General features: G+C 34.7%; 2 protein-coding genes, 2 long non-coding RNA genes and 3 pseudogenes across 4 annotated transcripts; 2 read left to right on the plus strand and 5 right to left on the minus strand.

Annotated features, from left to right (window-relative positions):
* Window positions 1–1,913: 1,913 nt before the first annotated feature.
* LOC104714931 (disease resistance protein RBA1-like) lies at window positions 1,914–5,790 on the minus strand (annotated as a pseudogene).
* Window positions 5,791–8,811: 3,021 nt separating this feature from the next.
* Window positions 8,812–9,709, plus strand: LOC147937620 (uncharacterized). Its single transcript, XM_087465196.1, has 2 exons — window positions 8,812–9,200; window positions 9,361–9,709. Exons 1-2 carry the CDS (start codon window positions 8,812–8,814, stop codon window positions 9,707–9,709), a joined length of 738 nt encoding a protein of 245 aa, XP_087321322.1.
* A 19,614-nt stretch (window positions 9,710–29,323) lies between these two features.
* Window positions 29,324–30,157, minus strand: LOC147937621 (uncharacterized). The gene is made up of 3 exons (XR_015565730.1): window positions 29,903–30,157; window positions 29,679–29,825; window positions 29,324–29,600 (listed from the first exon to the last, which is right to left on the minus strand). It is a non-coding gene; the product is annotated as an uncharacterized LOC147937621 (long non-coding RNA).
* An 886-nt stretch (window positions 30,158–31,043) lies between these two features.
* On the minus strand, window positions 31,044–31,910 carry LOC147937622 (disease resistance protein RBA1 pseudogene; annotated as a pseudogene).
* Window positions 31,911–34,930: 3,020 nt separating this feature from the next.
* On the plus strand, window positions 34,931–35,828 carry LOC147937623 (uncharacterized). The gene is made up of 2 exons (XM_087465197.1): window positions 34,931–35,319; window positions 35,480–35,828. The coding sequence occupies exons 1-2, from the start codon at window positions 34,931–34,933 to the stop codon at window positions 35,826–35,828; spliced, it is 738 nt and encodes a 245-aa protein (XP_087321323.1).
* Window positions 35,829–52,637: 16,809 nt separating this feature from the next.
* Window positions 52,638–53,471, minus strand: LOC147937624 (uncharacterized). The gene is made up of 3 exons (XR_015565729.1): window positions 53,217–53,471; window positions 52,993–53,139; window positions 52,638–52,914 (listed from the first exon to the last, which is right to left on the minus strand). It is a non-coding gene; the product is annotated as an uncharacterized LOC147937624 (long non-coding RNA).
* An 886-nt stretch (window positions 53,472–54,357) lies between these two features.
* On the minus strand, window positions 54,358–55,224 carry LOC109126336 (disease resistance protein RBA1 pseudogene; annotated as a pseudogene).
* Window positions 55,225–61,515: the final 6,291 nt, after the last annotated feature.

Raw genomic sequence — 61,515 nt, forward strand, 5'->3', positions numbered from 1 at the left:
CTCCATGCCACACACAATTGACTAACTCACATAATCAATCCAAACATGCAATCCACAACATCACAACAGAAACCTAGCGAACCCAAACCTAGAACCGTAAGGGCTCTGATACCAAAATGAAACGACCGACCCTTTTTTTTTTCTTTTTAATAATAAATACAACATAGAATTAAGCATCCCATACTACTTAATTAAACCACCCAAACCACAATTCCTCATTAAACCAATAACAACCAATATGCACAGGGGAAACATACCAAAAATACAGAACGATACATCATCAATACAATAACATTCCTATCCAATCTATCCAGCAACCTAACATAACTCTAACCAAGCTTCCAACATAAATAATATAACCAACATCACACAAACGAGACCCTAGATCATCCTCCTCCTCATCGCCATGATTCCACGCTACACATTTTGCCTTTACCTGCACCACAAACACAAATTGAGATGCATGAGTATTTGATAAACACTCAGTGAGGCAATCCTCCCATCTACTGGGCTATACACACAAGCAATAAGATCTCTACATGCCACAATAAACAATCAATAAAACAAACCAGGCATTATACAAGCACACAACAACCCATCGTAACTGAAAGAAGGGTGTCGACCGACACCACAAGGTGTCGATCGACACTGACAATCTAGTGTCGACCGACACCATACTGGTGTCGATCGACACCCTGCCCGACGCTCCCGAAAACCCTAGTTTGTGTCGACCGACACCTCCACATGGCATCGATCGACACTCGCCAAAGTCTCGAGCCGTCCTCGCGTTAGTGTCGAACGACACCCCAACTGGTGTCGACCGACACCGTCGCCGAGCAGCGATTTCCTTCGATCAAAAACTCCGAATCTCGCCTCCAATCTTCTCCAATCCGCTCCTTGCACTCCCAGATGCCAAACCCCAGCCACAACAGCGACGAAATACCTTAGAGAACTCAAAGAAACAACCACAGAAGCACCAAATCACATGAAATCTAGAGATCTTAGCTTAGATAAGCCATGGTCATGCACTCACCTCTTTCAAGAAGATTCTGACCAACAAGGACGAATTCCCTCACTCCTAGCAAGCTTCTAACACCTTCCCAGCCTTAGATCTCCCAAGAACAGCAAGGAATCTCTCAATCTCTTCCCAAAAGCTCAAGAACACTTTTCTCTCTTTCTTTTTCTCTAAAAGCGGCTAAATAACACCAAAAACACGACCCTAGGTCGTTTCCCCTCTTTTACACTCGATTTAGGGATTCCCTAAACCAACCACGCAAACCGGATAATTAAAATTGAACCGACCAAACCGGCCATAACTGGTGTCGATCGATGCCTCACGAGAAGGTGTCGATCGACACCCTTACCAAAATACCACAAATTTGGTTTGTGGGTGTTACATGAAGACTCTTAATCATCAACGTGAGGCAAGAGATTCATAGTCTTTTAAGGTTTTTGGTTAACTCTAGTGTGTCCTTTGCCTTCTAGTTCTTGCGATTTTGGTTTGTTCGGGCAAAAAGAAGGTTGATTTCTATGTGTAAAATCTACTATCAAGTTTTAGATCTCTTTATTTCCTTGTTTGGTTCCCCGTGTGTGGGGCTTAGTTTCCAAGAGCTTTAAGCCTTGTCGGTTTGTTTTCCCGGGGGTAAAGTTTCGTTGGCTTAGTTTCCGGAGGTTAAAGTCCTGCCGGCGTATCATGTATTCCACCTTTATTTCCCTTTAATATATATTTCAGATGACAAAAAAAAAAGAATTTTGGGAAGCATAATTAAAAATTTTCTTTCCAATGGTGGGTTCTAATATTGAGTTTCTTAATTTTTTGACAATCATTTCAACAAAGTGCAGCATCTTTTAAGGACATAACTGAGCTATACCATAACCACTTCCAGCGATCTGTCCTTTCCAGAAGCAGCGTTTCAATGGTGGTTCAAGGTTTGCAGTGCAGAGAAGAACAATTTCTGCCTTTGAATGACCACTGTCCTGACATTAGCTATGGCTTCACCAGCTAGCTGTGTTCCCTTGGCATGCGCCGCTTCCAGGTCTCCCGAGAATCTAGTCTTGAGCATTTTCTGTTCCATAGACAAAACAAAGTTATAATCTAAGAACAACAATAAGAGTACACATTTGCTTATGATCATGTACAACCTGCAACGTAGTAAACTTCAGTCAATACAAACTTATAGCTTTTTTGTTTTGTGGTAATCAAACAATAACACAAACTGAACCAAAGCTTTTCTGCTTCCTCTTAAACCAACAATAAAATGACAATTTCCACCAAAAATATGCATCATATCGGAAAAGAGGCGAGGCAAGTAAGAACCCTAAAATTTGAACAAACAACCCTAATCCCTTTAACTAATCGCAAATTCATACTACTAAACAGAGAAACTTACCCTCCGATTCCAATTGCTTCAACCTCAACCGAATGAATATCCTCCGATTGGCCTCTCAAATATCAAACCAATCAATCTCAGATTTGATTTAATATCCTCCGATTGGCCTCCCCAGATTCAATCTCCTCCCCTGCGGATCTAATCCGACCCCAATCTCCTCTGATTCCATAGCGTTTGATTCCTTCTCCTTCGTTTATTGGACTTTGATCGAGAGAGAAAGAGAGAGAGGGGAAAGAAAGAAAATATTCATCGTCCGGAAAAAAAATTTCTACTTCTATTTTTTTTCTGGCCAACGATGTAGTGACACGTATGGACTCTTAAACCATAAACGAGTATACTAAATTAGAGGCTCTCTTATATTTTTTTTCTATATCTGATTTATTTTTTCCCTCATTCTCCACTAAAACCCCTCTTAAAACCTCCCATTGGGGATAACCTAAGAGGCAACTCTACCCAACTCTTATTTGTTTTATCATTTTCGATTTATTTTTAATTCCAATTAAAATAAGAGGCTTGCTAAAAACCCTGCTAAATACACCAATGGACTTGCTCTAAGAACAGTTGTATTTTCACAAATCAAAAACCCGCACCCGAGTCATGGCTCGACATGACTCAAGAGAGCTTCTCAATCCATTCCTGACAATCCATGCATGAATGAGTCCAACAAAAGAAGAGGAACAAAAGAGGTAGAGAGAGACGCGTACTGGCAGACGATATAGAAACTATGTGAAATGTATCTATCTTTTTTTTTTATAAATAATGTTAAAGCTCTATCACACCTGAAATCAGGATCGAGTTCCACTCCCTACGAATATAGAGATTTGACTAATAAGCCGTCCAGTTGTGACCTAGTAATTGTTGAAAAAAAAAAAACAATGATACATGATAGATTACTATATTAAGAAAAGAAGATAGCTTTCCGTTTAGATCCAAAATTGAGATCTTCGAGACTATCTTTTTTGTCCATATACATAAGTATATTTGACCAAAACATTAAAAAACACTAATAATAGGTTTTTTTTTTGTCAAAGAATAATAATAATATTAGAATAAAACCCATTGATATTTTTATATTTTAAAAAAATAATATATGTTATTATAGGTTTTATATTGTTGTTTTTATTATATGTTTGAAAATATGTTTATGTATGTCGATTTGGTATAACTGATTATGATTGATTTACAATTTCGAGTTAATTTTTTTGAATATTGTTAAATCTTAGATATAAAAAAAGATGAAGAGGATGTTAGATACATTTTACATCTTCAGTATAGATAGTGATTTAATGTTAAATTTTCTGAAATGTTTGTAGAAGTGTCTTTTAACACATCATGATCTTGTTTGTGGCATTTTGTAATGTAGTCTCTGTCTCTAGATTTTTATGGATCTATCAACTAAGCAATTAATACTTTTTTAATCTATCTATTTATTTTTGTTGTAAGCTTTATGTTTTATTAACCACCTTTTGTATCTTACCATGCATGAAGTTGATGGCCTTGATCTACGTGTGGTAAACTGAACTATAATTTTTTTCTGTCGTTGTTTAACACATGTTACGCTTTGGCGTATCCTTAGTATAATGGTCATTAGCATTCTTCAGTAATTAGGTATACGGCTTATAATTAAAGCAAGCCTCAGTAAACGTCCGTGCATAAGAGAGTTAAATGACATGCATGGCCGGGATGATTTATTTTATTTTGCATAAATTAGACGAATTCTCTTTGGAAAAAAACTCTCTCGAATGTGTTTACAGGTTAAACACATAAAATTTTCACAAACCGCAGGAATGAACTGGTGTGAAAGTGTTGCACTGCTAGTAAAGGGCAAACGAGATGGACGACGTGCTATACTTATACCGTGACGAAATCGACAATCACGCCATCTTTGGTTAGATGGAAATGTATTAAATAAAAATCATATACACTAGTTTACTGGAATACTAAATGACAACTAAGGAGGGTGTCAATAGAATTGCAATTGTATAAAAGGTAAGTGTGCAAGTGATGTTGGAACTTTGATACGAAGTGACAACAGGGGAAAGTCTTTATGCAGCAAAGTCTTTTTCGACGCATCATCATATGTGACATATTCTACTAGCTTAACTAAATAAGCTTGACCACACTCGACATACAAAAGTATTAGAAAAATATCCCATAAAGTAATAATTTTATAGGATTTCACAAAGACACCACCAAACCAAAATAGCCACATACCCAAAACAGTGGCTCACAGGATTGATTATTCATCTTTATCACTATTACCGTTGGATCTCTCAAGTATGATGTCATCAGTGAATATATAAAACAAACTTAAAAAAGAAAAGAGAAATTTGTAACAAATTAAGAATTAATGATTTGTCGTCAAATAGATGTTTGTGGATATATGTATTCAAGAGAAAGATTGATAGTGGAAACAGAGAATTAATTGATTAATCTGAATTTGTCAAAAATAAATAAACATATATAGAAAATTAAAGTACCGTTTAATAAGTAAATAAATAAACACAACTAGAAAAGAGAGTCAATAATTCATACAAATTGCATAACATTGTCTAACGTCACAATTTTTGGTTGTGCTTCTCTTGAAACCAAGAAGTTCAAATTTGCAATTTTTTTTTCCCAAAATCTTTTGCTTCCTCGTCAAGTCTAGTTGCTGCTACAGCTCTCTCAACTGCCTTAACAACAAGATCCTTGACAAAATCGGCTTCAGAACAACCAAAAAAATATACTTTATTTCATATAAGAAGAAGAAGATTTAGGATTTAGTAAGAGTGAGTGTTGTAGGACCACGAAAATGTAGTTCCAACAAGTGTAAACTAGTACGTCTGGTCTCCCAACGACAAACCCATCTTCTCGGAGATACACTCCAAGGCTTCCTTCTATTTCTTGATCTGGTATCCACTTGAAACCTTTGCGAGCGTCCATAAGTTATCACCAAACTCTCTTGTTTGTTCTCTAACGTCTTCTGCCTTCACCTTGTAAAAGATTGTAACGATTTGGAGGTTTCTTTTATCAGCAAGTTTCTTCATCTTCACCAACTCATCCATACACCAGCTCGATTCGGTTTATCTCAAGGATGATTACGATTCTTAAATCCTCTGATTTAGTAAAATAGATGTTGGATACTATGAAAGAATACATATAGTACAAACCTGGTACAGAAGATGGCAAGCGCGATCCTCGACTCTTGGATACGAAGAAAGAGATTTTTCTTGTCTTTGCCTCTCTGTTCGTATTTTTCAACGAAGAATTTGATCTTGTTCCTTTCAAAAGCATCAACAAGGTGGCTCACGAAGCTGTAACGAAGTTGCTCTCCTCGGTAGTTCAAAAACACTTGATGCGGTTTTGAGTGGGAGAAAAGATTGTCATCGTTGGGAGATATATGTGAAATTAAGCACATGCGTTGTTGTTTTTTGAACATAAAAAAAATGAATCACTTTGTAACACACGGCGTCAGAAGAAGAAAAAAAAACGCTAAAATACGAACATAAAACTATTATTTGAAGATTACCTAGTTTGACACAAATATGAGGTATAATACGTAGATTAACACCCAAACTTAATTAGACCAAAATTAAACTAGAATGAACCAACATTTAAGTAAAAATACCAAAAACCTATATATATGTATATATGTGTGTGTGTTTGTAAAATTGTAGCTAAATTTTAAGGATTTTTCATATAACTACTATATAAGTCATATGTTATATTAATGATAATATTGTTTTTGTCACAAAATATTTTGCAAAATATGTTTTGACTTATCTATTTACTAATGGATATTTTTAATTACTATTTAGTAAATCTTTGAATGCATATTTTAAACATTTTTAAATACCAACCTTTTATGCTAAGATTTATGATTGGTTTGATTGAATATAACATGTATAATATACTAGTGAATTATAAGGTGAAAGCTAGACAAATAATAGGAAGCCCAAGCCCATTAATGTATCTCAAACCACAACTTACCCCAACTCGTTTTATTTCTATAAAATTATGCCAACTCACTCCATTTCCTTTTTACACAAATTTTTCCATAATTTACATTTTTTTCTTAAAAAGATGGCCAGTGAAGACGCCGAGTATAAGGTTAGGGAGATCACAACAACGAAGCTCGTGTGCAAAGGTTCACTGATGCTGTTGTTCTCAAAGACACCGATGGAGAACCCATCTTTTGAAGCAACATTGACCACTGAGAAGAAGGCAAGGAAGGCTAATGATAAGAAAGCAAAGCTCGATCTCGCAGAGACTGGCAAAAACGTCGCCAAGTTAGGGCCACCGTGGATCTCGGCTCTGGCTTCTGCGGCGAAAGTCTACTTTGAGCAGGTTGTTAGAGGCAAAAACAAGTGACAATGGAAGGAGAGAAGAAGTAATTCCCCCAAAAAAGCAGTCTTTTAACCTTAAGATGAATAAAGTTTGTGTCTTTTGAACTTTTTCTTAATTTTGGACCTTTGATCTTGCAATGACGGCTTAAAGGTTGGAACTTTAGCACTTTCTTAGCTTAAAAAGGACATCTTTTGTTTTGGTATGAGCATATTTCATCTATGAACTCATGTCTATCTTTAGATCTGAACATGTCGTTTATCTTTTAAAAAGTTTGGTCTATCAAGTTCCCATTTTTTTTTTATGTTTTATGATTCCTGAAACGTGTTTAAATCTTTGATTCTGAGTTTGAAAAGTTATTATGTTTCCTTTGCTATTTAGAGCTTGGTTTTGGTATTTTTTTAATTAAGAGGCTAAGTCGGTTGTAAGGGGATTTATAAATAGGTTCCTAAACATCAATAATAATTAGGTTTCAGTATTAATCTAATTGTCTAACAAGAGGCTTGGGTTAAAGGAAGTTTAAGCTTTTTACATTCTCTGTTTTCAAGCAAACTTACTAGATCCACGACAAAGGTTTAGGCTCGTAACATCATGTTATTGGGGTTAAAGCTGTATGTACTAAGGAGGAATACATACTAAGTAATTTAATTAACTGCAAAAAAAGAATTATTTAAGCATAAAGCTTGCCTATAAAGAGGGAACATTGTATTCATGTATTGTTTTTGACCATCATCTTGTAAATTGTTTCGTGTGCGTATGATAGCAACAAAGAGCCACTATGAGAGAAAACATGCATCCACCCAAGAAACCTGAAACATCTTTTCTCATGTTATAGTTTGAGAAGCAAAGCATGAAAGAGAAAAGTATACCTAAGAAAGTAAGGATTATACCTGTTATTGTTACTGTTCATTTGAATATAACTCAAACTAGAAAGAAATAGCTTTACGTTGTATTTTGATCAGTTTTTGATATAGGTAGAAATACTTGAACTTGGAAATGAAATTATTATTATATAAGAATACGAATGTCTGATCAAATATGTCTCGAATATCAAACAAAAATGAATATATGAAAAATCACAAAACAAAAAGGAAAGGAAGATATATTTTATAGTAAGGATGATATTTATGGTATTTTTACTAGTACTGTATTTCATATATAAATTTTTAATATTTTGTTTAGGGGTTTTATTCGATCAAAAAATTTATTTTCAATACATATTATCCATTATGGCATTATAGATCAATATTATTTCAGAAATCAAACCTCTTTTTTTGTTTTTTGTTTTTTTTTTCTGTTTTAAAATGGAACTCATGCAATTGAGTTGGAGTGCATGAATATTTTGGGCCTAACATCTCCAGAGAAACTCTTCTTATCTTGCTTATATCCATCTTCAAAGCAGGCTCAAGATCTGAGCTGCTAGCTAGAAGCTTTCAAATCGTTCTAATGAAGGAAAAACAGAGCAAAACTCTGCCCCAAACCTCCACAAACACTCATTCTCTTTTCTATTCCACAAAATCTCTCATTCTTGTTACTCTATTCTCTTGAATACTATTCTCAAAATCTTGGTTACTCATACTCTCATTCTGGTAATAAAGACTCTCGGTTACTAAGTCACAAATTATGATTACTATTTTATCGGCAACAAACCAAATATATACTCTATCGAAGCGTCTTAAAGATCGACTCGTACGAAGGCCTTCCACTGAGATACAGCTTCCACGTTATTCATACAATTTATCTGCGATTGAGTTAGCTTTTCAGTGGATGTGAGATCATCCCCATCCGAGCAACTGATCAAAATTTATCCCCGATTTAGTGGGCATATATCAATTTGACGCGACTGAGATGAAGGAGCCGTTTTGAAGTCGCCATTGAAGCCATAGCTACTCGTTTGGCAATATCAAGGCGTTTTTGAAGCCCTTACTTGAAGCACATGAAGTAGAGAAAAAGCAGCTCGTGTGGGGTAATCAAGTAGGTGCCCAAAAGTGTTCCAATACTCTCAAGCTACAAAGTAAGTTATAAAGAAGCTACAAGCTACAAGCTGAGAAGGAGGTGTTTTTGGAGACTATCTGCATCGAGTAAGGGTTCATCTATGTGGAAACAATTACTCAAGCTTAGAGAGACTGCTAAACCGTTCCTCTCTTGCAAAATTGGTGATGGGAAATCATGCTCATTCTGGTTTGATAGCTGGACACCACCATTTGGAGACTTGTTCACTTATCTGGGAAAGGATGAACATCAGAGACTTGGTCTACCTTTAGACTCCACAGTGGCAAAGGCTCATTCAGGCGAAGGTTGGATTTTTAGAGGAGCCCGTAGTGACAATGCGGAACTTCTATTTATCCATCTCGCGGGAATTACACTTTCAGAAGGAACTAAGGACACCTATCAATGGGCTCGACCACATGGTGATCCACATCCAAGGTTTAGCTTCGCCGATACATGGGAGTTATTGAAGCCTCCACTACCATTGGTGCCCTGGTTTAAGCAAGTCTGGTTCAAAGGCTCCATCCCGAAGCACTCTTTCACTATGTGGCTCTGTTGTCTTGATAGACTCCCAACCCTTTCAAGACTCAGAAACTGGGGTACGCGCGGTTGAAGACGATACCTGCTTCCTTTGTGAGATCTATTTTGAAACTAGGGATCACCTCTTCTTACGCTGCCCTTATGCGCGTGATCTATGGAGATGGTGTTTTCAAAAGCTTCAACTTCCTTTCATGGGTTTCACTACCTGGGATCTTTTCCTTAACTGGCTAAGCTCCGCCAACAACGATCCGAAAATGGCCCTCCTCAAATTACTGGTAGCCCAGACAGTGGTGTACACTCTTTGGCATGAGAGAAACTCCCGAATTTTCACAGGTAACCGTACTCCGGTTGAAGCTCTCTTCCCCAAGCTAGATAGAAGGATCCGCAACACCTGCCTAAAGATCATCTTCATCACGTATTGGTGCTTATATGAAGTGTATGGTGCTGTGGTGAAGAAGCTCTAAATACAGTACAAAAGAAGCATAGCAAAACGTTTGGTGCTTGAAGTGAAGAGCAAAGCAAAACGTTTGGTGTTTATGTGAAAAGCAGAGCGTAACGTTTGGCGCTTATGGGAAGTAAAGAAGCACGTATGAGCTTTTTTAAAGAAGTGAATTTCAAGTTTGAATTTATTTTAAATTTATATTAATTCTAAAATATTTTTTAAAACTCAGTTTTAAGTACCTTTTTATGGCATTATGTCTTTTTGTCTAGTTTAAAAATCAAATTCATATCTTTTTTTGATTAAAAATCCATTTTCTTAATTTGGATTTATTTTGTTACATTAATATTTTACTATACTATTTTAAATCCACATTGTTATTAAATAATCAGAAATCAATTTTTGAAGTTTTTAACCTTACATATACATTAATTACTTAGTTGGTTTTTTAGTATTTATATACATAAATTTTGTAATATATGTTGATATGGAAACCAATTTATTGAAACAGGATTGATGATTAAATTAAATAATAATAATAATAATTTTGAAAATTTTAAGAAGTGTAATATACTTTTCTGAAAATTTAAAGATATTAGTCAAATAATGTAATTAACGTCTATTTACAAGTTGCACAATGTCTTGTGAAATAATGTCTTTTTTAAGAAATAAACTACACTTGTCATATAATAATGTCTTTATGTAACATCAAGAGATAAATTTTTTTTTTGCTCCACAAAAATATCGACTGGGTCGTATATATATATATATATATATATATATATATATATATATTAAATCTATAACTATTTAAAACTATATATATTTGAAAAAAATGAAAACTATAACTATGTATACAATTGTTCATTATTAAGTCATAACACTTGAATAGCTTCCTTATTCTGTTGTATCTTATATAATAAGAGAAGGTTTCTTCTAAACTTTGTTTGAGGCGATGACATCTGGCGCTTTATATTGTTGACATTTGTCTATTGCTAATTAAATATGGCCACAATTATCAACTTAATCTTTTGGTAATTAAAAAATTTGCCTTAACAAGCAAACAAATGGGATCTGAACATGCAGCCCATGTGTTTCTCTTCCTCCTATACGGTATTTAAATTCAAGCTCGAATTTAGTTTTAGTTTTACATTCTGATTTTGAAAACGTAACCTCTTGCCATCAAAGTAAATTAAGTCATTTGATAATTGCTTTCTTATTTATTTGCAATTAATTATTAGTAATATGTTTTCCATAAAATTATAATCCAATAGAATTTAATTTCTGATTACTTTTATTATATTATAATCTCTCTCCCTCAATCTACTGGGAATCAACACCCCCACCCTACACACTAACTACGCTTTTAAAAATGTTACAACCTAAAAAAATTGCTCTCTACTCTACTCTAGAGTTACTCTCTAACAATGACCACCAGTAAAAATAGGATTGTTTTTGGAAAGCTCCATACTTTAGAAGAAACAATCTCTTACTCAGCTTTAAATGTCTCTTTTAGACGAAAATGTAAATCAACGACCTAATCCACACCACACCTATCTCACATACTGTATATTAAAAACTTCCTCTCTAACTAATTTTTTACTTACTTTCAGACATGCAAGTCGCCTATCTAAGTTCAACAATTTGTTGATTCGGGGAAAGCAGTGTCTCTCTTTGGGAAAAACTTGCCATTGAAACACATGCCAAACTTCTTACACTCTGGGCAGACTATTTATATTTGAATGCAACATCGTCAACCCAATGGTTTTTGAACTCCAACAATTCCGCAAAAGATATTATATTTCATATACACCTGGTTAATTCTGTATTTGTTTTTTCTCCATTCTCCAACATGTAATATATATTGCTTCCAATTAAATCAGTTTTTGTCTTACTTTCCATATCAGTTTTTCCCAATATTTGTACAATAATCTTCTTAAAATGAACAACAATCTTATAGTCTTTAATATTTTCCCCAGTAACTATTTCAAGGCAAGTCATGTCCCTTCAATTTTAGTTGGCAAAATTTATTAAAACCCAAAAGATTTGTACATGATTGAACAAATAGAGACTTACGTCAAATAACAAGGATGGAGGCCAGGTAATATGACCAATTTATATTTTATTTTTACTACTATTACTTAAAAAATCGTCTTGATATTTTAAGGAACATTTGTTTTTGGTGTAAAGCGAATGTGGTTGAAGTTGTGTATTGCGCAATAGGTGGCACTACATTTCATGCACTAACTGTAATTTGAAAATGAAAAACTCTGATTTGACCTTGACACGTCACACTTTCTCTCCATCCGAAGCTGTGGGAATACTCTGGTGTGTTGTTTTCAATGAGTCCGGAGTGTGGCAATCCGTTGTTTCATAGTTCTTTTCATATATTTTTTATTTTATTTTGTGTACTAACTATTTGAATGTACTATTCAAACTAAAATTGCCAACCCAAGTCACTTTTTTATTTTTAGGCCAACTTAGATGAATTGGACGACGAGGTGGCTTGCCTCATCAAAGACTTAATAGGGAAGACATTCTATTCCAATGTCAAAGAGTCTACATACAATTTCACAGCTCTATGTACCAGAGTTTCACTGTCAGTCTGTCACATCTATCAAAGACGATCAACACCACTTACCCTTAGAACTTGAGACACACATGTGGAAAAAATTTCAACAAGGAATCATAAACCATTTACGCTTGAATTTTAACATTTTCAATTTTACATTTTTCCCTTTGTTATTTTAACAGATAATTACTGATGATGTAAACCAAAGCTTAAAACTAAGGTTGAAGTTTCTCCAAGATTTGCAAGGGATAAAGGCATTGATTGGGGTTTTAACATTACTGGTCTATTGTTGACAGGAAATACAACAACAAAAGTAAAACAACTTCTGATGTTGGGAGAAACCAGCAAGAAAAGAGAATAAAATCACTTGTCGTTTCATCTGCAAAGTAAAGATAAATACAAGCCACATAAAAAGTAGACAGTACAAATTTCAAATTTCACCGTATATATATTACAAATTGGTAGCATCCCAAAACAACACATTCTAATTGTAAAACAGAGAGATATTTTAATCTTTTATACATTTTGTTATTTAATAAATTAAACAAGACTAATAAATTAAATTATACATCAAAGTTTGTTTTTAGTAATGGAGTGTCGGTTGGGGTTGGGTATGGATAAATTATTATTTATGCTATGGATTGTTCAAATCTCCTTGTGATGATGATGTCAAATATCGACAATTACCCGATCTTTCATCAGAATTGAATGATTTTAGGTTTTTAGAAATTGATATGTTAAATTTGTATTAGACATATCTTTTAAGGATAATATATGTACCAAGTGAAATTTACAAGAACAGGAGGTTTTTATTTTTCTCACTTAAGCTTGTGGGTAACTATCTTTTGAAGAGAGAAAAAGTCTTTTTCAATAATTTAATATATGAAGTTTGATTGTAAAATAAAAGTAAAAATAAATCCGTGCATTGCACGGAATAACCTCTAGTATATAATAAACTTCTTGAGTCTTTCTTTCATACACAACAGCAAAGAAAGATTTCAAAACAAGGAATCTAGAAAGAGGAAGATGAAGTTCGGTAAAGAATTGTCGTCACAAATGGTACCAGAGTGGCAACAAGCTTACATAAGCTACGATTATCTCAAAACCCTTCTCAAAGAAATCATCAAACCAAAACAACAAACCAATCCGCCTCCTCCTCCACATCATGCGGTCTCCGGTGAAGGACTTAGTCAGAAAAATGACTCTATACCGAGCATTTTGGCGGTCTTGTCCAAACACTGGGAAAGAAAAGACAAAGCTCCGGCCAATCCAACTATGCTTCAGAAACTGACATCGAGGAAGGTACTCTTAAGATTCTGATTCAAAGCTAAGTAGTAATGAGTTAATTGGTCTATATATTTTTTTCATGTATTATTGTAATATTGTTTAAACCTATAACCTTCTAAACATTTGTGTGATTCTAGCTTCAATGTTCCCTAGCCCATTCTTTTCTTCTTCATAATCTAGTAGCCTTTTGCCATATACGAACTAAAAAACTGATTCTAACTGTTTCCACCTTAACATTAATTATGCGTCTATCTATGTATCTTCTAAAATGCAATAGAAAGATCCATTTAACGTAACAAGGCAGTGATAATTGTTGATTCAATCCCAAATTATAGAATATTAACTTATTAGCCAGTTTAATTCTAGCTTCTCTCTGTTTAATTATCCTTATATTGATCTTCTATAGCTCTTCCTTTGTCATATATAGGTTATGAGACTAATGGAGAATGTTGAAGCTACATTCATAAAGCATTTCACCAATGGTAACAGAACAAAAGGAAATGAACATCTTGCGACCAAAACCTAAAAGAGAGCTAGAGACACCGACTAACATTTCCCACATGTATAATCCTTAATTTCTTAGGTATACTTTTCTCTCTTTCATGCGTTGCTTCTCAATTTATAACATGAGAAATGATGTTGAGGTTTCTTGGATGGATGCATGTTTTCTCTCATAGTGGCTCTTTGTTGCTATCATACGCACACGAAACATTTTACAAGATGATGGCCAAAAACAATAATACATGGATACAATGTTCCCTCTTTATAGGTAAGCCTTATGCTTTGGTCATTCTTTTAGGCAGTTAAATTACTTACTATGTGTTCTTCCTTGGATTGAATACACCCCCCTAAAAGATTTTAACATTCATTCAATTCAACAAACTTTGACATATTCGTTCTGTAAATATTTATGTCACATTCATTCTACTCGAAAAAAATAAAATAAATAAAGAAACCAGAGGAACGAAAATGAAATTTGGAAAAGAATTTTCCTCACAGATGGTATCAGAGTGGCAACAAGCTTACGTGGACTACAAGTATCTCAAAACCCTCGTCAAAGATATCAGCCGTTTCAAACGCAAAACCAATCGATCAGATGAGCCCTTCTTTAACAGTGGTCGAGATTGATGATGGAATAACGACGCCGCCAAAACACATCTAGTAAGCGAAATATAAAATATTTATTAATGTTAATTAATAAACCCAAAAGATGATAATCTAAAAACCCCTAAACAAAATATTAAAAATTTATATATGAAATACAGCACTAGTAAAAATACCATAAATATCATCCTTACTATAAAATATATCTTCTTTTCTTTTTTGTTTTGTGATTTTTCATATATTCATTTTTGTTTGATATTCGAGACATATTTGATCAGACATTCGTATTCTTATATAACAATAATTTCATTTCCAAGTTCAAGTATTTCTACCTATATCAAAAACTGATCAAAATACAACGTATTTTGACATTCTATTCCAATGTCAAAGAGTCTACATACAATTTCACAGCTCTATGTACCAGAGTTTCACTGTCAGTCTGTCACATCTATCAAAGACGATCAACACCACTTACCCTTAGAACTTGAGACACACATGTGGAAAAAATTTCAACAAGGAATCATAAACCATTTACGCTTGAATTTTAACATTTTCAATTTTACATTTTTCCCTTTGTTATTTTAACAGATAATTACTGATGATGTAAACCAAAGCTTAAAACTAAGGTTGAAGTTTCTCCAAGATTTGCAAGGGATAAAGGCATTGATTGGGGTTTTAACATTACTGGTCTATTGTTGACAGGAAATACAACAACAAAAGTAAAACAACTTCTGATGTTGGGAGAAACCAGCAAGAAAAGAGAATAAAATCACTTGTCGTTTCATCTGCAAAGTAAAGATAAATACAAGCCACATAAAAAGTAGACAGTACAAATTTCAAATTTCACCGTATATATATTACAAATTGGTAGCATCCCAAAACAACACATTCTAATTGTAAAACAGAGAGATATTTTAATCTTTTATACATTTTGTTATTTAATAAATTAAACAAGACTAATAAATTAAATTATACATCAAGGTTTGTTTTTAGTAATGGAGTGTCGGTTGGGGTTGGGTATGGATAAATTATTATTTATGCTATGGATTGTTCAAATCTCCTTGTGATGATGATGTCAAATATCGACAATTACCCGATCTTTCATCAGAATTGAATGATTTTAGGTTTTTAGAAATTGATATGTTAAATTTGTATTAGACATATCTTTTAAGGATAATATATGTACCAAGTGAAATTTACAAGAACAGGAGGTTTTTATTTTTCTCACTTAAGCTTGTGGGTAACTATCTTTTGAAGAGAGAAAAAGTCTTTTTCAATAATTTAATATATGAAGTTTGATTGTAAAATAAAAGTAAAAATAAATCCGTGCATTGCACGGAATAACCTCTAGTATATAATAAACTTCTTGAGTCTTTCTTTCATACACAACAGCAAAGAAAGATTTCAAAACAAGGAATCTAGAAAGAGGAAGATGAAGTTCGGTAAAGAATTGTCGTCACAAATGGTACCAGAGTGGCAACAAGCTTACATAAGCTACGATTATCTCAAAACCCTTCTCAAAGAAATCATCAAACCAAAACAACAAACCAATCCGCCTCCTCCTCCACATCATGCGGTCTCCGGTGAAGGACTTAGTCAGAAAAATGACTCTATACCGAGCATTTTGGCGGTCTTGTCCAAACACTGGGAAAGAAAAGACAAAGCTCCGGCCAATCCAACTATGCTTCAGAAACTGACATCGAGGAAGGTACTCTTAAGATTCTGATTCAAAGCTAAGTAGTAATGAGTTAATTGGTCTATATATTTTTTTCATGTATTATTGTAATATTGTTTAAACCTATAACCTTCTAAACATTTGTGTGATTCTAGCTTCAATGTTCCCTAGCCCATTCTTTTCTTCTTCATAATCTAGTAGCCTTTTGCCATATACGAACTAAAAAACTGATTCTAACTGTTTCCACCTTAACATTAATTATGCGTCTATCTATGTATCTTCTAAAATGCAATAGAAAGATCCATTTAACGTAACAAGGCAGTGATAATTGTTGATTCAATCCCAAATTATAGAATATTAACTTATTAGCCAGTTTAATTCTAGCTTCTCTCTGTTTAATTATCCTTATATTGATCTTCTATAGCTCTTCCTTTGTCATATATAGGTTATGAGACTAATGGAGAATGTTGAAGCTACATTCATAAAGCATTTCACCAATGGTAACAGAACAAAAGGAAATGAACATCTTGCGACCAAAACCTAAAAGAGAGCTAGAGACACCGACTAACATTTCCCACATGTATAATCCTTAATTTCTTAGGTATACTTTTCTCTCTTTCATGCGTTGCTTCTCAATTTATAACATGAGAAATGATGTTGAGGTTTCTTGGATGGATGCATGTTTTCTCTCATAGTGGCTCTTTGTTGCTATCATACGCACACGAAACATTTTACAAGATGATGGCCAAAAACAATAATACATGGATACAATGTTCCCTCTTTATAGGTAAGCCTTATGCTTTGGTCATTCTTTTAGGCAGTTAAATTACTTACTATGTGTTCTTCCTTGGATTGAATACACCCCCCTAAAAGATTTTAACATTCATTCAATTCAACAAACTTTGACATATTCGTTCTGTAAATATTTATGTCACATTCATTCTACTCGAAAAAAATAAAATAAATAAAGAAACCAGAGGAACGAAAATGAAATTTGGAAAAGAATTTTCCTCACAGATGGTATCAGAGTGGCAACAAGCTTACGTGGACTACAAGTATCTCAAAACCCTCGTCAAAGATATCAGCCGTTTCAAACGCAAAACCAATCGATCAGATGAGCCCTTCTTTAACAGTGGTCGAGATTGATGATGGAATAACGACGCCGCCAAAACACATCTAGTAAGCGAAATATAAAATATTTATTAATGTTAATTAATAAACCCAAAAGATGATAATCTAAAAACCCCTAAACAAAATATTAAAAATTTATATATGAAATACAGCACTAGTAAAAATACCATAAATATCATCCTTACTATAAAATATATCTTCTTTTCTTTTTTGTTTTGTGATTTTTCATATATTCATTTTTGTTTGATATTCGAGACATATTTGATCAGACATTCGTATTCTTATATAACAATAATTTCATTTCCAAGTTCAAGTATTTCTACCTATATCAAAAACTGATCAAAATACAACGTAAAGCTATTTCTTTCTAGTTTGAGTTATATTCAAATGAACAGTAACAATAACAGGTATAATCCTTACTTTCTTAGGTATACTTTTCTCTCTTTCATGCTTTGCTTCTCAAATTATAACATGAGAAAAGATGTTTCAGGTTTCTTGGGTGGATGCATGTTTTCTCTCATAGTGGCTCTTTGTTGCTATCATACGCACACGAAACAATTTACAAGATGATGGTCAAAAACAATACATGAATACAATGTTCCCTCTTTATAGGCAAGCTTTATGCTTAAATAATTCTTTTTTTGCAGTTAATTAAATTACTTAGTATGTATTCCTCCTTAGTACATACAGCTTTAAAAGTTATCTTTATCCATCCTGATCTTTTATAAATCTAATATGACTATGACTATGACGTTTAGATTTAAGCATAAATTAACCGCGGCTAACCCAATACATACATAGGAAAATTGCAGCATATGCATGGCTAGAGATTTTTTAACTATGGCCTATCCATTTGGAAATAGGTTACCAACCATATCCAGATATAACCCCAATAACATGATGTTACGAGCCTAAACCTTTGTCATGGATCTAGTAAGTTTGCTTGAAAACAGAGAATGTAAAAAGCTTAAACTTCCTTTAACCCAAGCCTCTTGTTAGACAATTAGATTAATATTGAAAACTAATTATTATTGATGTTTAGGAACCTATTTATAAATCCCCTTACAACCGACTTAGCCTCTTAATTAAAAAAATACCAAAACCAAGCTCTAAATAGCAAAGGAAACATAATAACTTACAGAACTAGGAGCTTCTCAGTCTTTCGTCCTTCTTCGGTGATACGTATTGCCAAATTGATCCAACCCCATATGTAGTTATTTTGCATAATACCAATGGGAATGGTAACATATCTTATATGAAACCAAGTAACCAGATTATATGAATTTGATCATCATATGATGAGAGTTCCGATGTGATACTTGCATCTATTCTTTACCTGAATAATAGTTCCAATGATATAACATATAATTTACGTGATCGAATATATCAAAACTGCACGAGATCCTAGTTTCAACTCCATATAGATTGGATCGGGGCTAGCAAGCGGGTAGACCTGTCCAGGACAAGACTAGACCATAACATCCTAGAAAAAAAAAGTTAAAAAATATTTCAAGAGGAAGTAGGAAAAACGTTTTGCTCAGATTTGCGTGGATGCAAACGGTGTTAGATTTCAAATTCGAGTCCATGAACACGCAAACAGTGGTCGCTGTCGTGCCAAGTCTTGAGATCATTCGAAGTGGATTATGGATTTTTTCCAGGTTACTACGTACTACGCTTTAAATTACTCTCTCTCTCTCTCTCTCTCTCTTTTTTTTTAAATTTCTTTTTACTATATTTCGAGACTTTTTTGTCGAGTTTTAATAAGATTAATCTTGGTTTGGTTTTGGTTCGTTAAAACAGATTAGAAACCGAACATTTAAAAAATGTTGGTAAGTACAGAGCTTTCAAGACGATTTCATAACCATTCAACTACGAAGTGGCCAGTAATTGTTTGTTGAATAGATCGTAGCCGTCCTTGCTTGCCCTTAGATGGTAATCTAATCTGCTGTAGTAGCTGATAATGATATTATCCCATACGAAAAGGACATTAGTCAATTTACAATCAAATCTAGATTAGTGACAAATCTCGCAAACTGGTCAACATGTTCTGATTCTGAAAGATATATAGGTTCGGAACTATGGATTTTATTATCGAAACATATAATATAAATATAAGGTTTCATGTCACATGTTCCAAATCAAAGTTGATTGATGGCTATGGTTGCATTCAATTTAAACTAAAAATCGCTTGAGAACTAGATCTGTCAACAAGTGACCCATGAGAAATAGTAAACCATCTGGAGAGTTGTAATTTAGCATTTAGCATTAATGATGCATGCAACTAACCAATATTATCCAAAAACTCCAACTTTTCTTAGTAAAATTCTAAATTCTGTCATCTGTAAGACACTTAAATATTCAATATTGACATTTTTTTTTCTTAGTTTTGAATACAATTATTTTACTTATTATACCATTTTTTAAATAATTTGATTCGGTGAGTCTTTTGAAATTTACCGAACACTATAATGCTGGAGGAAAGAGCCTGTCATGCACACCGCTAATCAAGAACTATGAACGGTTGATATCATTCACAAATAAAAAATCCGTACCCGAGTCATGGCTTGAGCCGGCTCACGAGAGTCTTTCAATCAATTCCCGACATTTTTTTTTTCTAGAAGCAGCCAAAATTGTTATCTCCCATCAACATAGTGAAGCCTAGCACTTAAAAAAATTGCATACAAAACTGTAAAGAAAACAAACTAAAATAAAAGGAGAACTCAATTTAATAAACAAAATGCATGAATGAGTCCAACGTAGACATGCATAAAAATATAGGAAAAAAACAAACAAGATATTGGGGGTGGAATCTCCCTCTCACATAAGGCCCAGCCGACGAGCACGAAAGCAGCACAGATTCCAGCACAACTTGAATTGATCGGCAACCGGCCTATTTCCAGCATCAACGAATTATTCTGTGGGATGATGGGACACCTCGACGAGCAGGAGCAACTAACCAACATTCGCTTGGACGCACGAACTGCAGCACAGGCCAGTTCTCAGGAAGAGACTAACCACCTTCATGCAGCTTGGTGAATCTCGTTACAGTGAGGGCAGTCTCAAGGCCACAAGCGCATGCTGATGAACCAGGACGTCGCTCGGACACATGATTCGAAGAGCCAAACAACAAAGCAAAGGATAGGAAATTAAAGAAAATCAAGCAAACGATGCAGGAAATGGCGAAGATGTTCCAAAAGGCAAAGAGTAAAGCTCCAGAGCTGGACCTCATGCACGAGGCGACACGGCGAATGCCATTTTCCAAGAGGATCGTAACCACACCGGTACGACAAACGATTAAGCCCATGTTAGGTTACTATGATGGAATCATCGATCTGCGGGATTTTTGTTTAATCTATGGGGTAGCACTTGGATCCCTACAGTTCAGCCCAGAAGAATATGATACCGGTCATGTTAGGTTTTCGCCGAGCACTTAAAAAGAAGGCATTGAGTTAGTTTTCCCAATTTCCATCCAGCTCGATTGATAGCATTGAGGATTTGATGACAGAGTTCTTGAAGCAGTTTTCTGTATTAATGGAAAACAAGAATTTGCATGTTGACCTATGGTCTATCACTCAAGAACCCAAAGAGTCACTCTGATCGTTTATCAGAAGGTTTAAAGACATCGTCGTTAACATCTCCATACTCGACGCAACGGCGATCGTTGCTCTAAAAAATGCGTTGTGGTATGAGTCGCGGTTTAAGGAAGAGTTGTCCTTATCACACATTGAGATAATATCGGATGCACTATCCCGAGCCTTGAAGCATATCAAGGTCTAAGAGGAAAAGGCTGTCCATGCCAAAAAGCATGCAGCAGCCAAAAATTCTGCGGCAAAAGAGCCGTTAGTTCCTGCGCCAAAGGTTGAGCACGACAAACCACGACAACACTTCAACCGTAACCAAGACCAATTTTGCCGAACCTTCGCAATTAGCGGAGACACACAGCAGAATCAACTATAGAATAAGTATGTCTGAAAAGAAGGAATAGAGAGCAATGTTGCCCAATATTGCGACTACCATAAAAGTAATACGCATGCGACCAAAGAATGCCGCTACCTTCAAGCCCTCCTGATGGAAAAATACCAAAAGGGTGTGTTAGCCATCGAGTCGGATAGGAACAAGCCGACAAGGCCCGGAGGAGGGAACGAAACCCAACGGAATGAAAGTATAGCCCGTAAGTTCATAAAAGACCAGCAGAAACTCGATGAACAATACGACAACGATCGAGAGATAACGAGATGCTACGACTTGGTCAGGTCAATAAGGGATTACACCAAGAAAGCCGAGATGAAAAGATCCTGGTCATCAAAGGTCGAGCCTCCAACGCGCTGATATCCTTCATAAACGGTGACTTAGCGACCACTTTTAGGAAGAAGTAGGATCCTTCCCAATAATAAGTCTTCCCCTTGGCCCCTTTGAGAGCAGCGGCTTCCTCGAGCTGACGTATTAAACCGAGTAAACTCTTCAAAATGGTTGCAGGTGAGTTTGACGCCCCCGCCTCAGCCAGGATAGAAAGGCCGACCACATTACGAAAGGTCGCCGGAGCGAATTGAGAGATAGCCGCTTGCCTTCTAGCGAAGTACATCATTAGAACGGAGGGGAGAGGAAAAGTAACCCCATATTCGGTAAAGAGCTTCTCCGAAACACCGATGAATCCCTCCGGAATGTCTCCCTCTACCTTAGAGGAAAACAAAAAAGGTAGAGGGAGACGCGTAATGGCGGGCGATATAAAAACTATGAGAAATGTATCTAATTTTCTTACTCAAGTTAAAATAATGTTAAAGCTCTATTGATCATTTGATTAATTGTTAAGAAGAATTTCTATCCCACTAATTTCTGTTGATTTATTTTTCTTAATATTTGTTTAGAAACTGGAGTTTTCATACGTTGACTCATATATACATTCTATATCTTATTATATAAAGTCGGGTATCAAAAATTAGCCATTAATAAGATTTTGTCATGTGTCAAGTTTACATCAATCTGATATTTCGATGCCCTGCAGGGCCAGCTTGAGGTCCGTTGGGACGGCTAGCGGAGGGCTATCAGGGTCCACGAACGGTCCGTTGGGGTAGCTAGCGGGGGGCTAGTGGGATCCACGGGACGGGTTGTCACATATCCATAGGAGTTCAGAGACTGTAACACCCTGGTTTGCGGATAGGCTTAAAATAATTGTTTTGGCCACCTATGTCACCAAAGTGCATTTATCTTTTCGATCAAGGGTCCTGATAGAACTCAAGATTTAAGCGTGCTTGAGCTAGAGTAGTTTCAAGATAGGTAACCTTTAGGGAAGTGATTGTCAGAACTGTGCGAGGGAGGACAAAACACAGGGAAAGATCATATGGTGATTTGTAGGGTCGGTAAACACGTATTTAAAGCCTCATGGACTTAACATGCCGACCGTCGGATATCGATGGGCCATGAGTAGACGTGAGGCCCTCTAAGCAAGGTGGCAGTCAGGGCATTCTAGAGACAAATACTACATCATGGTTTCAAAAACACTGTCACGAATACATTAGAAAATTTAACATTAGTTACTATCAAAAGGTTTTGTGACGTTAGAAAATGATCTTTAGTTTCATTGGTTGTCGGAGCAAACAATTTTGAGATAGCTAAAAGCCGTTGACCATGTTCTCTCCACACATGAGGAGGGCAGAGTCGAGGTTCTCTCTATGGTGGAGGAGGTTGGACGCAAGATTATCTCCCTAAGAGAGGAAGGTGGAGGAGGTTGGACGCAAGGTTATCTCCCCAAGAAAGGAAGGTGGAGCCAAGGTTCTCTTCATGGTGGAGGAGGTTCGACGCAATGTTCTCTCAATAGGGAGGAGGGCGAAGCCGAGATTCTCTTCATCGTTGGTTATACACTATTGTGATGATACATTATTGATTAGTATTTTATATAATATATTTTTTTATTTGAAATATTTTGTGAGACAATAATTTTAGTATTTAAAAATACTATGCAAAAGTGAAAGTAAAAAAACATATAATAGTTGGCTTAATGTGTTCATACAAACATTTTCTAGATGATGGTAAATATCATATTTGTAATATATCATATATTTAGATATAAAAATACACTTTTAATGGTAACATACATAAAATATTTGTAAATGGATAAAAGATCTCTGCATTATAGCAAACATAAAATTTATTAATAACTACAACAAATTTTAATATATTTTTATAAATTTAATTTTAAAAAATTTAAACCTGCGTAACGGACGGATTCTAATCTAGTAATCTATAATCAGTTTTCAGTGACTAAGTAAAGATCTTTAAAATATTTTAAACGAAATGGATTAGTTGTTAAAAAAAAAAACACGAAGTGGATATCGTTTTTGTCGTACTAGAGCCGTGCCTACAAAAGCAAAAGCCCAAAATGCCAAGTAAAGAAATCAATGATAAATGGTAGATATTATTAGAGATAGAACCTTATTATTGTTGAGTAATGTTGCCTATAAAAATTAGGACATAAATTCTGGCTTAGGCATTTACCCAATTTTTTAAGAGGTAATCATGGCTCTGTGTCAGACCGTAATCTTTGGGAAATACTTAAAACCATATTTTCTTACCCATGGTAAACGAAAAAAGAATCATGAATTGTTATTGACTGATGAACTTTAAGTCCAAATAGTTTGACTTTCGTTTCGATATCACATAAGAAAATGACAATATATGTAAAGCTAAGACCAGAGTAATTACTATATTAAGAAACGAAGATAGCTTTCCGTTTAGATGCAAGTTTGAGATCTTCGAGACTATCTTTTTGGTCCATATACATAAGTATATTTGACCAAAACAGTAAAAAACACTAATAATAGTTTTTTTGTCAAACAATATTAATGATATTAGAATAAAACCCATTGATATTTTTATATTTAAAAGAAATTTAATCAAATATAATATATATTATTATAACTTTAATATTGTTATTTTTATTATATATCTGAAAATATGTTTATGTATGTCGATTTGGTATAACAGATTAACATAATTTTAGACATATAATAAAAATAACAATATATATTATATTTGTTTAAATTTAAAAAAAAATGAAGAAAAATTCATGTAAGCCTCCAATTATGACTTTTTCGAAAGAATGTAGTAATTTTCTTGAATTTGAATTATGATTGATTTACAATTTCGAGTTTTTTTTTTTTTTTTTGAATATTGTTAAATCTTAGATATGTATAGAAAAAGATGGAGAGAATGTTAGATACATTTTATATCTTCAGTATAGTATAGATAATGATTTAATGTTAATTTTCCTGAAATGTTTGCGGAAGTGTCTTTTGAGTTTTTGACACACAATGATCTTATTTGTGGCATGTTGCAATGTAATTTCTATCTTTAGGCTTTTATGGATCTATCAACTAAGCAATTAAGGCTTTTTTAATTTATCTATTTATTTTTGTTGTAAGCTTTATGCTTGATTAACCACTTTTTGTATCTTACCACATGAAGTTGATGGCCTTGATCTACGTGTGGTAAACTGAATTATTATTTTTTCTGTCGTTGTTTAACACATGTTACGCTTTTAGCTAATATTAGTGTTAACCAGCCCCCGCGCTGACTGAAACATTCATGGACATCAAACAAATTAAATCATCTTGTGAGCTCTCGAATTATATAAAAAAGGAAGAGTAATCGAGAAGGAAACGCTCACAATTTTTATTCGTAAATCCAAGATTGATATTGTAAGGGAGAATTAAAAAAAAAAAAAACAAAAACAAAAACAAAAATTCATTAGTAAAATATAATGACCAGAGTAAAACTTTCCAAGGGAACGAACATATATATAACTATGGATGAGTATCCCAAAAGTAATCTCGTCTTTACTTATAATAAAACTAGAGGTTATTCCGTGCTACACACGGATTTATTTTTACTTTTATTTTACAATCAAACTTCATATATTAAATTATTGAAAAAGACTTTTTCTCTCTTCAAAAGATAGTTACCAACAAGCTTAACAAGCTTAAGTGAGAAAAATAAAAACCTCCTGTTCTTATAAATTTCACTTGGTACATATATTATCCTTAAAAGATATGTCTAATACAAATTTAACATATCAATTTCTAAAAACCTAAAATCATTCAATTCTGATGAAAAGATCGGCTAATTGTCGATATTTGACATCATCATCACAAGGCGATTTGAACAATCCATAGCATAAATAATAATATATCCATACCCAACCCCAACCGACACTCCATTACTAAAAACAAACCTTGATGTATAATTTAATTTATTAAATAACAAAATGTATAAAAGATTAAAATATCTCTCTGTTTTACAATTAGAATGTGTTGTTTTGGGATGCTACCAATTTGTAATATATATACGGTGAAATTTGAAATTTGTACTGTCTTCTTTTTATGTGGCTTGTATTTGTCTTTACTTTGCAGATGAAACGACAAGTGATTTTATTCTCTTTTCTTGTTGGTTTCTCCCAACATCAGAAGTTGTTTTACTTTTGTTGTTGTATTTCCTGTCAACAATAGACCAGTAATGTTAAAACCCCAATCAATGCCTTTATCCCTTGCAAATCTTGGAGAAACTTCAACCTTAGTTTTAAGCTTTGGTTTACATCATCAGTAATTATCTGTTAAAATAACAAAGGGAAAAATGTAAAATTGAAAATGTTAAAATTCAAGCGTAAATGGTTTATGATTCCTTGTTGAAATTTTTTCCACATGCGTGTCTCAAGTTCTAAGGGTAAGTGGTGTTGATCGTCTTTGATAGATGTGACAGACTGACAGTGAAACTCTGGTACATAGAGCCGTGAAATTGTATGTAGACTCTTTGACATTGGAATAGAATGTCTTCCCTATTAAGTCTTTGATGAGGCAAGCCACCTCGTCGTCCAATTCATCTAAGTTGGCCTAAGAATAAAAAAGTGACTTGGGTTGGCAATTTTAGTTTGAATAGTACCTTCAAATAGTTAGTACACAAAATAAAATAAAAAATATATGAAAAGAACTATGAAACAACGGATTGCCACACTCCGGACTCATTGAAAACAACACACCGGAGTATTCCCACAGCTTCGGATGGAGAGAAAGTGTGACGTGTCAAGGTCAAATCAGAGTTTTTCATTTTCAAATTACAGTTAGTGCATGAAATGTAGTGCCACCCATTGTGCAATACACAACTTCAACCACTTTCGCTTTATACAAAAAACAAATGTTCCTTAAAAATATCAAGATGATTTTTTAAGTAATAGTAGTAAAAATAAAATATAAATTGGTCATATTACCTGGCCTCCATCCTTGTTATTTGACGTAAGTCTCTATTTGTTCAATCATGTACAAATCTTTTGGGTTTTAATAAATTTTGCCAACTAAAATTGAAGGGACATGACTTGCCTTGAAATAGTTACTGGGGAAAATATTAAAGACTATAAGATTGTTGTTCATTTAAAGAAGATTATTGTACAAATATTGGGAAAAACTGATGTGGAAAGTAAGACAAAAACTGATTTAATTGGAAGCAATATATATTACATGTTGGAGAATGGAGAAAAAACAAATACAGAATTAACCAGGTGTATATGAAATATAATATCTTTTGCGGAATTGTTGGAGTTCAAAAACCATTGGGTTGACGATGTTGCATTCAAATATAAATAGTCTGCCCAGAGTGTAAGAAGTTTGGCATGTGTTTCAATGGCAAGTTTTTCCCAAAGAGAGACACTGCTTTCCCCGAATCAACAAATTGTTGAACTTAGATAGGCGACTTGCATGTCTGAAAGTAAGTAACAAATTAGTTAGAGAGGAAGTTTTTAATATACAGTATGTGAGATAGGTGTGGTGTGGATTAGGTCGTTGATTTACATTTTCGTCTAAAAGAGACATTTAAAGCTGAGTAAGAGATTGTTTCTTCTAAAGTATGGAGCTTTCCAAAAACAATCCTATTTTTACTGGTGGTCATTGTTAGAGAGTAACTCTAGAGTAGAGTAGAGAGCAATTTTTTTAGGTTGTAACATTTTTAAAAGCGTAGTTAGTGTGTAGGGTGGGGGTGTTGATTCCCAGTAGATTGAGGGAAGAGATTATAATATAATAAAAGTAATCAGATATTAAATTTTATTGGATTATAATTTTATGAAAAACATATTACTAATAATTAATTGAAAATAAATAAGAAAGCAATTATCAAATGACTTAATTTACTTTGATGGCAAGACGTTACGTTTTCAAAATCAGAATGCAAAACTAAAACTAAATTCGAGCTTGAATTTAAATACCGTATAGGAGGAAGAGAAACACATGGGCTGCATGTTCAGATCCCATTTGTTTGCTTGTTAAGGCAAATTTTTTAATTACCAAGAGATTAAGTTGATAATTGTGGCCATATTTAATTAGCAATAGACAAATGTCAACAATATAAAGCGCCAGATGTCATCGCCTCAAACAAAGTTTAGAAGAAACCTTCTCTTATTATATAAGATATAAGATATAAATGTAAAATTCTATAAAAAAGGAAATAAGAAAATGCAAATTCTAACTAGGTACTTTAATCACGAAATATGAAATATTTGTATCAGATTTTCTCGTAAACAAGAAAGAAAGAAGCCATAAGCGTAAAACAAAAAAAAAAACTATAATGTTTTAAGCATCCCTCTTCTTGATTAAGAAGGGGTCTACCTCCTTATATATAATATAATGTTCCTTAGCAGTTTTCAAAACCTCGAGGAACGGCTGATAGTAATCAGGGTGGACCTCATACACTCACACATCGTCTCAAAGGCTTCCGGATTCTTTGTGAAGCTTTCCTTGTCTTTCTTTTCTTCTTCCCAGCTATCACTCCAAGCCTTAACTAATTCTTTGCAAGCACCTTTCATCCACAACGCATCTGCTTCTTCCTTTGATTTCGACTGGAGCAAGGGTATCCTTAGTATAATGGTTGTTAGCATTCTTCAGTAATTAGGTATACGGCTTATAATTAAAGTAAGCCTCAGTAAACGTCCGTGCATAAGAGAGTTAAATGACATGCATGGCCGGGATGATTTATTTTATTTTGCATAAATTAGACGAATTCTCTTTGGAAAAAAACTCTCTCGAATGTGTTTACAGGTTAAACACATAAAATTTTCACAAACCGCAGGAATGAACTGGTGTGAAAGTGTTGCACTGCTAGTAAAGGGCAAACGAGATGGACGACGTGCTATACTTATACCGTGACGAAATCGACAATCACGCCATCTTTGGTTAGATGGAAATGTATTAAATAAAAATCATATACACTAGTTTATTGGAATACTAAATGACAACTAAGAAGGGTGTCAATAGAATTGCAATTGTATAAAAGGTAAGTGTGCAAGTGATGTTGGAACTTTGATACGAAGTGACAACAGGGGAAAGTCTTTATGCGGCAAAGTCTTTTTCGACGCATCATCATATGTGACATATTCTACTAGCTTAACTAAATAAGCATGACCACACTCGACATACAAAAGTATTAGAAAAAGGGAATTTAATTCAATGTACCACATTTTCCACAAAAGTTTTTCAATCTGCCACAATTGAAATGTCTTTTTCGATCTACCACAAATGTTACATAGAATAACATTTTTACCCTTCCGCTAATATGATAAAGAGAATCTGTCTTTTATTATTTTGTGTTGTTTCATAAAATGGGACAGCCTTTTTCTGATCTTTTTCGGTGGTAGAAGGTCAAAAAGCAATGTCTTGACATTTATTGTGGACAAAAACCTGAACCAATTTTTTTTTCTTTCTGGGATGTTAGGATAGAGGGATATGTAGGTGAAGGACAAAGTTAATAGAGTTTCAATTGTCTGTTAATAGACTTTCATTTTGGGCCATTTTGTTTAGAGTAATTATGCGTAGACAACGATTAATGACGGTGGACAATGTCCCTTTCAAAATTGTGTTGCTCCCGTAGACTTTTTTTTTGTCTATCCGTTTGATGGACAAAGTTATTGTGAGAAGTAGTGTTTATTTGTGTCTACTATCTACGAAACTCTCCTTTGAGATTCTGCTCTGAAGGCATGGAGAACGTAACAGTAAGCATTTCACTCTTGAAAGCAGTGGTCCATGCTCTGTAGATGGGATATCTTGTTGAACTTCACAAACACCAGTTGGGACAGGGATATCATTGGGAAGACCACAATTGTTTCTGGAGTCGTCACTGTGTGGACAACAACAAAAATGTATAAAAGATGTCCACAGCAATTTGTCAATAAGACGCCAAACAGAGAAAACTTACATGATATTGTCCTCCGACTGCTGTTTTTGAATTGTGTTGGTGGCAGTGTTATCGGTGTTTAGAGATGAATCTGCTTGTTGAACTTCACAAACACCAGCTGGGACAGGGATATCATTGGGAAGACCAAAATTGCTTCTGGAGTCATTACTGTGTGGACAACAACAAAACTTTTAAAACATGTCCACAACAATTGGTCAATAAGACGCCAAACCGAGAAATCTTACATAATATTGTCCTCTTTATCCACTTCCAGAGAGTTTGTTCCCATTACATTGACAGGACAACTGTTTTCACTGTGTGGACAAAACCAAAGTTTCAGAATTTATTCTTCCATAAATGTCAAAAAGAAACCACTTATTAAAAGTGGAAAAAACTTATAGAATATCCTCATCTTGACTTTCTGGAATGAGGACGAAGTTGGGAGTAGGTCCAAACGTTTGGTTCTCTCTCTCCATCCCAACCGCGACCATGTTGGTTCCCAAATCCTGTCTGTTAAATCTATGGGAACCACGAAATTGGTAAAAACGATTAGGGTTGAAACGATTAGGGTAAAATTGGTAGAAACTGCTGTGTGTTGTACTTACAGTTGATTTGCGACCACGAAATCGAGCGAAGCCACTTTCTGGTTAGCCGAAATTGATTCGTTTCTTGCATCCATTGAAGAGTTTCAGATTTGCATGCGGAGATCTTCGGATAAAGAGGTCAGAACTGTTATAAAACTGACCGAGTCGAAGAGAAAGATCGAAATGAAATTGAGAAGAAGAAAAGTTGAAATCGGAAAGGAAGCGGAGAGACCGGAGAGAGAGAATAAAGCTGGACCAAAAAACACTGGACCAAAAAAAAATTTTCAATTGTTTTTCAATATCAAAAAAAAGGAGGGTATAATCGTCATTTGAGAAATTGTGATATGGTACATTAAAAAAGGAATTTCCAATATGGTACATTGGAAAACATTGAGTATCCAATGTGGTATAATTGTTAAATATCTCTTAGAAAAATATCCCATAAAGTAATAATTTTATAGGATTTCACAAAGACACCACCAAACCAAAATAGCCACATACCCAAAACAGAGGCTCACAGGATTGATTATTCATCTTTATCACTATTACCGTTGGATCTCTCAAGTATGATGTCATCAGTGAATATATAAAACAAACTTTAAAAAAAAGAGAGAAATTTGTAACAAATTAAGAATTAATGATTTGTCGCTAAATAGATGTTTGTGGATATATGTATTCGAGAGAAAGATTGATACAGTGGAAACAGAGAATTAATTGATTAATCTGAATTTGTCAAAAATAAATAAACATATATAGAAAATTAAAGTACCGTTTAATAAATAAACACAACTAGAAAAGAGAGTCAATAATTCATACAAATTGCATAACATTGTCTAACGTCACAATTTTTGGTTGTGCTTCTCTTGAAACCAAGAAGTTCAAATTTGCAATTTTTTTTTTCCCAAAATCTTTTGCTTCTAGTTGCTGCTACAGCTCTCTCAACTGCCTTAACAACAACATCCTTGACAAAATCGGCTTCAGAACAACCAAAAATATACTTTATTTCATATAAGAAGAAGAAGATTTAGGATTTAGTAAGAGTGAGTGTTGTAGGACCACGAAAATGTAGTTCCAACAAGTGTAAACTAGTACGTCTGGTCTCCCAACGACAAACCCATCTTCTCGGAGATACACTCCAAGGCTTCCTTCCATTTCTTGATCTGGTATCTACTTGAAACCTTTGCGAGCGTCCATAAGTTATCACCAAACTCTCTTGTTTGTTCTCTAACGTCTTCTGCCTTCACCTTGTAGAAGATTGTAACGATTTGGAGGTTTCTTTTATCAGCAAGTTTCTTCATCTTCACCAACTCATCCATACACCAGCTCGATTCGGTTTATCTCAAGGATGATTACGATTCTTAAATCCTCTGATTTAGTAAAATAGATGTTGGATACTATGAAAGAATACATATAGTACAAACCTGGTACAGAAGATGGCAAGCACGATCCTCGACTCTTGGATACGAAGAAAGAGATTTTTATTGTCTTTGCCTCTCTGTTCGTATTTTTCAACGAAGAATTTGATCTCGTTCCTTTCAAAAGCATCAACAAGGTGGCTCACGAAGCTGTAACGAAGTTGCTCTCCTCCGTAGTTCAAAAACACTTGATGCGGTTTTGAGTGGGAGAAAAGATTGTCATCGTTGGGAGATATATGTGAAATTAAGCACATGCGTTGTTGTTTTTTGAACATAAAAAAAATGAATCACTTTGTAACACACGGCGTCAGAAGAAGAAAAAAAACGCTAAAATACGAACATAAAACTATTATTTGAAGATTACCTAGTTTGACACAAATATGAGGTATAATACGTAGATTAACACCCAAACTTAATTAGACCAAAATTAAACTAGAATGAACCAACATTTAAGTAAAAATACCAAAAACCTATATATATGTATATATGTGTGTGTGTTTGTAAAATTGTAGCTAAATTTTAAGGATTTTTCATATAACTACTATATAAGTCATATGTTATATTAATGATAATATTGTTTTTGTCACAAAATATTTTGCAAAATATGTTTTGACTTATCTATTTACTAATGGATATTTTTAATTACTATTTAGTAAATCTTTGAATGCATATTTTAAACATTTTTAAATACCAACCTTTTATGCTAAGATTTATGATTGGTTTGATTGAATATAACATGTATAATATACTAGTGAATTATAAGGTGAAAGCTAGACAAATAATAGGAAGCCCAAGCCCATTAATGTATCTCAAACCACAACTTACCCCAACTCGTTTTATTTCTATAAAATTATGCCAACTCACTCCATTTCCTTTTTACACAAATTTTTCCATAATTTACATTTTTTTCTTAAAAAGATGGCCAGTGAAGACGCCGAGTATAAGGTTAGGGAGATCACAACAACGAAGCTCGTGTGCAAAGGTTCACTGATGCTGTTGTTCTCAAAGACACCGATGGAGAACCCATCTTTTGAAGCAACATTGACCACTGAGAAGAAGGCAAGGAAGGCTAATGATAAGAAAGCAAAGCTCGATCTCGCAGAGACTGGCAAAAACGTCGCCAAGTTAGGGCCACCGTGGATCTCGGCTCTGGCTTCTGCGGCGAAAGTCTACTTTGAGCAGGTTGTTAGAGGCAAAAACAAGTGACAATGGAAGGAGAGAAGAAGTAATTCCCCCAAAAAAGCAGTCTTTTAACCTTAAGATGAATAAAGTTTGTGTCTTTTGAACTTTTTCTTAATTTTGGACCTTTGATCTTGCAATGACGGCTTAAAGGTTGGAACTTTAGCACTTTCTTAGCTTAAAAAGGACATCTTTTGTTTTGGTATGAGCATATTTCATCTATGAACTCATGTCTATCTTTAGATCTGAACATGTCGTTTATCTTTTAAAAAGTTTGGTCTATCAAGTTCCCATTTTTTTTTTATGTTTTATGATTCCTGAAACGTGTTTAAATCTTTGATTCTGAGTTTGAAAAGTTATTATGTTTCCTTTGCTATTTAGAGCTTGGTTTTGGTATTTTTTTAATTAAGAGGCTAAGTCGGTTGTAAGGGGATTTATAAATAGGTTCCTAAACATCAATAATAATTAGGTTTCAGTATTAATCTAATTGTCTAACAAGAGGCTTGGGTTAAAGGAAGTTTAAGCTTTTTACATTCTCTGTTTTCAAGCAAACTTACTAGATCCACGACAAAGGTTTAGGCTCGTAACATCATGTTATTGGGGTTAAAGCTGTATGTACTAAGGAGGAATACATACTAAGTAATTTAATTAACTGCAAAAAAAGAATTATTTAAGCATAAAGCTTGCCTATAAAGAGGGAACATTGTATTCATGTATTGTTTTTGACCATCATCTTGTAAATTGTTTCGTGTGCGTATGATAGCAACAAAGAGCCACTATGAGAGAAAACATGCATCCACCCAAGAAACCTGAAACATCTTTTCTCATGTTATAGTTTGAGAAGCAAAGCATGAAAGAGAAAAGTATACCTAAGAAAGTAAGGATTATACCTGTTATTGTTACTGTTCATTTGAATATAACTCAAACTAGAAAGAAATAGCTTTACGTTGTATTTTGATCAGTTTTTGATATAGGTAGAAATACTTGAACTTGGAAATGAAATTATTATTATATAAGAATACGAATGTCTGATCAAATATGTCTCGAATATCAAACAAAAATGAATATATGAAAAATCACAAAACAAAAAGGAAAGGAAGATATATTTTATAGTAAGGATGATATTTATGGTATTTTTACTAGTACTGTATTTCATATATAAATTTTTAATATTTTGTTTAGGGGTTTTATTCGATCAAAAAATTTATTTTCAATACATATTATCCATTATGGCATTATAGATCAATATTATTTCAGAAATCAAACCTCTTTTTTTGTTTTTTGTTTTTTTTTTCTGTTTTAAAATGGAACTCATGCAATTGAGTTGGAGTGCATGAATATTTTGGGCCTAACATCTCCAGAGAAACTCTTCTTATCTTGCTTATATCCATCTTCAAAGCAGGCTCAAGATCTGAGCTGCTAGCTAGAAGCTTTCAAATCGTTCTAATGAAGGAAAAACAGAGCAAAACTCTGCCCCAAACCTCCACAAACACTCATTCTCTTTTCTATTCCACAAAATCTCTCATTCTTGTTACTCTATTCTCTTGAATACTATTCTCAAAATCTTGGTTACTCATACTCTCATTCTGGTAATAAAGACTCTCGGTTACTAAGTCACAAATTATGATTACTATTTTATCGGCAACAAACCAAATATATACTCTATCGAAGCGTCTTAAAGATCGACTCGTACGAAGGCCTTCCACTGAGATACAGCTTCCACGTTATTCATACAATTTATCTGCGATTGAGTTAGCTTTTCAGTGGATGTGAGATCATCCCCATCCGAGCAACTGATCAAAATTTATCCCCGATTTAGTGGGCATATATCAATTTGACGCGACTGAGATGAAGGAGCCGTTTTGAAGTCGCCATTGAAGCCATAGCTACTCGTTTGGCAATATCAAGGCGTTTTTGAAGCCCTTACTTGAAGCACATGAAGTAGAGAAAAAGCAGCTCGTGTGGGGTAATCAAGTAGGTGCCCAAAAGTGTTCCAATACTCTCAAGCTACAAAGTAAGTTATAAAGAAGCTACAAGCTACAAGCTGAGAAGGAGGTGTTTTTGGAGACTATCTGCATCGAGTAAGGGTTCATCTATGTGGAAACAATTACTCAAGCTTAGAGAGACTGCTAAACCGTTCCTCTCTTGCAAAATTGGTGATGGGAAATCATGCTCATTCTGGTTTGATAGCTGGACACCACCATTTGGAGACTTGTTCACTTATCTGGGAAAGGATGAACATCAGAGACTTGGTCTACCTTTAGACTCCACAGTGGCAAAGGCTCATTCAGGCGAAGGTTGGATTTTTAGAGGAGCCCGTAGTGACAATGCGGAACTTCTATTTATCCATCTCGCGGGAATTACACTTTCAGAAGGAACTAAGGACACCTATCAATGGGCTCGACCACATGGTGATCCACATCCAAGGTTTAGCTTCGCCGATACATGGGAGTTATTGAAGCCTCCACTACCATTGGTGCCCTGGTTTAAGCAAGTCTGGTTCAAAGGCTCCATCCCGAAGCACTCTTTCACTATGTGGCTCTGTTGTCTTGATAGACTCCCAACCCTTTCAAGACTCAGAAACTGGGGTACGCGCGGTTGAAGACGATACCTGCTTCCTTTGTGAGATCTATTTTGAAACTAGGGATCACCTCTTCTTACGCTGCCCTTATGCGCGTGATCTATGGAGATGGTGTTTTCAAAAGCTTCAACTTCCTTTCATGGGTTTCACTACCTGGGATCTTTTCCTTAACTGGCTAAGCTCCGCCAACAACGATCCGAAAATGGCCCTCCTCAAATTACTGGTAGCCCAGACAGTGGTGTACACTCTTTGGCATGAGAGAAACTCCCGAATTTTCACAGGTAACCGTACTCCGGTTGAAGCTCTCTTCCCCAAGCTAGATAGAAGGATCCGCAACACCTGCCTAAAGATCATCTTCATCACGTATTGGTGCTTATATGAAGTGTATGGTGCTGTGGTGAAGAAGCTCTAAATACAGTACAAAAGAAGCATAGCAAAACGTTTGGTGCTTGAAGTGAAGAGCAAAGCAAAACGTTTGGTGTTTATGTGAAAAGCAGAGCGTAACGTTTGGCGCTTATGGGAAGTAAAGAAGCACGTATGAGCTTTTTTAAAGAAGTGAATTTCAAGTTTGAATTTATTTTAAATTTATATTAATTCTAAAATATTTTTTAAAACTCAGTTTTAAGTACCTTTTTATGGCATTATGTCTTTTTGTCTAGTTTAAAAATCAAATTCATATCTTTTTTTGATTAAAAATCCATTTTCTTAATTTGGATTTATTTTGTTACATTAATATTTTACTATACTATTTTAAATCCACATTGTTATTAAATAATCAGAAATCAATTTTTGAAGTTTTTAACCTTACATATACATTAATTACTTAGTTGGTTTTTTAGTATTTATATACATAAATTTTGTAATATATGTTGATATGGAAACCAATTTATTGAAACAGGATTGATGATTAAATTAAATAATAATAATAATAATTTTGAAAATTTTAAGAAGTGTAATATACTTTTCTGAAAATTTAAAGATATTAGTCAAATAATGTAATTAACGTCTATTTACAAGTTGCACAATGTCTTGTGAAATAATGTCTTTTTTAAGAAATAAACTACACTTGTCATATAATAATGTCTTTATGTAACATCAAGAGATAAATTTTTTTTTTGCTCCACAAAAATATCGACTGGGTCGTATATATATATATATATATATATATATATATTAAATCTATAACTATTTAAAACTATATATATTTGAAAAAAATGAAAACTATAACTATGTATACAATTGTTCATTATTAAGTCATAACACTTGAATAGCTTCCTTATTCTGTTGTATCTTATATAATAAGAGAAGGTTTCTTCTAAACTTTGTTTGAGGCGATGACATCTGGCGCTTTATATTGTTGACATTTGTCTATTGCTAATTAAATATGGCCACAATTATCAACTTAATCTTTTGGTAATTAAAAAATTTGCCTTAACAAGCAAACAAATGGGATCTGAACATGCAGCCCATGTGTTTCTCTTCCTCCTATACGGTATTTAAATTCAAGCTCGAATTTAGTTTTAGTTTTACATTCTGATTTTGAAAACGTAACCTCTTGCCATCAAAGTAAATTAAGTCATTTGATAATTGCTTTCTTATTTATTTGCAATTAATTATTAGTAATATGTTTTCCATAAAATTATAATCCAATAGAATTTAATTTCTGATTACTTTTATTATATTATAATCTCTCTCCCTCAATCTACTGGGAATCAACACCCCCACCCTACACACTAACTACGCTTTTAAAAATGTTACAACCTAAAAAAATTGCTCTCTACTCTACTCTAGAGTTACTCTCTAACAATGACCACCAGTAAAAATAGGATTGTTTTTGGAAAGCTCCATACTTTAGAAGAAACAATCTCTTACTCAGCTTTAAATGTCTCTTTTAGACGAAAATGTAAATCAACGACCTAATCCACACCACACCTATCTCACATACTGTATATTAAAAACTTCCTCTCTAACTAATTTTTTACTTACTTTCAGACATGCAAGTCGCCTATCTAAGTTCAACAATTTGTTGATTCGGGGAAAGCAGTGTCTCTCTTTGGGAAAAACTTGCCATTGAAACACATGCCAAACTTCTTACACTCTGGGCAGACTATTTATATTTGAATGCAACATCGTCAACCCAATGGTTTTTGAACTCCAACAATTCCGCAAAAGATATTATATTTCATATACACCTGGTTAATTCTGTATTTGTTTTTTCTCCATTCTCCAACATGTAATATATATTGCTTCCAATTAAATCAGTTTTTGTCTTACTTTCCATATCAGTTTTTCCCAATATTTGTACAATAATCTTCTTAAAATGAACAACAATCTTATAGTCTTTAATATTTTCCCCAGTAACTATTTCAAGGCAAGTCATGTCCCTTCAATTTTAGTTGGCAAAATTTATTAAAACCCAAAAGATTTGTACATGATTGAACAAATAGAGACTTACGTCAAATAACAAGGATGGAGGCCAGGTAATATGACCAATTTATATTTTATTTTTACTACTATTACTTAAAAAATCGTCTTGATATTTTAAGGAACATTTGTTTTTGGTGTAAAGCGAATGTGGTTGAAGTTGTGTATTGCGCAATAGGTGGCACTACATTTCATGCACTAACTGTAATTTGAAAATGAAAAACTCTGATTTGACCTTGACACGTCACACTTTCTCTCCATCCGAAGCTGTGGGAATACTCTGGTGTGTTGTTTTCAATGAGTCCGGAGTGTGGCAATCCGTTGTTTCATAGTTCTTTTCATATATTTTTTATTTTATTTTGTGTACTAACTATTTGAATGTACTATTCAAACTAAAATTGCCAACCCAAGTCACTTTTTTATTTTTAGGCCAACTTAGATGAATTGGACGACGAGGTGGCTTGCCTCATCAAAGACTTAATAGGGAAGACATTCTATTCCAATGTCAAAGAGTCTACATACAATTTCACAGCTCTATGTACCAGAGTTTCACTGTCAGTCTGTCACATCTATCAAAGACGATCAACACCACTTACCCTTAGAACTTGAGACACACATGTGGAAAAAATTTCAACAAGGAATCATAAACCATTTACGCTTGAATTTTAACATTTTCAATTTTACATTTTTCCCTTTGTTATTTTAACAGATAATTACTGATGATGTAAACCAAAGCTTAAAACTAAGGTTGAAGTTTCTCCAAGATTTGCAAGGGATAAAGGCATTGATTGGGGTTTTAACATTACTGGTCTATTGTTGACAGGAAATACAACAACAAAAGTAAAACAACTTCTGATGTTGGGAGAAACCAGCAAGAAAAGAGAATAAAATCACTTGTCGTTTCATCTGCAAAGTAAAGATAAATACAAGCCACATAAAAAGTAGACAGTACAAATTTCAAATTTCACCGTATATATATTACAAATTGGTAGCATCCCAAAACAACACATTCTAATTGTAAAACAGAGAGATATTTTAATCTTTTATACATTTTGTTATTTAATAAATTAAACAAGACTAATAAATTAAATTATACATCAAGGTTTGTTTTTAGTAATGGAGTGTCGGTTGGGGTTGGGTATGGATAAATTATTATTTATGCTATGGATTGTTCAAATCTCCTTGTGATGATGATGTCAAATATCGACAATTACCCGATCTTTCATCAGAATTGAATGATTTTAGGTTTTTAGAAATTGATATGTTAAATTTGTATTAGACATATCTTTTAAGGATAATATATGTACCAAGTGAAATTTACAAGAACAGGAGGTTTTTATTTTTCTCACTTAAGCTTGTGGGTAACTATCTTTTGAAGAGAGAAAAAGTCTTTTTCAATAATTTAATATATGAAGTTTGATTGTAAAATAAAAGTAAAAATAAATCCGTGCATTGCACGGAATAACCTCTAGTATATAATAAACTTCTTGAGTCTTTCTTTCATACACAACAGCAAAGAAAGATTTCAAAACAAGGAATCTAGAAAGAGGAAGATGAAGTTCGGTAAAGAATTGTCGTCACAAATGGTACCAGAGTGGCAACAAGCTTACATAAGCTACGATTATCTCAAAACCCTTCTCAAAGAAATCATCAAACCAAAACAACAAACCAATCCGCCTCCTCCTCCACATCATGCGGTCTCCGGTGAAGGACTTAGTCAGAAAAATGACTCTATACCGAGCATTTTGGCGGTCTTGTCCAAACACTGGGAAAGAAAAGACAAAGCTCCGGCCAATCCAACTATGCTTCAGAAACTGACATCGAGGAAGGTACTCTTAAGATTCTGATTCAAAGCTAAGTAGTAATGAGTTAATTGGTCTATATATTTTTTTCATGTATTATTGTAATATTGTTTAAACCTATAACCTTCTAAACATTTGTGTGATTCTAGCTTCAATGTTCCCTAGCCCATTCTTTTCTTCTTCATAATCTAGTAGCCTTTTGCCATATACGAACTAAAAAACTGATTCTAACTGTTTCCACCTTAACATTAATTATGCGTCTATCTATGTATCTTCTAAAATGCAATAGAAAGATCCATTTAACGTAACAAGGCAGTGATAATTGTTGATTCAATCCCAAATTATAGAATATTAACTTATTAGCCAGTTTAATTCTAGCTTCTCTCTGTTTAATTATCCTTATATTGATCTTCTATAGCTCTTCCTTTGTCATATATAGGTTATGAGACTAATGGAGAATGTTGAAGCTACATTCATAAAGCATTTCACCAATGGTAACAGAACAAAAGGAAATGAACATCTTGCGACCAAAACCTAAAAGAGAGCTAGAGACACCGACTAACATTTCCCACATGTATAATCCTTAATTTCTTAGGTATACTTTTCTCTCTTTCATGCGTTGCTTCTCAATTTATAACATGAGAAATGATGTTGAGGTTTCTTGGATGGATGCATGTTTTCTCTCATAGTGGCTCTTTGTTGCTATCATACGCACACGAAACATTTTACAAGATGATGGCCAAAAACAATAATACATGGATACAATGTTCCCTCTTTATAGGTAAGCCTTATGCTTTGGTCATTCTTTTAGGCAGTTAAATTACTTACTATGTGTTCTTCCTTGGATTGAATACACCCCCCTAAAAGATTTTAACATTCATTCAATTCAACAAACTTTGACATATTCGTTCTGTAAATATTTATGTCACATTCATTCTACTCGAAAAAAATAAAATAAATAAAGAAACCAGAGGAACGAAAATGAAATTTGGAAAAGAATTTTCCTCACAGATGGTATCAGAGTGGCAACAAGCTTACGTGGACTACAAGTATCTCAAAACCCTCGTCAAAGATATCAGCCGTTTCAAACGCAAAACCAATCGATCAGATGAGCCCTTCTTTAACAGTGGTCGAGATTGATGATGGAATAACGACGCCGCCAAAACACATCTAGTAAGCGAAATATAAAATATTTATTAATGTTAATTAATAAACCCAAAAGATGATAATCTAAAAACCCCTAAACAAAATATTAAAAATTTATATATGAAATACAGCACTAGTAAAAATACCATAAATATCATCCTTACTATAAAATATATCTTCTTTTCTTTTTTGTTTTGTGATTTTTCATATATTCATTTTTGTTTGATATTCGAGACATATTTGATCAGACATTCGTATTCTTATATAACAATAATTTCATTTCCAAGTTCAAGTATTTCTACCTATATCAAAAACTGATCAAAATACAACGTAAAGCTATTTCTTTCTAGTTTGAGTTATATTCAAATGAACAGTAACAATAACAGGTATAATCCTTACTTTCTTAGGTATACTTTTCTCTCTTTCATGCTTTGCTTCTCAAATTATAACATGAGAAAAGATGTTTCAGGTTTCTTGGGTGGATGCATGTTTTCTCTCATAGTGGCTCTTTGTTGCTATCATACGCACACGAAACAATTTACAAGATGATGGTCAAAAACAATACATGAATACAATGTTCCCTCTTTATAGGCAAGCTTTATGCTTAAATAATTCTTTTTTTGCAGTTAATTAAATTACTTAGTATGTATTCCTCCTTAGTACATACAGCTTTAAAAGTTATCTTTATCCATCCTGATCTTTTATAAATCTAATATGACTATGACTATGACGTTTAGATTTAAGCATAAATTAACCGCGGCTAACCCAATACATACATAGGAAAATTGCAGCATATGCATGGCTAGAGATTTTTTAACTATGGCCTATCCATTTGGAAATAGGTTACCAACCATATCCAGATATAACCCCAATAACATGATGTTACGAGCCTAAACCTTTGTCATGGATCTAGTAAGTTTGCTTGAAAACAGAGAATGTAAAAAGCTTAAACTTCCTTTAACCCAAGCCTCTTGTTAGACAATTAGATTAATATTGAAAACTAATTATTATTGATGTTTAGGAACCTATTTATAAATCCCCTTACAACCGACTTAGCCTCTTAATTAAAAAAATACCAAAACCAAGCTCTAAATAGCAAAGGAAACATAATAACTTACAGAACTAGGAGCTTCTCAGTCTTTCGTCCTTCTTCGGTGATACGTATTGCCAAATTGATCCAACCCCATATGTAGTTATTTTGCATAATACCAATGGGAATGGTAACATATCTTATATGAAACCAAGTAACCAGATTATATGAATTTGATCATCATATGATGAGAGTTCCGATGTGATACTTGCATCTATTCTTTACCTGAATAATAGTTCCAATGATATAACATATAATTTACGTGATCGAATATATCAAAACTGCACGAGATCCTAGTTTCAACTCCATATAGATTGGATCGGGGCTAGCAAGCGGGTAGACCTGTCCAGGACAAGACTAGACCATAACATCCTAGAAAAAAAAAGTTAAAAAATATTTCAAGAGGAAGTAGGAAAAACGTTTTGCTCAGATTTGCGTGGATGCAAACGGTGTTAGATTTCAAATTCGAGTCCATGAACACGCAAACAGTGGTCGCTGTCGTGCCAAGTCTTGAGATCATTCGAAGTGGATTATGGATTTTTTCCAGGTTACTACGTACTACGCTTTAAATTACTCTCTCTCTCTCTCTCTCTCTCTTTTTTTTTAAATTTCTTTTTACTATATTTCGAGACTTTTTTGTCGAGTTTTAATAAGATTAATCTTGGTTTGGTTTTGGTTCGTTAAAACAGATTAGAAACCGAACATTTAAAAAATGTTGGTAAGTACAGAGCTTTCAAGACGATTTCATAACCATTCAACTACGAAGTGGCCAGTAATTGTTTGTTGAATAGATCGTAGCCGTCCTTGCTTGCCCTTAGATGGTAATCTAATCTGCTGTAGTAGCTGATAATGATATTATCCCATACGAAAAGGACATTAGTCAATTTACAATCAAATCTAGATTAGTGACAAATCTCGCAAACTGGTCAACATGTTCTGATTCTGAAAGATATATAGGTTCGGAACTATGGATTTTATTATCGAAACATATAATATAAATATAAGGTTTCATGTCACATGTTCCAAATCAAAGTTGATTGATGGCTATGGTTGCATTCAATTTAAACTAAAAATCGCTTGAGAACTAGATCTGTCAACAAGTGACCCATGAGAAATAGTAAACCATCTGGAGAGTTGTAATTTAGCATTTAGCATTAATGATGCATGCAACTAACCAATATTATCCAAAAACTCCAACTTTTCTTAGTAAAATTCTAAATTCTGTCATCTGTAAGACACTTAAATATTCAATATTGACATTTTTTTTTCTTAGTTTTGAATACAATTATTTTACTTATTATACCATTTTTTAAATAATTTGATTCGGTGAGTCTTTTGAAATTTACCGAACACTATAATGCTGGAGGAAAGAGCCTGTCATGCACACCGCTAATCAAGAACTATGAACGGTTGATATCATTCACAAATAAAAAATCCGTACCCGAGTCATGGCTTGAGCCGGCTCACGAGAGTCTTTCAATCAATTCCCGACATTTTTTTTTTCTAGAAGCAGCCAAAATTGTTATCTCCCATCAACATAGTGAAGCCTAGCACTTAAAAAAATTGCATACAAAACTGTAAAGAAAACAAACTAAAATAAAAGGAGAACTCAATTTAATAAACAAAATGCATGAATGAGTCCAACGTAGACATGCATAAAAATATAGGAAAAAAACAAACAAGATATTGGGGGTGGAATCTCCCTCTCACATAAGGCCCAGCCGACGAGCACGAAAGCAGCACAGATTCCAGCACAACTTGAATTGATCGGCAACCGGCCTATTTCCAGCATCAACGAATTATTCTGTGGGATGATGGGACACCTCGACGAGCAGGAGCAACTAACCAACATTCGCTTGGACGCACGAACTGCAGCACAGGCCAGTTCTCAGGAAGAGACTAACCACCTTCATGCAGCTTGGTGAATCTCGTTACAGTGAGGGCAGTCTCAAGGCCACAAGCGCATGCTGATGAACCAGGACGTCGCTCGGACACATGATTCGAAGAGCCAAACAACAAAGCAAAGGATAGGAAATTAAAGAAAATCAAGCAAACGATGCAGGAAATGGCGAAGATGTTCCAAAAGGCAAAGAGTAAAGCTCCAGAGCTGGACCTCATGCACGAGGCGACACGGCGAATGCCATTTTCCAAGAGGATCGTAACCACACCGGTACGACAAACGATTAAGCCCATGTTAGGTTACTATGATGGAATCATCGATCTGCGGGATTTTTGTTTAATCTATGGGGTAGCACTTGGATCCCTACAGTTCAGCCCAGAAGAATATGATACCGGTCATGTTAGGTTTTCGCCGAGCACTTAAAAAGAAGGCATTGAGTTAGTTTTCCCAATTTCCATCCAGCTCGATTGATAGCATTGAGGATTTGATGACAGAGTTCTTGAAGCAGTTTTCTGTATTAATGGAAAACAAGAATTTGCATGTTGACCTATGGTCTATCACTCAAGAACCCAAAGAGTCACTCTGATCGTTTATCAGAAGGTTTAAAGACATCGTCGTTAACATCTCCATACTCGACGCAACGGCGATCGTTGCTCTAAAAAATGCGTTGTGGTATGAGTCGCGGTTTAAGGAAGAGTTGTCCTTATCACACATTGAGATAATATCGGATGCACTATCCCGAGCCTTGAAGCATATCAAGGTCTAAGAGGAAAAGGCTGTCCATGCCAAAAAGCATGCAGCAGCCAAAAATTCTGCGGCAAAAGAGCCGTTAGTTCCTGCGCCAAAGGTTGAGCACGACAAACCACGACAACACTTCAACCGTAACCAAGACCAATTTTGCCGAACCTTCGCAATTAGCGGAGACACACAGCAGAATCAACTATAGAATAAGTATGTCTGAAAAGAAGGAATAGAGAGCAATGTTGCCCAATATTGCGACTACCATAAAAGTAATACGCATGCGACCAAAGAATGCCGCTACCTTCAAGCCCTCCTGATGGAAAAATACCAAAAGGGTGTGTTAGCCATCGAGTCGGATAGGAACAAGCCGACAAGGCCCGGAGGAGGGAACGAAACCCAACGGAATGAAAGTATAGCCCGTAAGTTCATAAAAGACCAGCAGAAACTCGATGAACAATACGACAACGATCGAGAGATAACGAGATGCTACGACTTGGTCAGGTCAATAAGGGATTACACCAAGAAAGCCGAGATGAAAAGATCCTGGTCATCAAAGGTCGAGCCTCCAACGCGCTGATATCCTTCATAAACGGTGACTTAGCGACCACTTTTAGGAAGAAGTAGGATCCTTCCCAATAATAAGTCTTCCCCTTGGCCCCTTTGAGAGCAGCGGCTTCCTCGAGCTGACGTATTAAACCGAGTAAACTCTTCAAAATGGTTGCAGGTGAGTTTGACGCCCCCGCCTCAGCCAGGATAGAAAGGCCGACCACATTACGAAAGGTCGCCGGAGCGAATTGAGAGATAGCCGCTTGCCTTCTAGCGAAGTACATCATTAGAACGGAGGGGAGAGGAAAAGTAACCCCATATTCGGTAAAGAGCTTCTCCGAAACACCGATGAATCCCTCCGGAATGTCTCCCTCTACCTTAGAGGAAAACAAAAAAGGTAGAGGGAGACGCGTAATGGCGGGCGATATAAAAACTATGAGAAATGTATCTAATTTTCTTACTCAAGTTAAAATAATGTTAAAGCTCTATTGATCATTTGATTAATTGTTAAGAAGAATTTCTATCCCACTAATTTCTGTTGATTTATTTTTCTTAATATTTGTTTAGAAACTGGAGTTTTCATACGTTGACTCATATATACATTCTATATCTTATTATATAAAGTCGGGTATCAAAAATTAGCCATTAATAAGATTTTGTCATGTGTCAAGTTTACATCAATCTGATATTTCGATGCCCTGCAGGGCCAGCTTGAGGTCCGTTGGGACGGCTAGCGGAGGGCTATCAGGGTCCACGAACGGTCCGTTGGGGTAGCTAGCGGGGGGCTAGTGGGATCCACGGGACGGGTTGTCACATATCCATAGGAGTTCAGAGACTGTAACACCCTGGTTTGCGGATAGGCTTAAAATAATTGTTTTGGCCACCTATGTCACCAAAGTGCATTTATCTTTTCGATCAAGGGTCCTGATAGAACTCAAGATTTAAGCGTGCTTGAGCTAGAGTAGTTTCAAGATAGGTAACCTTTAGGGAAGTGATTGTCAGAACTGTGCGAGGGAGGACAAAACACAGGGAAAGATCATATGGTGATTTGTAGGGTCGGTAAACACGTATTTAAAGCCTCATGGACTTAACATGCCGACCGTCGGATATCGATGGGCCATGAGTAGACGTGAGGCCCTCTAAGCAAGGTGGCAGTCAGGGCATTCTAGAGACAAATACTACATCATGGTTTCAAAAACACTGTCACGAATACATTAGAAAATTTAACATTAGTTACTATCAAAAGGTTTTGTGACGTTAGAAAATGATCTTTAGTTTCATTGGTTGTCGGAGCAAACAATTTTGAGATAGCTAAAAGCCGTTGACCATGTTCTCTCCACACATGAGGAGGGCAGAGTCGAGGTTCTCTCTATGGTGGAGGAGGTTGGACGCAAGATTATCTCCCTAAGAGAGGAAGGTGGAGGAGGTTGGACGCAAGGTTATCTCCCCAAGAAAGGAAGGTGGAGCCAAGGTTCTCTTCATGGTGGAGGAGGTTCGACGCAATGTTCTCTCAATAGGGAGGAGGGCGAAGCCGAGATTCTCTTCATCGTTGGTTATACACTATTGTGATGATACATTATTGATTAGTATTTTATATAATATATTTTTTTATTTGAAATATTTTGTGAGACAATAATTTTAGTATTTAAAAATACTATGCAAAAGTGAAAGTAAAAAAACATATAATAGTTGGCTTAATGTGTTCATACAAACATTTTCTAGATGATGGTAAATATCATATTTGTAATATATCATATATTTAGATATAAAAATACACTTTTAATGGTAACATACATAAAATATTTGTAAATGGATAAAAGATCTCTGCATTATAGCAAACATAAAATTTATTAATAACTACAACAAATTTTAATATATTTTTATAAATTTAATTTTAAAAAATTTAAACCTGCGTAACGGACGGATTCTAATCTAGTAATCTATAATCAGTTTTCAGTGACTAAGTAAAGATCTTTAAAATATTTTAAACGAAATGGATTAGTTGTTAAAAAAAAAAACACGAAGTGGATATCGTTTTTGTCGTACTAGAGCCGTGCCTACAAAAGCAAAAGCCCAAAATGCCAAGTAAAGAAATCAATGATAAATGGTAGATATTATTAGAGATAGAACCTTATTATTGTTGAGTAATGTTGCCTATAAAAATTAGGACATAAATTCTGGCTTAGGCATTTACCCAATTTTTTAAGAGGTAATCATGGCTCTGTGTCAGACCGTAATCTTTGGGAAATACTTAAAACCATATTTTCTTACCCATGGTAAACGAAAAAAGAATCATGAATTGTTATTGACCGATGAACTTTAAGTCCAAATAGTTTGACTTTCGTTTCGATATCACATAAGAAAATGACAATATATGTAAAGCTAAGACCAGAGTAATTACTATATTAAGAAACGAAGATAGCTTTCCGTTTAGATGCAAGTTTGAGATCTTCGAGACTATCTTTTTGGTCCATATACATAAGTATATTTGACCAAAACAGTAAAAAACACTAATAATAGTTTTTTTGTCAAACAATATTAATGATATTAGAATAAAACCCATTGATATTTTTATATTTAAAAGAAATTTAATCAAATATAATATATATTATTATAACTTTAATATTGTTATTTTTATTATATATCTGAAAATATGTTTATGTATGTCGATTTGGTATAACAGATTAACATAATTTTAGACATATAATAAAAATAACAATATATATTATATTTGTTTAAATTTAAAAAAAAATGAAGAAAAATTCATGTAAGCCTCCAATTATGACTTTTTCGAAAGAATGTAGTAATTTTCTTGAATTTGAATTATGATTGATTTACAATTTCGAGTTTTTTTTTTTTTTTTGAATATTGTTAAATCTTAGATATGTATAGAAAAAGATGGAGAGAATGTTAGATACATTTTATATCTTCAGTATAGTATAGATAATGATTTAATGTTAATTTTCCTGAAATGTTTGCGGAAGTGTCTTTTGAGTTTTTGACACACAATGATCTTATTTGTGGCATGTTGCAATGTAATTTCTATCTTTAGGCTTTTATGGATCTATCAACTAAGCAATTAAGGCTTTTTTAATTTATCTATTTATTTTTGTTGTAAGCTTTATGCTTGATTAACCACTTTTTGTATCTTACCACATGAAGTTGATGGCCTTGATCTACGTGTGGTAAACTGAATTATTATTTTTTCTGTCGTTGTTTAACACATGTTACGCTTTTAGCTAATATTAGTGTTAACCAGCCCCCGCGCTGACTGAAACATTCATGGACATCAAACAAATTAAATCATCTTGTGAGCTCTCGAATTATATAAAAAAGGAAGAGTAATCGAGAAGGAAACGCTCACAATTTTTATTCGTAAATCCAAGATTGATATTGTAAGGGAGAATTAAAAAAAAAAAAAACAAAAACAAAAACAAAAATTCATTAGTAAAATATAATGACCAGAGTAAAACTTTCCAAGGGAACGAACATATATATAACTATGGATGAGTATCCCAAAAGTAATCTCGTCTTTACTTATAATAAAACTAGAGGTTATTCCGTGCTACACACGGATTTATTTTTACTTTTATTTTACAATCAAACTTCATATATTAAATTATTGAAAAAGACTTTTTCTCTCTTCAAAAGATAGTTACCAACAAGCTTAACAAGCTTAAGTGAGAAAAATAAAAACCTCCTGTTCTTATAAATTTCACTTGGTACATATATTATCCTTAAAAGATATGTCTAATACAAATTTAACATATCAATTTCTAAAAACCTAAAATCATTCAATTCTGATGAAAAGATCGGCTAATTGTCGATATTTGACATCATCATCACAAGGCGATTTGAACAATCCATAGCATAAATAATAATATATCCATACCCAACCCCAACCGACACTCCATTACTAAAAACAAACCTTGATGTATAATTTAATTTATTAAATAACAAAATGTATAAAAGATTAAAATATCTCTCTGTTTTACAATTAGAATGTGTTGTTTTGGGATGCTACCAATTTGTAATATATATACGGTGAAATTTGAAATTTGTACTGTCTTCTTTTTATGTGGCTTGTATTTGTCTTTACTTTGCAGATGAAACGACAAGTGATTTTATTCTCTTTTCTTGTTGGTTTCTCCCAACATCAGAAGTTGTTTTACTTTTGTTGTTGTATTTCCTGTCAACAATAGACCAGTAATGTTAAAACCCCAATCAATGCCTTTATCCCTTGCAAATCTTGGAGAAACTTCAACCTTAGTTTTAAGCTTTGGTTTACATCATCAGTAATTATCTGTTAAAATAACAAAGGGAAAAATGTAAAATTGAAAATGTTAAAATTCAAGCGTAAATGGTTTATGATTCCTTGTTGAAATTTTTTCCACATGCGTGTCTCAAGTTCTAAGGGTAAGTGGTGTTGATCGTCTTTGATAGATGTGACAGACTGACAGTGAAACTCTGGTACATAGAGCCGTGAAATTGTATGTAGACTCTTTGACATTGGAATAGAATGTCTTCCCTATTAAGTCTTTGATGAGGCAAGCCACCTCGTCGTCCAATTCATCTAAGTTGGCCTAAGAATAAAAAAGTGACTTGGGTTGGCAATTTTAGTTTGAATAGTACCTTCAAATAGTTAGTACACAAAATAAAATAAAAAATATATGAAAAGAACTATGAAACAACGGATTGCCACACTCCGGACTCATTGAAAACAACACACCGGAGTATTCCCACAGCTTCGGATGGAGAGAAAGTGTGACGTGTCAAGGTCAAATCAGAGTTTTTCATTTTCAAATTACAGTTAGTGCATGAAATGTAGTGCCACCCATTGTGCAATACACAACTTCAACCACTTTCGCTTTATACAAAAAACAAATGTTCCTTAAAAATATCAAGACGATTTTTTAAGTAATAGTAGTAAAAATAAAATATAAATTGGTCATATTACCTGGCCTCCATCCTTGTTATTTGACGTAAGTCTCTATTTGTTCAATCATGTACAAATCTTTTGGGTTTTAATAAATTTTGCCAACTAAAATTGAAGGGACATGACTTGCCTTGAAATAGTTACTGGGGAAAATATTAAAGACTATAAGATTGTTGTTCATTTAAAGAAGATTATTGTACAAATATTGGGAAAAACTGATGTGGAAAGTAAGACAAAAACTGATTTAATTGGAAGCAATATATATTACATGTTGGAGAATGGAGAAAAAACAAATACAGAATTAACCAGGTGTATATGAAATATAATATCTTTTGCGGAATTGTTGGAGTTCAAAAACCATTGGGTTGACGATGTTGCATTCAAATATAAATAGTCTGCCCAGAGTGTAAGAAGTTTGGCATGTGTTTCAATGGCAAGTTTTTCCCAAAGAGAGACACTGCTTTCCCCGAATCAACAAATTGTTGAACTTAGATAGGCGACTTGCATGTCTGAAAGTAAGTAACAAATTAGTTAGAGAGGAAGTTTTTAATATACAGTATGTGAGATAGGTGTGGTGTGGATTAGGTCGTTGATTTACATTTTCGTCTAAAAGAGACATTTAAAGCTGAGTAAGAGATTGTTTCTTCTAAAGTATGGAGCTTTCCAAAAACAATCCTATTTTTACTGGTGGTCATTGTTAGAGAGTAACTCTAGAGTAGAGTAGAGAGCAATTTTTTTAGGTTGTAACATTTTTAAAAGCGTAGTTAGTGTGTAGGGTGGGGGTGTTGATTCCCAGTAGATTGAGGGAAGAGATTATAATATAATAAAAGTAATCAGATATTAAATTTTATTGGATTATAATTTTATGAAAAACATATTACTAATAATTAATTGAAAATAAATAAGAAAGCAATTATCAAATGACTTAATTTACTTTGATGGCAAGACGTTACGTTTTCAAAATCAGAATGCAAAACTAAAACTAAATTCGAGCTTGAATTTAAATACCGTATAGGAGGAAGAGAAACACATGGGCTGCATGTTCAGATCCCATTTGTTTGCTTGTTAAGGCAAATTTTTTAATTACCAAGAGATTAAGTTGATAATTGTGGCCATATTTAATTAGCAATAGACAAATGTCAACAATATAAAGCGCCAGATGTCATCGCCTCAAACAAAGTTTAGAAGAAACCTTCTCTTATTATATAAGATATAAGATATAAATGTAAAATTCTATAAAAAAGGAAATAAGAAAATGCAAATTCTAACTAGGTACTTTAATCACGAAATATGAAATATTTGTATCAGATTTTCTCGTAAACAAGAAAGAAAGAAGCCATAAGCGTAAAACAAAAAAAAAAACTATAATGTTTTAAGCATCCCTCTTCTTGATTAAGAAGGGGTCTACCTCCTTATATATAATATAATGTTCCTTAGCAGTTTTCAAAACCTCGAGGAACGGCTGATAGTAATCAGGGTGGACCTCATACACTCACACATCGTCTCAAAGGCTTCCGGATTCTTTGTGAAGCTTTCCTTGTCTTTCTTTTCTTCTTCCCAGCTATCACTCCAAGCCTTAACTAATTCTTTGCAAGCACCTTTCATCCACAACGCATCTGCTTCTTCCTTTGATTTCGACTGGAGCAAGGGTATCCTTAGTATAATGGTTGTTAGCATTCTTCAGTAATTAGGTATACGGCTTATAATTAAAGTAAGCCTCAGTAAACGTCCGTGCATAAGAGAGTTAAATGACATGCATGGCCGGGATGATTTATTTTATTTTGCATAAATTAGACGAATTCTCTTTGGAAAAAAACTCTCTCGAATGTGTTTACAGGTTAAACACATAAAATTTTCACAAACCGCAGGAATGAACTGGTGTGAAAGTGTTGCACTGCTAGTAAAGGGCAAACGAGATGGACGACGTGCTATACTTATACCGTGACGAAATCGACAATCACGCCATCTTTGGTTAGATGGAAATGTATTAAATAAAAATCATATACACTAGTTTATTGGAATACTAAATGACAACTAAGAAGGGTGTCAATAGAATTGCAATTGTATAAAAGGTAAGTGTGCAAGTGATGTTGGAACTTTGATACGAAGTGACAACAGGGGAAAGTCTTTATGCGGCAAAGTCTTTTTCGACGCATCATCATATGTGACATATTCTACTAGCTTAACTAAATAAGCATGACCACACTCGACATACAAAAGTATTAGAAAAAGGGAATTTAATTCAATGTACCACATTTTCCACAAAAGTTTTTCAATCTGCCACAATTGAAATGTCTTTTTCGATCTACCACAAATGTTACATAGAATAACATTTTTACCCTTCCGCTAATATGATAAAGAGAATCTGTCTTTTATTATTTTGTGTTGTTTCATAAAATGGGACAGCCTTTTTCTGATCTTTTTCGGTGGTAGAAGGTCAAAAAGCAATGTCTTGACATTTATTGTGGACAAAAACCTGAACCAATTTTTTTTTCTTTCTGGGATGTTAGGATAGAGGGATATGTTAGGTGAAGGACAAAGTTAATAGAGTTTCAATTGTCTGTTAATAGACTTTCATTTTGGGCCATTTTGTTTAGAGTAATTATGCGTAGACAACGATTAATGACGGTGGACAATGTCCCTTTCAAAATTGTGTTGCTCCCGTAGACTTTTTTTTTGTCTATCCGTTTGATGGACAAAGTTATTGTGAGAAGTAGTGTTTATTTGTGTCTACTATCTACGAAACTCTCCTTTGAGATTCTGCTCTGAAGGCATGGAGAACGTAACAGTAAGCATTTCACTCTTGAAAGCAGTGGTCCATGCTCTGTAGATGGGATATCTTGTTGAACTTCACAAACACCAGTTGGGACAGGGATATCATTGGGAAGACCACAATTGTTTCTGGAGTCGTCACTGTGTGGACAACAACAAAAATGTATAAAAGATGTCCACAGCAATTTGTCAATAAGACGCCAAACAGAGAAAACTTACATGATATTGTCCTCCGACTGCTGTTTTTGAATTGTGTTGGTGGCAGTGTTATCGGTGTTTAGAGATGAATCTGCTTGTTGAACTTCACAAACACCAGCTGGGACAGGGATATCATTGGGAAGACCAAAATTGCTTCTGGAGTCATTACTGTGTGGACAACAACAAAACTTTTAAAACATGTCCACAACAATTGGTCAATAAGACGCCAAACCGAGAAATCTTACATAATATTGTCCTCTTTATCCACTTCCAGAGAGTTTGTTCCCATTACATTGACAGGACAACTGTTTTCACTGTGTGGACAAAACCAAAGTTTCAGAATTTATTCTTCCATAAATGTCAAAAAGAAACCACTTATTAAAAGTGGAAAAAACTTATAGAATATCCTCATCTTGACTTTCTGGAATGAGGACGAAGTTGGGAGTAGGTCCAAACGTTTGGTTCTCTCTCTCCATCCCAACCGCGACCATGTTGGTTCCCAAATCCTGTCTGTTAAATCTATGGGAACCACGAAATTGGTAAAAACGATTAGGGTTGAAACGATTAGGGTAAAATTGGTAGAAACTGCTGTGTGTTGTACTTACAGTTGATTTGCGACCACGAAATCGAGCGAAGCCACTTTCTGGTTAGCCGAAATTGATTCGTTTCTTGCATCCATTGAAGAGTTTCAGATTTGCATGCGGAGATCTTCGGATAAAGAGGTCAGAACTGTTATAAAACTGACCGAGTCGAAGAGAAAGATCGAAATGAAATTGAGAAGAAGAAAAGTTGAAATCGGAAAGGAAGCGGAGAGACCGGAGAGAGAGAATAAAGCTGGACCAAAAAACACTGGACCAAAAAAAAATTTTCAATTGTTTTTCAATATCAAAAAAAAGGAGGGTATAATCGTCATTTGAGAAATTGTGATATGGTACATTAAAAAAGGAATTTCCAATATGGTACATTGGAAAACATTGAGTATCCAATGTGGTATAATTGTTAAATATCTCTTAGAAAAATATCCCATAAAGTAATAATTTTATAGGATTTCACAAAGACACCACCAAACCAAAATAGCCACATACCCAAAACAGAGGCTCACAGGATTGATTATTCATCTTTATCACTATTACCGTTGGATCTCTCAAGTATGATGTCATCAGTGAATATATAAAACAAACTTTAAAAAAAAGAGAGAAATTTGTAACAAATTAAGAATTAATGATTTGTCGCTAAATAGATGTTTGTGGATATATGTATTCGAGAGAAAGATTGATACAGTGGAAACAGAGAATTAATTGATTAATCTGAATTTGTCAAAAATAAATAAACATATATAGAAAATTAAAGTACCGTTTAATAAATAAACACAACTAGAAAAGAGAGTCAATAATTCATACAAATTGCATAACATTGTCTAACGTCACAATTTTTGGTTGTGCTTCTCTTGAAACCAAGAAGTTCAAATTTGCAATTTTTTTTTTCCCAAAATCTTTTGCTTCTAGTTGCTGCTACAGCTCTCTCAACTGCCTTAACAACAACATCCTTGACAAAATCGGCTTCAGAACAACCAAAAATATACTTTATTTCATATAAGAAGAAGAAGATTTAGGATTTAGTAAGAGTGAGTGTTGTAGGACCACGAAAATGTAGTTCCAACAAGTGTAAACTAGTACGTCTGGTCTCCCAACGACAAACCCATCTTCTCGGAGATACACTCCAAGGCTTCCTTCCATTTCTTGATCTGGTATCTACTTGAAACCTTTGCGAGCGTCCATAAGTTATCACCAAACTCTCTTGTTTGTTCTCTAACGTCTTCTGCCTTCACCTTGTAGAAGATTGTAACGATTTGGAGGTTTCTTTTATCAGCAAGTTTCTTCATCTTCACCAACTCATCCATACACCAGCTCGATTCGGTTTATCTCAAGGATGATTACGATTCTTAAATCCTCTGATTTAGTAAAATAGATGTTGGATACTATGAAAGAATACATATAGTACAAACCTGGTACAGAAGATGGCAAGCACGATCCTCGACTCTTGGATACGAAGAAAGAGATTTTTATTGTCTTTGCCTCTCTGTTCGTATTTTTCAACGAAGAATTTGATCTCGTTCCTTTCAAAAGCATCAACAAGGTGGCTCACGAAGCTGTAACGAAGTTGCTCTCCTCCGTAGTTCAAAAACACTTGATGCGGTTTTGAGTGGGAGAAAAGATTGTCATCGTTGGGAGATATATGTGAAATTAAGCACATGCGTTGTTGTTTTTTGAACATAAAAAAAATGAATCACTTTGTAACACACGGCGTCAGAAGAAGAAAAAAAACGCTAAAATACGAACATAAAACTATTATTTGAAGATTACCTAGTTTGACACAAATATGAGGTATAATACGTAGATTAACACCCAAACTTAATTAGACCAAAATTAAACTAGAATGAACCAACATTTAAGTAAAAATACCAAAAACCTATATATATGTATATATGTGTGTGTGTTTGTAAAATTGTAGCTAAATTTTAAGGATTTTTCATATAACTACTATATAAGTCATATGTTATATTAATGATAATATTGTTTTTGTCACAAAATATTTTGCAAAATATGTTTTGACTTATCTATTTACTAATGGATATTTTTAATTACTATTTAGTAAATCTTTGAATGCATATTTTAAACATTTTTAAATACCAACCTTTTATGCTAAGATTTATGATTGGTTTGATTGAATATAACATGTATAATATACTAGTGAATTATAAGGTGAAAGCTAGACAAATAATAGGAAGCCCAAGCCCATTAATGTATCTCAAACCACAACTTACCCCAACTCGTTTTATTTCTATAAAATTATGCCAACTCACTCCATTTCCTTTTTACACAAATTTTTCCATAATTTACATTTTTTTCTTAAAAAGATGGCCAGTGAAGACGCCGAGTATAAGGTTAGGGAGATCACAACAACGAAGCTCGTGTGCAAAGGTTCACTGATGCTGTTGTTCTCAAAGACACCGATGGAGAACCCATCTTTTGAAGCAACATTGACCACTGAGAAGAAGGCAAGGAAGGCTAATGATAAGAAAGCAAAGCTCGATCTCGCAGAGACTGGCAAAAACGTCGCCAAGTTAGGGCCACCGTGGATCTCGGCTCTGGCTTCTGCGGCGAAAGTCTACTTTGAGCAGGTTGTTAGAGGCAAAAACAAGTGACAATGGAAGGAGAGAAGAAGTAATTCCCCCAAAAAAGCAGTCTTTTAACCTTAAGATGAATAAAGTTTGTGTCTTTTGAACTTTTTCTTAATTTTGGACCTTTGATCTTGCAATGACGGCTTAAAGGTTGGAACTTTAGCACTTTCTTAGCTTAAAAAGGACATCTTTTGTTTTGGTATGAGCATATTTCATCTATGAACTCATGTCTATCTTTAGATCTGAACATGTCGTTTATCTTTTAAAAAGTTTGGTCTATCAAGTTCCCATTTTTTTTTTATGTTTTATGATTCCTGAAACGTGTTTAAATCTTTGATTCTGAGTTTGAAAAGTTATTATGTTTCCTTTGCTATTTAGAGCTTGGTTTTGGTATTTTTTTAATTAAGAGGCTAAGTCGGTTGTAAGGGGATTTATAAATAGGTTCCTAAACATCAATAATAATTAGGTTTCAGTATTAATCTAATTGTCTAACAAGAGGCTTGGGTTAAAGGAAGTTTAAGCTTTTTACATTCTCTGTTTTCAAGCAAACTTACTAGATCCACGACAAAGGTTTAGGCTCGTAACATCATGTTATTGGGGTTAAAGCTGTATGTACTAAGGAGGAATACATACTAAGTAATTTAATTAACTGCAAAAAAAGAATTATTTAAGCATAAAGCTTGCCTATAAAGAGGGAACATTGTATTCATGTATTGTTTTTGACCATCATCTTGTAAATTGTTTCGTGTGCGTATGATAGCAACAAAGAGCCACTATGAGAGAAAACATGCATCCACCCAAGAAACCTGAAACATCTTTTCTCATGTTATAGTTTGAGAAGCAAAGCATGAAAGAGAAAAGTATACCTAAGAAAGTAAGGATTATACCTGTTATTGTTACTGTTCATTTGAATATAACTCAAACTAGAAAGAAATAGCTTTACGTTGTATTTTGATCAGTTTTTGATATAGGTAGAAATACTTGAACTTGGAAATGAAATTATTATTATATAAGAATACGAATGTCTGATCAAATATGTCTCGAATATCAAACAAAAATGAATATATGAAAAATCACAAAACAAAAAGGAAAGGAAGATATATTTTATAGTAAGGATGATATTTATGGTATTTTTACTAGTACTGTATTTCATATATAAATTTTTAATATTTTGTTTAGGGGTTTTATTCGATCAAAAAATTTATTTTCAATACATATTATCCATTATGGCATTATAGATCAATATTATTTCAGAAATCAAACCTCTTTTTTTGTTTTTTGTTTTTTTTTTTTCTGTTTTAAAATGGAACTCATGCAATTGAGTTGGAGTGCATGAATATTTTGGGCCTAACATCTCGAGAGAAACTCTTCTTATCTTGCTTATATCCATCTTCAACCAACCAAACCCTAGTCTATTTAAGAGGTTTCGAGACTCTTCTCCTTCATTACAACCGATAAGTTCTCCTCTACTCTAAAGCTTTTTGGTTTTTATAAGTTTCTATTCTCTTTCGATCACAAGCTTTATTGATTTCTTTGAAGACTAACCCTATAACCTCAAGACATAGCATTTCTTTTTCTTCTCAAGGAATCAAACATGGAGCCAATTGCTAAAACCTACCAAAAGAAGGGAAGAAGATCAACCTCCACCGCTGCTACAACCGGAGGTGATGCCATCGAAGTTCGAGAGTCTCAAGGAAGAGGAAACGGTTCCCAACCGTTGGGTGGACGTTTAGCCTTCCCAACCCGATGCACAACCCGATCCACCACCCGACATAATGCTCAAGTAACCGATCGAGTAGGCCCCCCAGTTCCCTCACCGAGTCCAATGGCGAGTGCTGTCCGCCGTTCTCCTCGACGTAGGGACCTGTCTACGTCCGAAAAAACTCTTACCGACCCTATGGACGTCGATTCTGATGCTGGAGGAGAAGAGCAAGGGGAGATCCAAACCTCTCGATCTAGGAGCAGAGCCGCGGTTGCAAGAGGGAAGAGACCGGCTTCAGAGAAGGCTGAGAAGGTAGTTGAGAGAGCAGTTGAGGAAGAGGATCAACACGCCGAGGAGGAGGACCGAGAGAGAGAAGAGGAGCAGAGAGAGAGGACCCGCCAAGCCTCGCGGAGGCTAAAACAGAAGGAGGTAGACACTCCGGCAAGACTATTTAAGGTCTTCCAGAAGATGAGCTTTGTTGGTACCAGATACTCTCATCGCGAGACCATGAAGCAATTGGGCATCCCTAGGAACGTTGAGTTTTTGTTTGATCTGTGCCACCTGGGCAATATGATGCGAACCCACCTCGAAGCATATGAGGAGGAGACAGTCCACTTCCTTTCGACCTTGAAGCTGCACTATTTCGAGGACCACCCGACCCTACTACCCGATGGGAGGATTGGGTTCATCACCTTCTCCGTGAGGAACAAGGACTACCGACTCAGTTTCAAAGAGATGGAGAAGATGTATGGCTTCAAAGCTGGTAGTGGAGAAGGTATGTAGGTTAGCAAAGAGGAAATGAGGTCCCTATGGCTGACAATAGGAGACAAGAACCCCTACAAGTCCACAAGCTCCAAATCCGCTCAAATAAGGAGCCCTGTCTTGAGGTATTTTCACAAGTCCCTCGCATGCACTCTTTTTGCTAGAAAAGAGACTGGGAATGTGAACGACCATGAGCTTCAGCTGTTAGATATTGCACTGTGTGGAGTTTTGGATAGCGCTAGGGATGGAACACCACTAGTAGGAGATGTTGCTGATACTAGTATGGTGTTTGTGCTACTCGATCAATTCCTCTATCTGAAATCATGGTCCGTGAAAAGAAGAGAAGGAGGCGGAGAGATCTCCATTGGGGGACTAGTCACACCGATCCTAGTGGCTTGCGATGTGCCTTTGAAGGGAATCATTCATGAACCAAGATGGCTGGATGCGGACTACCTCGTGTTGGCGAGATTTTTGGCCCATGAGAGGCCTTATGACATGACGCTGTTCAAATTTTTCCACCCAACCGCCGGAGGGCTCAAATGGTTCTACCCAATGTCACACGTACCAAGGTTCGGCTGGGAAACAACATTGACTTCGCACCACCGTTGGAGGAGCTGTACAACCCAGAGGAGGAGTCCGAAGCTGAGAAGAGAGAGGAGACCGGGCAAAGACAAGGAGATAGCTCGGAGGAGTTCGATTTTGAGGAGTATGCATGCTCTCAAAAGCAACCGGTTGGAGTGAGGGAAGCTCACAAGAGGATCGGCTGGCTGAAGAGGATGAACAAGTTCTTGGCAAAGAAGGTAAAAGACCTTGCTGGTTCGGTGAAGACAATGGGAGGTCAAATCAAGGAGTTGCAAGACAAGGCAAGCTGTGCCTCAGCTCCTACCTCGGCACAAGCATGAGTTTGGATGGGGAGAAGCAGACTGCTAGGAGGAACTCGAGGACTGCACCTCCGGAACCTCAAAGAGCATCATCATACGAGCCCCGAGCTGAGGAGAATATCACCCAACTAGAAGCATCGAGGAGAAGCCATTATGACGCTTACCCGACGCCCAATCTGATGGGATACATGATGCACTATCCGATGCACCCATCGAGCACCCAATCGAGTGAGTATACAGCTATCTTCCCTCCACCTTACCAAATGCCATTTACAATGCCGTACATGATGCACCCTGCGAGTGGATACACGGGTGATCATTCTGGACCTCTTCTGCCATTTCCGTCATACTACCCGATGCCCTACCCGATGAGCTACGAGATCCCACCCTCGATCAACACCTCGGATGCTGGTCCGAGTAAGTCGTCTGTTCGCATTTCTGAGCTCTCTGACGAGCAAACACCGGCACCTACTGAAGCCGAAGACGACCCTGGCTACACGTTGGCGAGTATGGAGGTGGCTGCAACCTCCTTCTTCTCCAACCCATGAGGTACCACATTCATCCAACACTTGTATATACCATTGCATTTAGTTTAATTCATTTTGTGTGATTCTTGGATTCTTTTCCAACTCTTATTTACACAGGGACTGTGTAATTTAAGTTTGGGGAAGGGTCATAGAATGTATTTAACTTTGTGTTTTATTTTCTTATTTTTCTTATTTCAAATTTTTGCATGCTAGTTTTATTCATTTGAGTCTGCATCTATGTGCATTAAAAACCCAAAAAATTTGAAAAATTTTGAAAAGAAAAAAAAAAGTGTTCATGTAGTTGCATTTACATATTATGATTGAGTCTAGTTTGTTTCATATAGGATTGTTGCATATGCATCTTAGGGGACAATGATTAAAACCACCTTGTTTAAAATCAAACCTTAGGATTGAATCTATAGCCCTTAATCACAGTTCATTATTGCTAGATCAGTCTTGGGAAAAAAATGAAAAATCTTTGCTTAGACTCTTTGTGTTGATTGAATGCTTCCTCCACTTGCTTGAACATTAGAACATCTCTATATTATTGGATTTAATTTGAACTTTAATTGTCTTGCTTATGTAACTTAAATACTTGCTCATGGTAACTCTAAACTCGGGTCCCACTTTTTACCAATCTTTTCGTTTAACCCGATACATTTGTCCTACCCATGAACCCAAACCTTTCTTTCAAACCTTCTTGTGAATTGTTGAGTGAGGCCTCTTTCATTGTGCTATAGGTTGTGAAACCTTGAGAGTATTGAGAACGACAAAGAACTGCCTCTTGATTTAGCTAAGTTAGAATTTAACTAGGTAATAGATTCGGTTTTGAAAGATAGGTGGTTAGAATGTTTATTTGGGGTTGGGTTGTGGAATATAAAAAAGAAAAAAGAAAAGAAAGTCCCTAAGGTTGTAATCAATTAGCTCTAAGTCTCTAAGTAAAAAAAAAAAAAAAGAGAAATGTTCTTGCTATAGTCTCCTAGAAAGAAAGAAAAGAATATATATATATTATGAGTTTAGCAAAGAAAGAAAAAAAGAAAAAAAAGAAAAAAAAAAAAGAGAAAGAGCTAGGAGTTTAAGGTCTAAAAGTCTAAACCTTAGGGAGTTAAAAAAAAAGAGTTTAGTTCTAGGGGGTTTAAATAGAAAAAAGTAAATGAGAAAAGGGTAGATCATCAAGAGTTAAGCTTTGTATGCCCAAATTGTTCTCAGTCTTAGATAGTTTTCACAGCTGTCTAGCATTCCATTTTTTTTGAGAGAAAACCACCTAAAAAATTTGTTTGAAACCATATTACCCTTGAAACCGATTGAGCTTGATTCACCTTCCATTTGCAAGAATTCGCCAAACACTTAACTGAATGTGAAAGAGATGTTCCTTATCTTTAGTTGGAGGTTGAGCTAGATTGATGCATGGTAATAATGCATGGTAATAGGCATAGAAAAATATTTGTAAGTATGTTGATTGATCTTAGCACCATTAAACTATCTTTAAGG

This window comes from Camelina sativa, chromosome 9 (assembly GCF_030686135.1).
Source record: "Camelina sativa cultivar CO46 ecotype springtype chromosome 9, ASM3068613v1".
Taxonomy (NCBI): domain Eukaryota; kingdom Viridiplantae; phylum Streptophyta; class Magnoliopsida; order Brassicales; family Brassicaceae; genus Camelina; species Camelina sativa.

Bases quoted from the DNA above. Each gene is read 5' to 3' on its own strand.
- LOC147937620 (XM_087465196.1), top strand. From the start codon at position 8,812: ATGTGGAAACAATTACTCAAGCTTAGAGAGACTGCTAAACCGTTCCTC. The intron at 9,201-9,360 runs GTTTAAGCAAGT...TTTTGAAACTAG, and splicing joins CCACTACCATTGGTGCCCTG to GGATCACCTCTTCTTACGCT.
- LOC147937623 (XM_087465197.1), top strand. From the start codon at position 34,931: ATGTGGAAACAATTACTCAAGCTTAGAGAGACTGCTAAACCGTTCCTC. The intron at 35,320-35,479 runs GTTTAAGCAAGT...TTTTGAAACTAG, and splicing joins CCACTACCATTGGTGCCCTG to GGATCACCTCTTCTTACGCT.